The following is a 72,089-nucleotide window of genomic DNA, read 5'->3' as shown; positions in this document are numbered from 1 at the left end:
CTCCCATGTTTTTGCAAATATTTTGAGTATCTTTTATTCATTGATGATGCATTAAGTATAGGAATTGGTTGGAACCAATTGTTGCATTATATATCTATCCTTGTCCAGATATCACACTTGAATCCTAATTAAGTTCAGGAACGGACTAAATGCTTAGCCATGCTTAGTGCGGTAGAAGTCGGGTGATTCCTGTCACCTACGAGCTTTAGGATGAGGTGGATCACGGTTGGCTATATTTGCTATCGTGGAAAAGAACCATGTTAATAATGAATTGAGACCGGGCGGAGTCTTGTGTAGGTTTGGACATAGTGACTCCGTCTGTGTCATTTAAGGACTAATACGATGTACGTCCTTATGTCATGTTGAACGTAGCATAACATTTAGCTAGCCGGATAACTCGTTCTGACCGTGAAGCCTAGTAGCTCGATTTAGGCTAGGGACGTGAGCAGGGGTCACAATCTGGATGGCAGTAAGGATGTGCGAAGAGCCATTAGCGTAAGCCCAAGGGCGGGTTAAGTCACTAAGCACTTATGGCAGAGTGGTTCTCTGATTTTGTGGCACTGATCGAAGTCGCGACTCCTGAATTGTACCAAAGGTGACTTATTTGCGACCCTAATGGGGGAAGCAAGATTTGTGTTAGGAATACCCCTCCAGCTGGATATGAATCAATTCGAATCACCGTCTCTCTCGGATAGTGAGAACTTGACTGAGCAGCGGCAACGTAGATTCAATTAATTTAACGATATGGTTAAATGGATGATGATGGTAATGTTGCCACGATTTATACCTGCTATGGTTATTAATGTTTGCATCTTAATCAAATGATTGCTTAGTACAGGTGCTAATATAGATGACAAGTTAATGGCTAAAAGTCATTGCTAGTTTAGGTTAAGAGTTGATCATTATTACTTATGCTTTTCCACAAAAAGAAAGTATCAGCCAGATCCGCTAAATTAAGATATGCATGATCCTTGGTGTCATTTGTTTTGGTTTCCAACGGGTAAGTCTAACTGAGTACATTCTCATACTTAGGGTTTATTCCCTCTTGTTGCAGATGACCTTCTATATCGGGGCTTCTGTAAGTATGTCTCCACCCGGTGGGTGATGAAGACTAGATCACGAGCATGATCTCTGTTTATCTTATCCGAATGCTTTTGTGGGTTGTGATCAGCAAACTGGTACTTGTATTTGAACTCGGGCGTGTGAGTTAACTATTTGCTTCCGCTACTTTACAAGACTTGTTTTGTAATAACGATGACTCTGAGGTGTGGTAACATATTTGCAAACCGTCTGTGAAATGTTGTAACGTGTGATGTGTTATGTTGAATTACTATGATCTTGGTTGTATGCAAGTTGGTTTGAAATCCTTTGTGGTTTCAGTTGACTACCGGGTTTATATGGGCTCAAGTGCGAGAATTTGATCGTTTCGGTGATTGTTTTTGTACTTGTGCTCTTATAAATTGGTCGATTCCATGACACTCTGCTGCTCCCCTGCTCCTACTGACTATATTTGGGATGCATTTCCTGTCTTGCCTTCTTGTATTTCTCCAAAGCTAGATCATACCTATGCTTGGACCTAGGCTCCTGTCTTCCACTCATAGCTACTGTCATGTATCCAAACATTTGCAAGGAATTTTAGATACATGCCCAAACGATAGCTTATTTTAGTTGATATATAGAAATAAGAATAATTGTCTCATGCTTTGTAATCACCTCAACCAAACTAGGTCAAAAGGTTCACAAAACACAATAGACAATTAAACTTAGCCCTAAGAATGAACCACTGAGAAGATTGAAACAAGGGAGCAAAATCTGCTCTACTGTCCCATACCGGACACATCCGGTATGAGCGGGCAACAACCCTAACCGAGGTCCTTGGCTCAATCTTCAACCAATCTAATCCAAACTCTGGGCATTGCTTCTAGATAGGTAATGTAGCATCTCTATCGAAGGGATTTCAAAATCATGCCCTAACCGCTTAGATAGGATGAGGTCCAAGATTAGGGTACCTTGAGAGAGTGAATGAAGATACGTTTGGAAATCCAAGTCTTGGAGCCTTCGATCTTGATGCAAATCTCCTCCGATCCAATCTACCTCTCTTCCTTTTCATGGTGGAAACTTAAAATCGCCAATGAAGGTCAAGGAGAGGCGGCTGGGTTGGCTGGAAGATGAAAAACCTAACTTGGCCGAAGGGGTACCGGCTGTTTTATAATCCCACTCATACATACCGGACACGTCCGGTATTTGGGGGATGGTTGTTGTTTTTACAAATTTTATTCACTTAATTCCAATCCCCTTCTCTATCATTTCTTGATCTAAAAACATGTATGTCCTTGATCCAAATAAGGTGTAAATACTTTTCTTATCCTAATGCCATGAGTATCACTTCTCTTTTCCAAATATTTGGCATATATAGATTTTGATTACTTGAGAGAGATATTGTGAGACATAGTAGATTGTGGACTTAAGAAAGTTATGTCATGTGTAATTAGCCAATCAAACAATCAAGGAGAGCTATAATTATCACATGACAAGGCTAGGTCACAAAGACCAAGATTTAAATAGTTTTTCAAATTCACACCACCTACACATGCTAGTAATGAGTTTTGAAAAATATCTCTCCTATGTCACACAAATGCATATTCTAATATATAAAGGGCCTTAGATACACTTTCAATGCATGTATGTAAAAACATACCTTTGACTTGAGCCCACAAGAATACCACTAAGAAGATACATGGCATGATAACCTTTATGTTGACCTTAATTGCCAAATAATCATACTGGATACGAAATCACTTTTTCTTCCAAAGGACTACAAAGAGTGCTAGATAAATTTATTAGTCCACACAGGTGCAAAATAGAAACTGAGCTCCCCCTAAATAAGTGCTTTGAGTAATTTGAATGACTTTCAACTAGCACTTTATTCTATTAAGAATATGGGAGACAATTTTCTATTTTGAACCATAAACAAATAATTTGCCATATTTAAATTTGAGTTCAAGAGATGCTCACAATCCACTTAGATTTGGTAAACCACAAGCTTCTGAGTAAATTGAGGATATATGAAAATATATGGATCAAAGACTCAGTTGCAATCCTATCTATGTTCTGGTTTCTGTAATACCGGACACATCCAAAATACGTAGAGCAGAAACACTTGCTTTTTGTCTCTATCCATAACGGACACGTTCGATAGTAATATCGGACACGTCCGATAGGTGCAGAACAGTAGCAAATAACCCACTGCTTGTGATTCTTCATTTTAACGATAGTATTTATTTTATGCCCTACATCTCAACAAATAAATTGCTCCACTAGAGAGCCATTAAAAGCATCATATGGCAAAATAAAATACTTTTCAATTAGCCACTTTCAATATTTCACAAATATGACTATTTGTGAACTATTGAACACAAAACAAACAAGGTGGCTATCCTATAAGGTTTAGGTACTTGTTACCAATGGTAAGTATGAAATATATGATATATTCATTGAATTATCTTTGGGTCAACCATATAAGAGATTATGATAAGAATTGGTTGATAGATTGAGTGAATATTATCAAATTGCTTGCTCAACCACCCCGAAGCCTCCATCTCATCACCAAGTACCTACATCATTAACCTAAGCACACTTTGGTACCCAACCTTTATTGGGTCCTTTTGAGTTAGTCAACAAGTGCTTAAGCACCCAAATAGCTTTAGCACTAGTTTGTGGTGAACACATCACCTTGCTAGTGCTAACTCCATTTGTGGTCTTCCTAAGCATATCATTATAAACAACTATGTTTGGCTTAGGTGTGTTACCATTTGGGCATTCATAGCTTAAATGCCCCTTTCTTCTACACACATAGCATATGCGGCCTTTGTTTGCTCTATGCTTACTTTGCTTGTATGGGCATCTATCAACCTTGTGGCCCATCTCATTGCATCCATAACATCTTCTTGTTGAAACTTGGGCTTCCTTTCTTGCCTCTTTGTACATTGGGCATTTCTTGGTAGGATGCCCCAATTTCTTGCTCATGAGACAAGTGCTTTGTCCATTATTTTTCTTTTGGTAGGCCAACTTGTTTGAGGCCTTTTGTTTGGCCACTTCACACTTGTCGGCCCAACTCTTATGTGGACATATGTCCCACTCATGTCCATATAATCCACAACCATAGCATAACCTTTTTCCATGTTTCTTGCTCTTGGTTGTGTAGACCTTTCTTGAGATGTGATTCTTTTGTTGGGTTTTGGAGGAAGCAAGGTTTGAACCCTTCTCAAGCTTCTTCACCATGTTATCATGGTTATCTTGAGAAGGTTGTGCTTTGTCCTTACCCTTCAACCAAATTACATCTTTCTTTAATCTTTCCACCTCTTCTTTGAGCTCTATGTTTTCTATGAGATTTAGCTCAATCAAAGATTGGCTTGCTTGAGGAGCACATTCATTAGTACAAGAAGTATTTAATTGAGATGGTGTACTAGTGAGTGAATGTGTGAGAGGTTGAGAAAATTTTACCGATGTGATAACAACCTCATGAGCCACCTCAAGCATGATGCTTGATTCTACTACTTCATCATAAGAGCACTTTAGATGAACATAGTTTGCTTGTCGCACATTATACTTGCTTGATAGTTCATCTAGCCTTGCCTTGAGCTCAAAGTTTTCCTTCTTTAGTTGTGAAACACTAGAAGAGGAGTTAGTAACTAAAGTATGCTCAATTGACAATTTTTCATATCTTTCACTTAGAGCCTTTAGTTCTTCCATCTTAGAGATGAGAAACAATTCTTGCTTTTGAAGTGATTACTCTTGCTTCTCAATATCTTCTTCAAGCTCATCATTCTTTTCAACTATCTTCATGATGATGAACTTGTCTTTGCGGTTGAGATGATCAAGGTTGTAGTTGTCTTCAACTTCAACATCACTCTCATGTTGATCATCTACTTGTGCTTTCTCCTTTTCTTGATATTTCTTGTTACTCTTTTTCTTGCTTTTCTTGGCCATGAGACACAAGTGATGAGTATCATGAGATACTAAGGTTGACTCATCACTTGGTCACCACCGGGCTTGAGCATCGTTGCAAACAACTGCTTGTTGTTCTACTGCCTTGGCCATATCGGATATGTGCAGGCAGATAGCAAGTCATGCGCTGCTTGCACTTCTTGCTCTGGCTCAATGCTCTCGAGGTCTTGTGAGGCTTCTTCACTGCATGAAGACACAATGGACATACTTTCTATTGACTCGATCTCAAGTGTATCATCACATTTGGATTTTCTGTATAAATCAAAATGTCTAGTCCAAATGAGATGAGCACTCTCCGAAGGTGGTTGTCCATTGAAGATTGCCTCATCTTGAACCTCTACACTTAATGTACTTAAAATGACATTAATAGCTTGAGCATTGAGTTGCAGACATATCTCTTTCTCTTTTGACAAATTTTTGTAGTTGCTCCAATCAACTATAGAAAGAGTTATGCTTGCATCCACAATATGCTCAACAAGAGGACTAATATCTCTAAAAGCATTGAGTACATGAATTGACCAAGGTAGAAAGTTTGAACCATCATTTTGGAGAAGCACCGGCTCCAACTCGATAGGCGTCGACATCATTTTCTCATGGCGGTAAAGCTTTAGGTGAGAACCTTGCTCTAATATCAATTGAAATGACCTAGGATGCCGCCTAGAGGGGGGGGTGAATATGCGTTTCTGAAAATTAACACCTTTAAATGCGAAAATGATTAGAAAGAGAGTTTCCAAAGTGTAAACTCCAAATTAAGTATAGTACCACCCCTCACAAGTTAGCCACGGAGTAAACAAGGTATAAAGAATATATACAGAAGTTACAACCCTATAATACAAAGTTAGAACAAAGAATGAATATATTCAGCATAGCCAAGAAATACTGGACATGTCCAGTATGCACGTGTTCTGTAGAACAGCCTGTTACAGTGATCAATACCAGACCTGTTCGGTAGCTATACCGGACGTGTCCGGTATACACGATTTTAGTGGAACAGCCCTAAACTTGCTTCTTTCGATTTCTAACTTCAAATCAAATTGTAGGTACCTACTAGATATGACAATATACATAGATAACCTACACAAGAGCAAGAGCAACACAAATATCAAATGAAATGCGAATTGAGACACGATATTTGTTTTACCGAAGTTCAGACTCGTTCGAGTCCTACTCTCTATTGAGGGGGCTGCGGGCGACCTAGCGAAGGTCAGCCCTAGAGGATACCACAAAGGTCACTCTAGCTGAAGTCTTTTCTAACTCCTTTTCCTCCTTCCACTAGTTGATTCTGAGGTGGCAGAATCGACCGTTACAAACATTTCGAGGCACACCGTAATCTCTCGGGTGCTCTCCAATGATGCCTAGCCGTCTAGGACCAAAGAGTCCAAGAGTAACAAATGTGAATCACAAAATAGACAATATGCACAAATGCTCAAGTGGTGGCTTGCTCTCTTTTTCAAATTCTCTCTTAACCTACAAATGGATTTTGCTATTTGGATCACACACTCACTAAGAGAGGGTTTGGAAGAGTTGGCAAGGCTCAAAACATGTATGTGTATCAGTAGAATCAGTAGCCTCCAAAGGTGGAGGCTTGGGGGTATTTATAGCCCCTTGAAAAAACTAGCCATTTTATAGCCATTGCCATACCGGACATGACTTAAACTTCACCAACGGTAACTAAGTTACAGTGACAATGTGAGGCATCGGGACTCCCGATGAATATCGGAACTCTCGACCGTCGGAACTCTCGACCGTCGAAACTCTCGACCCTCAGCATATTTGAAAACCATGTAACTAAGTTAAAGTATGTGAGGTGTCAGAACTCTAGACTCATACCGGAACTTCTGACCATCGGAACTCCCGACCCTCAAGGCATTTGAAAAATAGCCATTGGCTTCTGGTCGTCCATACCGGACACGTCTGATATGACCACCACAGTGAACTCTCCAAGTCAGTTAAAGCATGAGACATCAGAACTCCTAACCATTTTCGTAACTCTTGACCATCAAAACTCTCGACTTATGTTAGAACTCCTGATGAACCAACTCGAGAACAATAATTTTACCATTGCTAGACAAATACAGGACACGTTCGGCATTGCCTGACCAGTAAGAAATCAGTTAGCTCTTTTGTCTCTCAAATACTCAAAACTCACATGGGTTCTCTTAAGCACTTATGAAACATTATCTACCAACATGATGCATCCCTCTTAATAGTATGACATACCTATTAAACTTAAGATTAAAGGAAAAACAAATTTATACCGTTTGAGTTGACCTCTTTTGAATTAATGTCGTCTCTTTCAATCTTCATCAAGTAAGGGTGCCAACATGTTGATATTGATCTTGTCACTTGATCATAGCCATCTTGAGCACATGACTTGATTCCATTCATCAAATATGAATAACTCCAAATGCATCAAGTCACTTCAAACACTTTGTCCAATATAGATTTGATCCTCCATATCAATATGACCATCGTAGCTTGATTAGTACCTCAACTAAATACAAGTACTTCCTTCTTTACCCTAGCTAGGTTCTTCATCTACCAAGCCATCGCTTGCCCTTCACCCTTGCTTAGTACCTCGAAGCCTTTCCTTGCTATCTTCACCATCTCAAGCCATCAAGTCACATCTTGTGTTGAATCAACCATTCATTTGTATTGTTATCTTTTTCATTTCAATTAGCAAGCTTCAAATATGAGACCATTCCATATGCAATCCCTCATGTCTCATTAATTAATTCTTACGAGCTTGATTTCACACAGTACATGGAAATCCCACAATAAATAAGTATTTGCATGAATTCCATTTGCATTGTTGTCTTGTGCTTGAACTAGATTGTTTATACAACAACACATTATTTTGGTTTTCATTAAGTACCTGTGAGATAACCTATTACCTATCCACACTTAGCAAATGAGTTAGACCTTTAATAATGTTATCATTCAATCATGCAAAACCCACTCAAGGGCTAGATGCACTTTCACTGGGCAAATACCGGACACGTCCGGTATTACCAGACCAGCAAAAAATAGATTAGCTCTTTTGTCTCTCAAACACTCAAAACTCACATGGGTTGGCTTGAGCACTTATGAAACATTATCTATCAACATGATGTATCCCTCTTAATAGTGCGTCATACCTATTAAACTCAAGATTAAAGAAAAATGAATTTATACCGCTTGAGTTGACCTCTTTTGAATTAATGCCGTCTCTTTCAATCTTCATCAAGTAAGGGTGCCAACATGTTGATATTGATCTTTTCACTTGAGCATATCCATCTTGAGCACGTGACTTGATTCCATTCATCAAATTTGAATAATCCCAAATGTATCAAGTCACTTCCATCAAATACTCCAATAGTGATTTAATCCTCCACATAAACATGGCCATCATAGCTTGATTAGTACCTCAACTAAATGGAAGTACTTCCTTCTTTACCCTAGCTAGGTTCTTTGGCCACCAAGCCATCGCTTGCCCTTCACCTTTGTTTAGTACCTCAAAGCCTTTCCTTGCTATCTTCACCATCTCAAGCCATCAAGTCACATCTTGTGTTGAGTCATCCATTCATTTGTATTGTTATCTTTTTCATTTCAATTTAGTAAGCTTCAAATATGAGACCATTCTATATGTAATCCCTCATGTCTCATTAATTAATTATTACGAGCTTGCTTTCACATAGTACATGGAAATCCCACAATAAATAAGCATTTACATAAATTCCATTTGCATTGTTGTCTTGTGCTTGAACTAGATTGTTTATACAACAACACATCATTTTGGCTTTCATTAAGTATCTGTGAGATAACCTATTACCTGTCCATACTTAGCAAACGGGTTATACCTTTAATCACGTTGTCATTCAATCATCCAAAACTCACTAAAGGGCCTAATGCACTTTCACACATCACTATGTAATTAGTTTGATATGATTCACCAAGGGCCACTGATCCGATTTGAAAGTAACAGGGTAACATTGATCTGTAGCACCCATGAGAAAATCCCTTACTAGCTATCACCCTATCTGCTTGGCTTATAAGCCGTACTTTTTTAGCCAACAAATAATATTTTTTCTCTCATAACAAATTAGCCAATAGTACTTTCAGCCATGGCTTATCAGCCAAGCAAACATGGCATATATCACTGAAAAATCAATGTGTAAAATACAGTAAGACTAAAAAATACAGATCAGATACTTACATGATAATTAACTTTAGTTTTTGTCTTCTTTGTATGCTTGCAGGGTACATGAATCCAACTTGTGCTGTAAGGAAATGAGCAAAGAGAAAATCAATGCCACAAAGAATCAAAAGGATACCACCTTTCGAAATGTGACAACTCATCCTGTTCGCTTGTCTTATAAGCTGTACTTTTTTAGCCAACGAATAATATATTTCTCTCACAACAAATCAGCCAACAGTACTTTCAGCCATGCCTTATCAGCCAAGCAAATAGGAAAAAGAAAACCACATCCTATTCTCATAGCTTGTAGATGTGGAAATGCTGCTAGCTACATCCTAAAAAAATAGAGAATATGTTTCATGATCTGAGTACATTTATAACCTCCAAAGGTGAGTGAAAGCTCTAGTTTGGTTTTGGTTAATTGATAAAACCTTAAGTGCTAAATTAGTTTATCAAGATGATTATGAGATAGGTAGCACTACTCCAAGTGATGAAGCAATGGTGAAAATCTTGACAATGGTGATGGCATGGTGATGGTCAAATGCTTAAACTTGGAAAAGAAGAAAGAGAAAAACAAAAGGCTCAAGGCAAAGATATAAAATGTAGGAGCCATTTTGTTTTAGTGATCAAGACACTTAGTGAGTGTAATCACATTTAGGATAGATAGTCATACTATTAAGAGGAGTGAAACTCATATCAAAATACGGTTATCAAAGTGCCACTAGATGCTCTAATTCATTGTATATGCATTTAGGATCTAGTGAAGTACTAACACCCTTGAAAATGTTTGTGAAAATTTGCTAACACATGTGCACAAGGTGATACACTTGGTGGTTGGTACATTTGAGTAAGAGTGAAGAAGTTAGAGTTGAAATGGAGTTGGTCAAAATGATGCTGGCGTCGGTCTACTAACCAGACGCTGGGTCACTCAGCGACCGGACGCTGATAGGTTGCGTCCGGTCAAACTGACAGGTCTGCACAGTACCTAGGGTATTGCACTGGACGCTGGTCTATGTCCGGTCAAGGTGGACCGGACATGTCTGGTCGAAGAAATACGCCTCGAGGAGCTTACTGGAAACGACCGGACGCTGGGGCTTCAGCATCCGGTCAGTTTTGCCGGAGCATCCGGTCTGCTTCGTAGCCGTTGAAATCTAACGAACAGCGTTTAAAGCTAGTGACGCATGGCATCCATCGGGTGACTAGACGCTGAGGGCCAGCATCTGGTCAGTTTGACCGAAGCGTCCGGTCAGCTCGCGTTGTGCCTAGTGAAGGGGTACAACGGCTCTAATTGTTGGGGCTTCTATTTAAAGCCCTATGACTGGCTCAAGCTATATCTCTTGCACATTTTTATTGACATAGCAACCTTGTGAGCTTAGCCAAAGTCCTCCCACTCATCTCCATCATTGATTCATCATCTTTGTGAGATTGGGAGAGAATCCAAGTGTATTGCTTGAGTGATTGCATCTAGAGGCACTTGGTATTCGTGTTGCGCTGCGGATTTCGCTTGTTACTCTTAGTGGTTGCCACCACCTAGATGGCTCAGTGCAGCGGTGGAGGATCAACACGAGTTGGTGATTGTTCGTGGCCGTCTCCGGTGATTGTGAGGGGAGTTTTACCTTCCCCGGTGGAGCGCCGAAAGGTAACTCTAGAGAATTGCTCGTGTCATTGAGTTACCTCGCTTGTGAGTCGATTCTTGTGGTGTCCTATCGTGTGGACGAGGTTTGTGAAACACCTCTTAACTACTGAACCACCAAGTGTTGGTCGACACAACGGGGACGTAGCGTGTTGGCAAGCATGTGAACCTCGGGAGAAAATCGATTGTCTCTTGTCTTTGGCATTCTCCCGGTGATTGGCTATATATTCATCTTGTGATTGGTTCATCCCCTACACGTCGGTATAATCACCCTACTCACTTATTTACATTCTTGCAAACTAGTTGATACAAGCTCTTTAGTGTAATTAGAATTGAGAGCTTGCTTTATTATTTATATTCATCTAGTTGAGCTCTTTAGAGTAGCAAGATTGAGAGCTCTTAGTGAGTATTTACATAGCAAGTTTGTGTGCCTAAGTAATCATTACAACTAGAATTGTTGGATAGGTGGCTTGCAACCCTTGTAGAGTTAGAGTAAGTTTGCATTACGCTATTTGTCATACTAATCAAATTGCTCTAGTTGATTTGTAGATTTTTAAATAGGCTATTCACCTCCTCTCTAGCCATATTAGGACATTTCAAGTGGTATCAGAGCAGTGGTCACTGTTTGATTGAATGCTTAACAACCTCGGTGTCAAATTATGGCTCAAGTTGTGTTCAACCATGTGGGGGGCAAACCACCATTCTTTGATGGCACATGCTATGGTTATTGGAAGAGAAAGGTGAGGATATATCTTGGTTCAATCAATGATCAAGTATGGGAAGTGATCGAGAATGACTATGCTATTATTGATCCCGATGATCCAACCAATCAAGATAAGATCAATAAGTAATGCAATACAATGGCTCTCAACACCATATACAATGCCATTGATTCTAAGGTGTTTGAGCAAATCAAGGATTGTGAAAGAGCAAATGAGGTGTGGAAGAGATTGGAGGAAACATATGAGGGTACACCGGCGATGAAGAGTGCCAAGTTGTACATCCTCAAGGACAAGTTGACAAGTTTCAAGATGAAGGATGATGAGAGCATTCCGAAGATGTTCCATCGGCTACAAGTAATTGTCAATGACTTGAAGGCTTTGGGAGAAAAGATCAAGGATGATGATGTCTCCAATCGATTCTTGATGTGCTTACCTTCAAGATTTGAGATGTTGAGATTGCTCATCATAAGAGGAGGATTAAAGGATATTACCCCTAACCAAGTACTAGGTGATGTCATGACACAAGAGACAGACCATGTGGAAAGGGACGGGGATGACAAGGATGACAAGGAGGAAGAAGAAGACAAGAAGAAGAAAAGCATAGCTTTCAAGGCTAGCTCATCATCATCAAAGAACAAGGGCAAGTCCAAGAAAGAATCAAGTGATGATGATGATCTTAGTGATATTGATGATGAAGCTATGGCTCTCTTTGTGCGTAAAATGGGAAAATTCATAAAGAAGAAGGGCTATGGTGCAAGAAAGAGAAGAGATCACACCAAGAAGAAAGAGTATATGAGAAGATGCTACAATTACAAAAGCCCCGATCATGTAGTAGCAAATTGTCCATACAGTAGTGATAATGATGAGGATGAGAGGAAGAAGCACAAGGAGGATAAGAAAAAAAGGAGGAGAAGAAGGAGAAGAGAATGACCTTCCAAAAGAAGAAGAAGGGTGGAGGCTATGTGGTTACATGGGATAGTGATGGCTCTTCGGATAGTAATAGCTCTAGTGATGATGACAAGAAATCTATCAAGAGAGCACTAGCAAGCATCGCCATCAACAACAAGCCCTCCATCTTCGACACTACATCAACGTGCCTCATGGCAAAACCTACCAAGGTAAAATATGATGTGAGTGATGATTATAAATGTGAAAGTGATGCTTGTAGGAGTGATGATGATGATGATGAGGAGTACTCTAAGGAGGAGCTCATGGACATGTGTGAGCAAGTGCATACTAGCTTTGAGATGAAGAGAAAGGAGTGCAAGGAATTGAACAAGAAAGTCAAATTTCTTGATCAATCCCTTGATGAGCTCAATGCCACTCATGAGAGGCTAATGAAAGCCCATGAGAAGCTTGGCAAAGCTTACTCTAAGCTTGAAAAGGCTCACTCCTCTCTCATTGAGCAAGTTAAAGTGGAGGAAGCCAAGAAGGAGCAAGTGATCATATCATGTGATGTGGGACTAACATGTGATCTTATTGATGAATCTATTTTTGTCGCTCCCACTAACACTTCTTGTAGCACTACTACTTCCACTTCACCCTTGAGTGATGGTGTCACTTGTGATGCCTCACTTATGATGGAAAATGAAACCCTCAAGAAGGAGGTGAATGAGCTCACTTGTGCCTTAGGCAATGCCTATGGTGGAGAAGCCCACTTGCTAAAGTGCTTGGGTAGCCAAAGATTTTCTCTCAACAAAGAGGGATTAGGCTATGCCCCCAAGAAGGGCAAGACAGCCTTTGTCACTCCCAAAGCTAGCTTTGTGAAGGACAATGGTCGGTTTTGCAATAGATGCAAGCAAGTTAGGCATATAGAGCAAAATTGCAAGACTAACAAGAACAAGCTACCTAATGTATCCTCAATCAAATTTGATTCTTGTTATATGCTTTATAAGGGTGCTAATAGTGTGAAGGCTAAGTTCATTGGTACACCAATTATGGGCCCAAAGAAGAAGGTCATTGGGGTACCAAAGTCCTTGGTGACTAACCTACAAGGACCTAAGCAAGTTTAGGTACCTAAAAAGATTTGATCTTCTTTTGTAGGTAAATTATAAAGCCGGAGGAAGGCATTTGGTGCTTGATAGTGAGTGCACACAACACATGATTGATGATCCAAGAATGTTCAATTCAATCAATGAAAACAAGAGCAATGGGATTGATAGTATCACATTTGGTGATAATGGCAAAGGCAAGGTCAAAGGGCTTGGTAAGATTGCAATATCAAATGATTTGAGCATTTCTAATGTGCTACTAGTAGAGAGCTTGAACTTCAACCTTTTGTCAGTAGCTCAATTGTGTGATCTTGGTTTCAAGTGTATATTTGGTGTGGATGATGTAGAGATCATAAGTGTAGATGGCTCTAACTTGATATTCAAAGGATTTAGATATGAGAATCTATACTTAGTTGATTTCAATGCTAGAGAAGCTCAATTGTCAACATGTTTGATCACTAAGTCTAGCATGGGTTGGTTATGGCATAGAAGGCTTGGTCATGTTGGAATGAAACAATTGAACAAATTGATTAAGCATGACTTAGTTAGAGGCTTGAAAGATGTCACTTTTGAGAAAGATAAGCTATGTAGTGCATGTCAAGTCGAAAAGCAAGTTGGTAACACACATCCTAAGAAGAGCATGATGAGCACATCTAAGGCATTTGAGTTGATGCATATGGACTTGTTTGGACCAACCACATACACTAGCATTGGTGGAAACAAATATGGATTTGTGATTGTGGATGATTTCACTAGATACACATGAGTCTTATTTCTTGGTGACAAGAGTCATGTGTTTGCAACATTCAAATCATTTGTCAAGGGCATTCACAATGAGTTTGAAACAACAATCAAGAAAGTTAGAAGTGACAATGGTAGTGAATTCAAGAACACTAGAATTGATGAGTTGTGTGATGAATTTGGAATTAGACATCAATTCCCAGCCAAGTATACTCCTCAATCAAATAGGCTAGTTGAAAGAAAGAATAGAACCTTGATTGATATGGCAAGATCAATGTTGAGTGAGTACAATGTGAGTCATTCATTTTTGCCCGAAGCAATCAACACGGCTTGCTATTATAGCAACCGACTCTATTGTCACCCCATGATGGAAAAGACACCTTATGAGCTATTGAATGGAAGAAAGCCCAACATAGCATACTTTTGGGTCTTTAGTTGTAAATGCTATATATTAAAGAAAGGCACTAGATTGAGCAATTTTGAAAAGAAATGTGATGAAGGTTTCTTGCTTGGCTACTCCACTACTAGCAAGGCTTATAGAGTTTGGAATTTGGGTAGTGGTATTCTTGAGGAGGTTCATAATGTGGAGTTTGATGAAACAAATGGTTCCCAAGAGGAAGATGAGAATATAGATGATGTAAGAGGCACTCAATTGGTCAATGCAATGAAGAACATGGACATTGGTGAGTTAAGGCCTAGAGAGGTGATTGATATTGAAGATGACAAGAATTAAGTGTTCTCTAACTCAAATGTGCAAGCTAGTGGTTCTCATGATCAAATCCAAGCAAGCACTAGTAATAGCAATGTGCAAGATCAACAAATGGCTAGTTCATTATCCCAACCAAGTAATCAATCTAATGCAAGCAATCAAGTGCAAGTGCTTCAACCAACTAATGTTGCAAGAGATCATCCATTGGACACTATCATTGGTGATATTTCAAGAGGTGTGCAAACAAGATCAAGATTGGCTTCATTTTGTGAGCATTTCTCATTTGTGTCATCCATTGAACCTAAGAAGATAGATGAAGCTTTGAAAGATATTGATTGGATAAATGCTATGTATGAAGAGCTAAACAACTTCACAAGAAACCAAGTATGAGATTTAGTTGAGAGGCCTAAGGATCATAATGTGATTGGAACTAAGTGGGTCTTTTGGAACAAGCAAGATCAAGATGGGATAGTAATAAGGAACAAAGCAAGATTAGTGGCTCAAGGTTACACTCAAGTTGAAGGTCTTGACTTTGGAGAAACATATGCCCCGGTTGCAAGATTAAAAGTAATTAGGATCTTACTAGCTTATGCTTGTGCCCACAACATCAAGTTGTACCAAATGGATGTGAAAAGTGCATTTCTAAATGGGTACATCAATAAGCTTGTGTATGTTGAGCAACCTCCTAGTTTTGAAGATGAGAAGAAACCCAACCATGTCTATAAGTTGAGAAAGGCTTTATATGGATTGAAACAAGCACCTAGAGCATGATATGAGAGATTGAGGGATTTCCTACTCTCTAAGGGATTTAAGATGGGAAAGGTTGACACCACTCTCTTCACCAAGAAGCTTGGAAATGACTTATTTATAATGTAAATCTATGTTGATGATATCATCTTTGGATCAACAAATCAAGAATTTTGTGAGGAGTTTGGCAAGATGATGATAAGTGAGTTTGAGATGTCTATGATTAGAGAGCTTAGTTACTTCCTTGATCTTCAAATCAAACAAATGAAGAATGTCACATTTGTGAGTCAAGGCAAGTATATCAAGGACATGCTTAAGAAGTTTGGAATGGATGATGCTAAAACTATTAGTACATCAATGGGGACAAGTGGAAGCTTGGATAGTGATACTAGTGGCAACATGGTGGATCAAAAGATGTATCGGTCTATGATTAGAAGCCTACTCTATGTGACCGCATCAAGGCCAGATGTGATGTTTAGTGTATGCATGTGTGCTAGATTTCAAGCCTCACTAAGAGAAAGTCATTTAAAGGCAACTAAGAAAATATTGAGGTACTTAAAGCATACACAACATGTTAGATTATGGTATCCCAAAGGAGCAAGATTTGAGTTGATTGGATATTCGGATTCCGATTATGCAGGATGCAAAGTTGAGAGAAAGAGCACCTCGGGCACATGTCAACTATTGGGAAGATCACTTGTATCTTGGTCATCAAAGAAGCAAAATAGTGTAGCACTTTCAACCGCCGAAGCGGAGTATATTTTGGCCGATAGTTGTTGTGCTCAATTACTTTGGATGAAGGCTACTTTGAGTGACTTTGGAATCAAGTTCAAGCAAGTGCCATTGCTACGTAACAATGAAAGTGCCGTAAAGCTCACCAATAACCCGGTTCAACACTCAAGAACAAAGCATATAGATGTTCGTCATCACTTCATAAGAGATCACCAACAAAAAGGGGACATTTGCATAGAGAGTGTGGGCACCGAAGATCAACTTGCCAACATATTCACTAAGCCACTTGATGAGAAGAGGTTTTGCAAGCTAAGGAATGAATTGAACATACTTGACTTCTCCAATATGTGTTGATGCACCCCTTCAACTTATATGACATGCCTCTCCTTCGAGCAATCTAAGGTAAAAGTTGATTGGCATAGCATACATCCTTGCTAAGGACTTGTTTAGTGCATCTAGTCATCTCTATCATGTCCTAGGCTCATTCATGAAAATCAAATGAATTTGATGCTTGTATGGTACCACTATTGCTTGTATGTTTGAAATGATCTAGTGGTAGCATATGACATGTTTGTGGGCTTGTAAACCTAGTGTTTAATTTAGAAAATGAGCTATAAGTGTTTAACTCAACATGGTACAAGATAACCCTTATTTGGAGGTGTGAAGAAGCTTGTCCTTGGATCAAACCGAGTTAAATATCTTTTGCAAGCAATCTAGATTGAACCAAATTAGGAAAATAATCCTCATTTCACATGGTCTCACCCCAACATATCTATAATTTGAGGCCACCTTTTGTGCAAATTGTTGACATTAATAATCCTACCCTATCTATACTTTAAACCTTTGTGGTAATTGATGACAAAGGGGGAGAAATAGTGTACAAAGATAGTGAAACAAAGGGAGAGAGATAATATATGACAAAAGAAGGGGATCAATTAAAATTTTGATCATATAAATAGGGGGAGCAAGCTCATAAACTTGTATGGTGTATTTGAATGAGCATTACATATGTTTACTTGCATGGCATAAGTTTTAATTTCAAATATCCATGCCTGTGTGGTGTATGCTAGTTGTAGGTTTGAATATTGAAATGAAAAACTAGCATGCATAGGCTAAGTAACTAGACTTATATTCATTCTATGGAAACTAGACCCTTGCATGTAATGTTGATCTCACGGGGTATTCTAGTTCTTGTATATGTCTAGTTACTAATGGTGCTAAGGATGGTATATTGGTGCACTCCGATTGGTATCACGCTTCAAAGGTCTATCTCTTATACCTTAGCATCATTTGGTAGAAATTGACTCCTATATTTCCTATCTAATCATATGTGCAAAGCTTCAATCCAAACTCTTAGCACATATATAGGAGGAGCAATTGTTATCATATGGAGTTCATGAAACTTGCCCATATCCTTTACACATGGTAAATATGCTTGGGCAAGCAACATGGATTCAAATGAACTTTAATTCATATTTTTGTATAAGGGTTGTCATCAATTACCAAAAAGGAGGAGATTGAAAGCTCTAGTTTGGTTTTGGTTAATTGATGAAACCCTAAGTGCTAACCTAGTTTATCAAGATGATTATGAGATAGGTAGCACTACTCTAAGTGATGAAGCAATGGTGAAGATCATGACAATGGTGATGGCATGATGATGGTCAAATGCTTGAACTTGGAAAAGAAGAAAGAGAAAAACAAAAGGCTCAAGGCAAAGGTATAAAATATAGGAGCCATTTTGTTTTAGTGATCAAGACACTTAGTGAGTGTGATCACATTTAGGATAGATAGCCATACTATTAAGAGGAGTGAAACTCATATCGAAATGCGGTTATCAAAGTGCCACTAGATGCTCTAATTCATTGCATATGCATTTAGGATCTAGTGAAGTACTAATACCCTTGAAAATGTTTGTGAAAATTTGCTAACACATATGCATAAGGTGATACACTTGATAGTTGGCACATTTGAGGAAGGGTGAAGAAGTTAGAGTTGAAATGGAGTTGGTCGAAATGATGCTGGCGTTGGTCTACTGACCGGACGCTGGGTCACTCAGCGACCGGACGCTGATAGGTTGTGTCCGGTCAAACTGACGGGTCTGCACAGTACCTAGGGTATTGCACCGGACGCTGGTCTGTGTCCGGTCAAGATGGACCGAACGTGTCCGGTTGAAGAAATACGCCTCAGGGAGCTTACTGGAAATGACCGGACGCTGGGGCTTCAGCATCCGGTCAGTTTTGCCGGAGCGTCCGGTCTGCTTCGTAGCCGTTGAAATCTGACGAACAGCGTTTGAAGCTAGTGACGCGTGGCGTCCATCGGGTGACCGGACGCTGAGAGCCAGCGTCCGGTCAGTCTGACCGGAGCGTCCGGTCAGCCCGTGTTGTGCCCAGTGAAGAGGTACAACGGCTCTAATTGTTGGGGCTTCTATTTAAAGCCCTATGACTGGCTCAAGCTATATCTCTTGCACATTTTCATTGACATAGCAACCTTGTGAGCTTAGCCAAAGTCCTCCCACTCATCTCCATCATTGATTCATCATCTTTGTGAGATTGGGAGAGAATCCAAGTGCATTGCTTGAGTGATTGCATCTAGAGGCACTTGGTATTCGTGTTGCGCTGCGCATTTTGCTTATTACTCTTGGTGGTTGCCACCACCTAGACGGCTCGGTGCAGCGGTGGAGGATCGGCACGAGTTGATGATTGTTCGTGGCCGTCTTCGGTGATTATGAGGGGAGTTGTACCTTCCCCGGCGGAGCGCCGAAAGGTAACTCTAGTGAATTGCTCATATCATTGAGTTACCTCACTTGTGGGTCGGTTCTTGCGGTGTCCTATCGTGTGGATAAGATTTGTGAAACACCTCTTAGCCGCCGAACCACCAAGTGTTGGTCGACACAACGGGGACGTAGCGTGTTGGCAAGCACGTGAACTTCGGGAGAAAATCGATTGTCTCTTATCTGTCATTCTCTCAGTGATTGGCTATATATTCATCTTGTGATTGGTTCATCCCCTACACGTCGGTATAATCACTCTACTCACTTATTTATATTCTTACAAACTAGTTGATACAAGCTCTTTAGTGTAATTAGAATTGAGAGCTTGCTTTATTATTTACATTCATCTAGTTGAGCTCTTTAGAGTAGCAAGATTGAGAGCTCTTAGTGAGTATTTACATAGCAAGTTTGTGTGCCTAAGTAATCATTGCAACTAGAATTGTTGGATAGGTGGCTTGCAACCCTTGTAGAGTTAGAGCAAGTTTGCATTACGCTATTTGTCATACTAATCAAATTGTTCTAGTTGATTTATAGATTTTTAAATAGACTATTCACCTCCTTCTAGCCATATTAGGACCTTTCATTGAGGACTAGAAGAACCTGTGGGGGACACGGAGGAGGACGACGGGGATAGCTACTTAGAGGGTGAGTACATTTTGTTCTCTCATTATTTTCTAATAATGAATATTATTTGTTCATGAGTTTTAAAATTTTTACTTTGATATTCTTATTTTTATGAAGAAGAATTCCCTAATATTTAGTTTTCAAAATAAAAAGGAATTCTATCGTTGACATTTCAAAATAGAAAAGGATTCTATCATTGACATTTCTTAAAACGAAAGTTATCTGCACATGGGCAGTCAGGGTAGTACAGGCAAGATGTTCTGTACCTTAGGAGCTCGTGCTCCTCCGTATCACCAGAGTCCAGAGCTTCACTAATAAGCCATGACTAAATATACTGTTGGTTAATTTATTGTGAAAAAAAAATTATTCGTTGGCTAAAAAAGTACAGCTTATAAGCCAAGCAAACAGAGCGGTGATCTGTAACAAGCCTTTGATTGTTCTTTGTCGTCACCAACAGAGAGAAATTTAGACTTTTCTAGAAAAAGATTCGACATACTTTGTTTTGGGAGAATTTATATGGCAGGAAAGAAACATAGAGAAATTTAGACTTTTCTAGAAAAAGATTCGACATACTTTGTTTTGGGAGAATTTATATGGCAGGAAAGAAACATACTAAGGCCCTGTTTAGTTTTCAAAAAAATTTGGCTCCTACAGTAAAAGAGCATGTTTGGACACATGTATGGAGTACTAAATGTAGACAAAAAAAAAACTAATTGCACAGTTCTCGGCAAAATCGCGAGACGAATCTTTTAAGCCTAATTAGTCCATGAAAAGCCTTAAGTGCCACAGTAACCCACATGTGCTAATGACTGATTAATTAGTATCATTAGATTCGTCTCGCAGTTTTCTGATGGGTTCTGTAATTTGTTTTTTTATTAGTATCCAAAAACCCTTCCCAATATCCTTCCGACACATCCGATGTGACATCCAAAAATTTTCGCCTCCCCAACTAAACACACCCTAAGATTAGTTAGTTACCTGAAAACGAGCCATGTCCATTTCTGAATCAGCAGAACCACCGAGCCTGACAGCAACTCAGCTCATCGGCTCTTCATCATGACAACGAATAGAGGGTCTGTTTGGCTGGTATTAAAGTCGGCTAAAACTATTTTATTATGAGAGAAAAATATTATAAATTTTAGCTGATAAGCATGATAAATTCAAACGAACAAGCAGCAACAGCAGCACAAGGTGAGAGCGCGAACCAAGACCAAACCACCTCCGCACAAGGTGAGCGCGAACCAAGACCAAACCACCTCCTGAACACCCTTCCACCGGTTTCACAGGGGCGGAAGCAAGGGAGGAGAAGAGAGGAGTTGTGTCTGCAAATTCCAGAAACATTTGAGCAAAATCATTGTAAAAAACGCATTAAAAAATAGCAACATATACGTTTGCATTCCTAACCCGGTAAAATATTTCCACTCTTGTCCGTCCATTGGTGATTATTTGGGTTGTTTGGGAAGACCGAAGAGGCTTGTGTGGTGCCTCTTCTGCGATACTATGAATCTGATATGTCCATGGGCGGTAGAATGCTGCTTCCTTAGCTCTGGATTGTTTGGATCAAGATTGATGGCAAATTCAACATCTATACACACAATTGGAGTACAATACAGGTCAATATTCAGAAAGTGAAAAAAAATAGATTATAGAAAAGACAAAGACATGTAATAGTCACTCGTCAGAAGCATTATAGCATGGAATATATTTGAAGCCAAGTAATAGTCACTCGTCCAAATACTTTTGGTAATTGGTTCTGACTTCTGAGATCTAATCTTCTGTTGAAGGCCAACATGTCCAACAAGCTATGAACCTTCTGAAAATTCACATGATGATTTGGAATGAATAAAAATCCAACTACCCTAACAGATTGGCGATGCACGTGCCTTTCTATTCATACAAAACACATACGACTGAAGGATTGATCTCAGAAAATTAAGTTTTCAGAAAACTGCAATCAGCAAAAGTACCAATCAGATCTCAATAGGTACAAGCAATAATTGAAAAGGAAAATGGTTGGGTTTTTTTAAAAAAGAGTGCAGTTGTTGCTTCTCACAACTCAGCCCAAAACACACACAACGGCCCATCTAGGCTTTTCCAATTCCCACTCGACAACTCCCCACACCAAATCAACCCTTGACGGCTCGACGACTCCAGACACGGACACAATAAGACTATCTCCAACAGAGAGAACATGGGACCTATTCTATGGTTTGAGTCACGCACAGTAAAAGGTTACTCACCCAAAACTTTACCTTCTCCAACAACGGACGCAAAAGCACAGCCCCCGATTTGGCAGCCTCCATGGACCCATCTCGCCCGATTTGCCACGGGTCCGCGCCGCCGCTCCTAGGGGCCACGCCGCTCCCAGCTCCTCAGCACCGCATCGCCACACCGCCTCCACCACACCACTCCACGCCTCTCTCCCGCACTGCAGCGCCGCCGTGAGCCACAGCCCGAGCTCCGCAGCCATGGCCGCTCCTGGTTCGAGCACGTCGATCTCCACACACACCTCCATACTCCTCCCTGTTGCCTGATCTGGCACCGCAAGGACGTGCCGCGGCCGCCAGACTACTCGTTGGCTTCGATCCGCAGCTGTAGCCCCACGTTCCCGACCTCGCTGGAGCTCCCAAACGCCATGGCTGAGCCGCTCACCTTCACTGCCTTGATCTCCCTCCTTGTTGCCTCCCCTCCGTCGAGACCCGCAGCGAGTTCGCCATGGACTGCGGCACCGCTTCCACCGCTCCCCGTCGAAAGCCGGCCGCCGGAGAGCCGTTTCCGGCGAGCGCCAGACGGCTGCTACCGGCTCTGCGCCTCTGCTCCTGCCATGCCCTAGCCCCGCGCCTCCTATGGCCCACCATGTCGACGGCGCCAAAGATTTGGGTTGCGACGGAGAGGGGACGCTTCTTTGGGTTGCCTCTCTACTCGTACGCAAAATGGGTGCTTCCTTTGCCTACTCTGTTGGAGGACGTTTTTCTCCTGTGCATGACGCGTTTTGGGTTTGGGTAGCCTTATGCCAACGCTGTTGGAGACAGTCTAAGCGAGGTAGCGAGCGGAAGTGTGCTGAATCGAGAAAACAACACCAGCCACTGGGGAACCCTAGCGCAGCCGGCTGCCGGCAGCGTCGCGCCACCCCCGCCCTACGTGGCTGCGCTGGTACGCCCCTGCCCCATCCCTCCGCCCACCACGGCTCGCCAACAGCCAGCTCCGCTCCCCTACCCTCGGCCGCCTTGGCGCGTCAGCGCGTTGCCGGCGGCCGGCCTCCCGCGGCCTTGAGCTCCAGCCCCCAGGTTCGCTCCATCCAGGCATACCCAACTTTGAAATCCTGGGTCCGGCACTGGGTTGACTCCGTGTTTTGCCTTCATATTTGCTATGGTTTGTCATGTGTTAGGGTTCGGCTTCTGCATTTTTTTTTTCCTCGCCTACAAAACCCGAACTTCCCGCTCAGAATCACTACCGGCGTCGCCCTAAATTTTACTGTCCCTCGGATCTTCCTTCAGATGGCCACGATTGCCTGAAGCGGATTTTACCGGGAGCGGATTCTGGGCCTGCTTCTTGTTCCAAACACACTACACAACCTGTCCCCGTCGCTCCCATACAAACCACTCTCCCTCCCCTCCCCCCTGCGTGCGCTGCCGCTTCGCAACAAGACACGATGCGGCGGTCCCTCTCCCTCCTCGCACGGCAGGTGGCGCGGCGGCGGCTGCTGAGCAACGTGCCGGAGTCCACCGTCTACGGGGGGCCACGCCCGCAGGAGTCCTCGGCGGCGCGGCGCGTGACGGTGACCACCCTCCGCGGGAAGCATCGCCGCGGGGAGCCCATCACCGTCGTCACCGCCTACGACTACCCCTCGGCGGTCCACGTCGACTCCGCGGGCATCGACGTCTGCCTCGTCGGGGACTCCGCCGCCATGGTCGTCCACGGCCACGACACCACGCTCCCCATCACGCTCGAACTCATGCTCGAGCACTGCCGCGCCGTGGCCCGGGGCGCGCCGCGGCCGCTCCTCGTCGGCGATCTCCCGTTCGGCTGCTACGAGTCCTCCGCCGCGCAGGTACGCGGCCCCCACATCACACAGTACTTGCTCCTCGCATTCGTGTCACCGGCGACGTTTAAGAGCAGGTTGTACCTTGTCACTGCATAAATCTAATGTTTGTTAGATTTGGACAGGAAACATCTTGTTGTACAATATATAGTCCACGAACTGTAGCTCTCTCCCCATTTTATTGTTTTTTTTATTCAACACTAGATGTTCAGCAACAGCACCTTTTTGCTTATAATCAAATAATGCTGCAAAAGTACCACACCAAATTCTAAAAGGAAAACACAAGGTCAGCAGGTTCAATGTTATTAATGTGCACGCACAAATGCACTTTTTTTAGCATGAAACGGCAGGTGCTCTGCCTTTGCATTAAGTAGAAGGTGCAGAGCAACAACAAATTTACAGATAAATGCACATGTTTGAGGAATACTGATGGTATTTTCATATTCCTTTAGGCTGTTGATTCAGCTGTGAGGGTGCTGAAGGAAGGTGGAATGGATGCAATCAAGCTGGAAGGGGGTGCGCCATCGAGGATCGCTGCAGCCAAGGCTATTGTGGAGGCTGGTATTGCAGTCATGGGGCATGTTGGCCTCACACCGCAAGCTATTAGTGTGCTCGGTGGATTTAGGCCTCAAGGGAAGACGGTTGAGAGTGCTGTAAAGGTGTGCTGCTCCTCATTGCTTGTGGTCTGGCTATATATTTGTTGGTACGCCTTTGGTGTGCTGACTGATTGGTAGGTTTCGATAATACAATCCATGCTATTGTGCTTGTGTAGGTTGTGGAGACAGCACTTGCCTTGCAGGAGGCTGGATGCTTCTCGGTTGTGTTGGAGTGTGTGCCTGCTCCAGTGGCAGCCGCTGCAACATCAGCATTGAAAATCCCAACCATTGGCATTGGGGCTGGACCATTCTGTAGTGGACAGGTTCGTTTGTTCATTACTCTGTAAAATGAGTACTAGAGAACTAGATATTGCCATAGTTTTTAAGGCGGTAAGGCGAGGTGCGGCGCTCCACCCCCTTCCAGACGCCTAGGCGAATTAGGCGCGCGGCGAGGCGACGCCATACACATACTGCTGTTCAGTATGTGTATCCATTCCAACTATCAAACTGTAACTCATAAATAGGAGAAACGAGCAGAGCAGAGAAAGCAAAGTAGAGCACAGGAAGGAGCAGAGCATGGGAACGAGGCGGAGGAAGAGCAGAGGAAGAAGGGGGAGGAAGAGCAGAGGAAGAAGGGGGGGGGGGGGGGCAAGAGGACAGCCGCAGAGCAGCAGAGGAAAGAGGAGGGGAGGACGTAACTGCCAATCGCGCGGTCGCAGAGCAAAGTCGCGGTTGGGGACGGGGCCAGAGTCGGAGTCGGTCGCGGGGCTGCACGCGGGTTGCGGCGGACGGAGCGGGAGTCGGTCGCAGACAGGGCTGGAGTCGCGGACGGGATGGAGGCGCGCTCGCGCAGGCGGGTCGCGGACGGGCCGGACTCGCACGGGGGCAGTCGCCTGCGCCGCGCCGGAGACGGATTCCAGGTGTGCCGCCGCCCTCCTCTCTCTTCCTCTCTCCTTCCTTTCCCTCTCCCTCTCCCACTCTCAACTGACGTGATGGGGATTGGGTTGGCGGGAGGTGTAGGCGCGCAGCTGCTTCTTTTCCCACGTGCGCGCATCGCTTCGCTCTTTTCCCGCGCGAGCGCGCGGCGCTGCTCTTTCCCGCGTGCTTTTCTGTCCAGCGGCGTCCGCCTCAGCGAAATCGACGCCTAGGCGACGCCTTCAGCCGCGAGGCGACGCCATACGCGATGAGGGCGCGGCGACCGCGACGCCCCGTTTGGAATCCCGCTCGGACGCCTAGGCGACGCCTTAAAAACTATGCCATATAGACAATTTAATATATAATGCCAATGAAAAATCAGATGCCAATCCAACCTTAATATAGCAAATTATAAGCATAATATGTAGTGCTATTAGAGTTCTAGAGCACCACATAAAGTAGCAAGTAGCAAATATGAAATGTTCCATCTCTTAGTAGCCATAAACTAGTCTCTAATGGCATATATAACTTAATTAGTAGTGCTGCTAGTGCAGCACATATATTAGCTTACAAAAGAGGGACTGAAATCTCTAATCTCTCAAGTCTCAATAGCCATCATCAAACTCTCCAGGGATGTTGGCTGCCTCATTGTCTTCTCCAGTTTCATTGGCATCGTTTGGATCATCCTCACAATCTGTCACATCTGCATCATCAAATGGATCTGGATTTTCTTCATTGTCCGAACCCAACTCATCTTCATTCACCGCAGGTGCAGAATTTCTTGCACGCTTGTGGGCTGCTCTTGGAAAGTTTCGGCCTTGAAGTGATTGAGATGCTCCAACAGCTTCATCAACAAGGTTCCAAGTAAGGTCACACTCACACCCACGAGCACTTTGAGGGGGTACATGCAATGAGTCAGCCCACTCATTGTTCCAATCAAAGTCCTCAATAACCAAAGGATCAAAGTTTTTTCCCTTCTTTTGGTGTAACTTTTGGAACCTAGATTTCATCTTCCGGTTGTAGGAAACAAAGACAATAGAATTCAGCCTCTTATGCAACAATCGGTTCCTTTTCTTTGTGTGGATCTACAAAACCAGAAACACAATTGCAACAAAAAATGAATAAACTGCTTGCTGAAATATTGGTAAGGGCAGCAAGCAAATGAGGAAATACTCACAGATTCAAATTTGCTCCAATTTCGCTCACAGCCAGATTAGGAAGCACAAAGACTAACCACACGCCTTGCAAATCTTTGTAGTTCAATAGCACGGCCACCATAGGAATGCCACCAATCAACTAGAGCAAACAAATGAAACAATATATTAGGAGCTAGGACCTAAAAATGCTAGCTGGAATTAAATTGATATGATGTACACTTGCTGAAATTAAAATGGAAATGAAACACTTACGAGGACTCATTGACTCAAGGTTTTGTATGGCCATCTTATTTGAAAAAGCTTCTCTAAGATATTCATAATCCATGGCTTGAGCATTGATCTTGCTTCTAGTTTCCTCATCCTCCACCATTCTTGCAAGCACATCAAGAAAGCAACCTCTTAGCTGTCCAACAGTTGCATCATCATCCTTTTTAAGGAGAGGATGTAGCTTCCCTGGGTTCAAATACATTGCAGCCCCATACAATGGATGATCCATTTGTTTCTCCCAACGTCGCTCAATTATTCCCATGATCTTCTTGAGCAAAGATTTCTTGGATTGGATGGCAAAGCTTTGATTGATCCTCTTCTTTGCATGGTTCATTAGAGCTTGAACCTCCGGCATTGCTGGCTTCTCATCTCCATCAACCACCCTAAGCACAATAAGGAGTGGGGCTGAAGCTCTAACGCAATCTTCCACTGAATTCCAAAACTGTGTAGAGAGCACAATGTCATGCACATCTAGACCAGCTTTAGTTTTTGCTAATTTGTCCCCAGTCCATGCTTCACTAACCATTAAAGACTTCAAAGCCTCCTTGTGCTTGTACAAGCTCTTCAAAGTCAAAAAGGCCGTTGCAAAACGTGTGGCTGCTGGCCTCACAAGGTCAGCCCCACCTGTTTTCTCCCTCATGGCACTAAGGATCCTCCCATGCCTATAGATGAAAGTTGTCACACGCCTTGCACGTGTAATAGGTTTCTTGAATTCCGACAAATTCCCTATATCTTCTAACATGAGATCCAAGCAGTGCGCAGCACATGGAGTCCAAAATATTGTAGGAATCCTGTCCATGAGAATCTTGCCTGCGGCCTTGAAGTTAGCACCATTATCTGTGACAACTTGAACAACCTTGTCTTTCCCAATCTCCTCAACCTTCTTCTCTAGCAAACCAGCAAGCATGTATGCATCATGTACTTCACTTGATGCATCAATGGACTCCAAGAAATAAGTCCCCTCCGGGCTCTTTACAAGGAAGTTAATCAAGTGGCGGTCCCTCCTATCAGACCATCCATCAGACATCAGTGTGCAGCCATAATGTTTCCATGCTCCTCTCTCATGGTACTTGTTGACTTGACAGCTTCTTGAAGTAATGGCTCCCCAAGTTGATATGGTGTTGGAGGCTTGTACCCTGAACCATATTGTGCTGTGGCTTCAACTGCAATCTGAAATTGTCTTGCTGCTGCTGCATTAAAAGGTATGCCGCATTCATAGAAAACAAGGACCATTGTGTATCCACATAATGCTTCTCTTCCTTGGTTTTTGTACTGGACACAATTGTGGGCTGATAAGACCCTGGAAGTCTCTCATCTACTATCTCTTCTGGTGTTTTTCGAAGCATCTGAACTACAGATTTGTTTGCCTTTCCCTCTGGTTTAGTCTTGTTACCAACAGCCATGAGTTGTAAGGATGCTTGCCTCTTTTTTGCTGATGTCCCTGAACTAGGCTGTACCGCAGCAGCAGCCTCATTTGCTGCCACCTCCACCACCTCATCATCTAGAACCAATGGTCTTTTCCTCTTGTTTGCATCCAAGTAAGCTGCCATCTCCCTCCTACACTTGGACATAGTTTTGCATCTCCATAACCTCCTGCCAAATGTTGCTTCAACCTTTTAATCCCTCCACGAACTGAGCTGCCACATAACCCACCTCATCTCTGTTTTGAAGGTTTGGCCAATAGCCAAACCTCCAAGCTGGATCTTTTGACCTTTGCGGCGGGCTGGATCGTTCTTGGGATCATATCCGCTGACGATTGATGGTGGACTTGCCATGGTTCCTGCTGTATAATTTTTATAAACTAATGAGTTCAGAGAATGGCAAAGTGTAGGAATCAGTAAACTACCAATTTAATTATCTACCAGCAGTCTAGCACAGAGCACAAACAGAGCAGAAGCAGCTAAAACAGAGCACCCTCCAGCCTAATAAACAAATCAAAGTAGCATAAAAGGCAGTGCAATTAGCATATAAAACAGAGCAATTAGCATATAAAATAGAGCAACATCAGCTAATGTACTACTCCATTTAGCATCTATAAATCAAAGCACAAGTAGACAAAGCAACAACTGTAACCATGTGATTGCTATCTGCTCTGTTTTATATGCAAACAAACAAAGCAGGAGACAGCCGCATGCAAGCTGCTGCCTTTGTAGGAGCAAACAAAGCAGGGTACAGCCGCACATGCCACATGCAAGCTTTGGCCTTTTTAAGAGAGAAACAGAGAGAGGAGGCGAGGGATACCTGGTCCAGTGGAGGGCTGGCCTGAAGGCTGAGCAGAGCTGGGCACCGGGGAAGCCATGGCTTGTCGCTGGGCGGAGTTGGGGACCAGTGAAGCCATACTGGGTCCACCGAAGAAGCAGGTCGTCCTGGTCCGTGCGGACGGACGCACTGGTCCGCACAGAGGAAGCGGAAGACAGGCAAGCGGACGCGTGCGGGAGGCTGCGTGGCTCCAAGCGGATGCGAGCGGGACCTGGCCGCGAGCGTGGAAGAAACACCAGCAGGGTCTGCCTCTCCCTCTCTCTTCCCAATCCCCTCCCTCTCTATTCCCGCGCGATTTCCTCGATACGTGCGTGCTGGAAACGACGGAAGGCGGGAGAAGTCCTGCGTGGGAGCGATTTCCTGCCCTGGGTCCCTTCCCTTTCCCGCGTGCGGCTGCTCACGCCTACTCACGCCTATGGCGACCGCCTCAGGCTGGTTGGCGTCGCCCCAGACGCCTAACGCAAAAGGCAGACGCCATACGACACCTGGCTAGGCGACCCCCGACGCCCAGACATTTCCGTCGCCTGGACGTAGGCGACGCCTTAAAAACATTGGCTTTGCTCACAGATACAAGATGTTGACTCTGTTCATAGTGTACATGCCATCAGTCATACGGAGTACACACTGATTATTTAGTCTTTTCATCAAGTGAATACATGGCATTCCCTCAAAAACACATGCATGTCTTTGTGGTCCTCTCGTATCATAAAACTAGAATACTCCGCACGTTGTTGCGGGAATTGCGTGGTATGATAACATGGACAACAAAATACTTGTGTCTTATTGACGTGGACATTACAATTGCATGGGCTAGTGGATTTTAATTGTGTGATAGTGGATTGCCTAGTTGGACAGCTTGCATGTTGAGAGAAATAGGTAGTGGAGTTTTGCTTTATAAGAGTATAAGATAAGATAAGCATGTTATCAAGTGAACTCGTCAAGCAAAGTCACTTGACCACTTCGATATCAGTCGTCTACGACATCTGAAGATGCATAACATGTTTGCTCATGAAGCCTGACATGCACTTATTATAATGCAGGTCTTGGTATACCATGACTTGTTAGGGATGCTGCGACACCCACATCATGCCAAGGCAAGTGTTTATTTATTCCTATGCAAAAACAATAAGGTTGAAGTGGGGTTCCTAAGCATTTTTTTCGTTGTTACTCGAACAATTTTATTAATCCCAGTGTGTGCTTCTGCTCTCCCACAGGTCACACCAAAATTCTGTAAGCAATTTGGTAACGTGGGCGATGTCATCAACAAGGCGTTATCAGAGTATAAGCAAGAAGTGGAAACTCAGACTTTCCCTGGTCCAAGCCACACACCGTATAAGATAACTCCCACAGATGTTGATGGCTTTGCAAATGCACTGCAGAAGATGGGTTTGAGTGACGCCGCAGATGCTGCGGCTGCTGCTGCTCAAAACAGTGAGAAAGGTGGAGAACCAAACGGAAACTGTTGATCTAATGTTGGTTGTTTTCAACAGATACACTAGATCTAGATGAGAATATCAGGGCAGATTATCTAGCATAACGGTGTCCTGCAGTGGTGCAATCTTGCCAGACTGCAGGTGTAAACTGAAACTGAGAATCCTGATGTCGTTGACTGGACAACGGGTATCCGTAATAAACATGAGCTGGATGTTCTGAGTAGAAGAAAGCTATGGAACTATTACAGTATCACTTTCGAGAAAGCTATGGAACTAACACAGTAATCACTTTCGAGTTTTGACACATGATGCTGATCTTTGGCTACTCAAGATACACATACTAGCTGTGAATGTTTGTCATATGTCAAATGAACAAAATAATAAAGTGCAGCCTTATATTTTACAGTATTTGAGGTCTACGGGTCTAGCTTACAGCAGGACGCCTTGATCCTTATCAAGCTGTAAATTTAATATATAAAATGTGAATTACAAATATGTATGTGCCCGAGAAAATTAAACTATCCATCCACAATGGAGTACCTTCTCCTCACAAAAAAAGAAAAAAAAGAAGAAAAAAAGAGGAGTACCTTCCGAACATATTTAGCTTCAAATCTTCAACGCCTTGCTGCATGGTGCACATACTACAAGCAACTTTTCTATTTACAAACATCCTTTTGACATATCATATCCGAAATTTTAAATTGGCTTGTGCAAATGGTTTTTACAGTGTTTGGGTAATGAATGGTCACCTACGCGCGGCATGCTTAATGCTAAACTAACGAGTCAAATCAAACGCCACATCTTCCGCTTAGAGCGGTGCGAAGCACCACATCCGGGTCAAGGAGAATATTCGGAATCCGCATGGATTGAATGAGGCGTGAGATGAGCTAAGCGCGACTCAAGCGCCGCATTAGCACAGGCAAACAACAGGCAACAGAACGCCAGAACTCAAACTCCGTAGTAGAACTGACGAGAGCGAGGCAGGCACGCCGCCGCAGATCTCCAGCGCCGACTGCTCGAAGCCATCGCGGACGAGGAGGCTGAACTGGAGGGCGGAGGAGACGACGGCCGTCGGTGACTGTCAGTTGCGTCGTCGTCCTTCCACTGTGGCCGAAGGAGTGAAGGTAGAGAGATAAACGCCAGAAAATATAAGTGTGGCCTCTAGATGTTTTTGTTTTTCCGGTTGTAAGGGCCCAAAACGGATGGAATTTTAGTGGGCTCACCGGTCATCTAAGTAGCACTTTTAGCCCAACCAGTATGGATCTGTATTTTACAGGTGAAATATATATCAGGTTGGTCGCTGTTGAGGCCCAAACATGTACATTTCATGCTTTCAATTTCACTAATAGTGAGATTTGGCGAAAGGGGCTCTGGTCTGTGTCACCAACACTGGAGCACTGTCTGAAGAACATGAAGCAACTAAGGAGTCTGATGATGCTGAAGTTTCTGAAGAAAAGGCGCCAAAGGAGCAGCGAAGAGGAGAAAGATTCAGGAGGGCCAACACGAGATTACATGGGCCTGAATGGCTGTGACGCCCACGACGCAGTAGCCATTAGCTAGTACCCATGTAACGGGTTAGGAGGCCCAGATGACTCCTATGAAGGAGAACGTTGAACCTGGAACAGAACACATGAACCGAGCCCGAGAGGCGTCGGCGGCGAGCTCGGCGGTTGCCGGAGTCTCGAATCGAGAGTTTCTCTACCCAATTCCTGTCGATCTACCTTAGTTAGGTACTTAGGTTACAATCTGGTGGTAGGATATGCGCACCCACCGGAGGCTAGAACCTTTCGATATCTTTCTTTGTGTGTTGGGACGTGCAAGCGTATGTGTGCATGTGGAGTGTGTAGGTTGTGTGCGTGGTAGTGTACCCTCTAAGAAAGAATAGTGTAATTGCTCCGCCGTTATTTTCAAAAGAAAAAATGATCCCACTCAGCTATTGCAAAAAAAAAAAAACTTCAGTGTTATTTGCTCCACCGTTATTTTCACAAGGAAAAATTCCTCCTCGAGTATTTGGATGCTCCGATGTACCCTCTTCTACTATAAAGTGGTTTTGAAAGCGGTTTTGGTTGACGTGTTGCCACGTCACCGAGGGAGGTAAGGGACTTTACAGAGGTCAATTAGACTTTACAAAAAGTCATAGAACTAAATTTTAAAAAAAAAATCAGATGTTCTTCTAGAATAAATATACGTTTAAAAATTACTAAAAAACTGATTTAATTTTTTAAAAATTATAGATTACTTATTTCTAACTCAAAAATAAATATGCAACCAGCTCCATATTTTCTCTAAAATCATTCTCTATGTTTTTCGAAGTTAAGAATATAGAGCATGATTTTAGAAAACATACGAAGTCCGGCATCCCGAGCCCATCCAAACTGGCTTTCTACTTGATCATGTGCTCTCGGTGCATGCGCAGACCTACACTAGTGATAACGAATGAGGAAGAAGTTGCATCCGTCCGGATGCTGTTGACCAAGTCGTAGATGTGTAGAGTCTGAGGGCATGTACAGCACGTCGGTTTGCGTCGTCTGCATCTTGTGATTTTTACAGAAAGAACCCTCGCGCGTAGCTCCCAAGGCGAGGCCGTCGTCTCGCGAGACGACAGCAACGGGCTCGTGCTCCCAGGTATACTCGCCGTAAGACACCGCGCTTTACACAGGGCGTCGTCTCTAGGCGACGAGTTGCGGGATCCACTGCGGCACTCAGGCCACCACGCGCGGGAGTCGCTGGGCCGTCGGTCTCGAGCACCGCTGGCCGCCACACGCGAGCGCCGCCGGGCAGCCACGGGCGTTGTCAGGCCACCACACGCGGGGGTCGCCGGGCCGCCGGTCGCGAGCGCCGCCGGCGGCGCCCTGCTCCGGCGTGCTTGGGTTGGCCATCCGGCGCTCTGTAGAAGTACAGAGAATTTGTTTCTGCAGATCGACATGCTGTAGAAGTATGGAGAATTTTTATTTTTAATCATTTTTATTCAACATTTTAATAATAACCGTTCCAAACAAATCAGATCTGACCCCTTTGTCGCACCCGTCGTGCTGGCATGACCAAACAACGCTGTCACGTCAACACATGTGGCGTGGCATCATCTGCAATGTTCGACCGTGTTTCTGACGTGGAAAAGTCTTGTCACGCCACGGTGGCATCATAGTATTATTTTGTCAAGCTACCAAGAGTGACGTGGTAAGACTGAATTTTCAAAAAATCATAACTCTTCAATACGACATCGGATGAAGATGATTTTTATATGAAAATTATAGACCTCGATGAGATCTACAACTTTTAAGTTTTAAGTTTTTTTTCGTTTGAGGACGTTAAGATGCTCAAAAAAATAATATAAAATTTCAGCACCATAATAATCGCGTACCGGTGCTTGCCGCATTTAAAAAATAATATTATTTTTGTATGGTGTCAAATGAAGATACATTTTATATCAAAATTGTAGTTCTCAGTGAGATCTACAAGTTTATAGTTTTGAGTTTTCATATTTGAGATCGTTAACATACTCTAATAATTAATATAAAGTTTTAGCAGCATATTAATTATGTACAAAGCTTATCTTTTAGAAAAATCGTATATTTATTATTTGATGTCACATAAAAATACTTTTTAAATGAAAGTTGTAGACATCATTGAGAGCTCTAAATTTGATATAAAATGTACCTTCTTTTGACACGATAAATAAACGATATTATTTTTCTAATACGACAGACGCTAGTACGTGATTATTATGATACTGAAATTTTGTATTATTTTTTTGAGCATCTTAACGAGTCCAAATGTTAAAACCCAAAACTATAAAGTTGTAGATTTTATCGAGGGTTACAACTTTGGTGCAAAAAGTATCTTCATTTGACAGCATACAAAAAAATATTATTTTTCTAATGCGACAAGTACTAGTGTGTGGTTATTATACTCCTGAAATTTTATATTATTTTTTTGAGCATCATAATGACTCTAAATATTAAAACTCAAAACTACAAAGTTGTAGATTTCGTTGAGACCTACAACTTTTATGTATAAAGTATCTTCATTTGACAACATACAAAAATGATATTATTTTTCTAATACGACAAGTACTAGTACGCGGTTATTATGCTCATGAAATTTTATATTATTTTTTTATCTTCTTAACATCCTCAAACGAAAAACACAAAAAAAAAAACAAAGTTGTAGATCTCATTGAGAACTACAATTTTCATCTTCATCCGACGTCGTATCAAAGAGTTATGATTTTTTAAAGATTTTGTCTTGTCACGTCACTCCCGGTGGCACGACAGAGCAGAACTGTCACGCCAGCGGGAGTGGCGTGACAGCGTTTTCCACGTTGAAAACGCCATCTAACGTGACAGATGTTGCCACGCCATTGCATGTGACGCGACAACGATATTCGGTCACGACAGCCAAAAGGCTTAGATTCAAAAAAAAGGAACTATTATTATTAAAACATTAAATAAAAAAAGATTAAAAATAAAAAATCCTAGAAGTATACACTAGCGTATCTTAGCCCTTGTTTAGTTCCATGAATTTGGATTTTGGGGTTACTGTAGCACGTTCGTTTTTATTTGACAAATAGTGTTTAAACATGGACTAATTAGGCTCAAAACGTTCGTCTCGCAATTTCCCACCAAACTGTGCAATTAGTTTTTCTTTTCGTCTACATTTAATGCTCCATGCACGGGCCATAAACATTCGATGTGACAGGTACTGTAGCAACTTTTTAGAAATTGGGGTGGAACTAAACAAGGGCTTATTCTTTGCAATTTGCACTGTCTAAGATCCTCGCTCTACTGGGATGCATGTTGCAGAAATCGTATCTTTTGTTTGTTAATTTATGCAATCTGGTTCCTTTTTAGGGGAACACACACCTTTCACATTATATATGTAAAAATATAAATATTTGATGGTTTAAAAAAGGTGTAATGATAATCATTTTACTTTTTGTTTAGTCTATTTTGTAATGATGAATAATCTATTTTGTATCAACTAGCGACACAATGGTATATAGGAATGATATTTATAATTAGGAAAATGGTGTTCTTGCCCCTTACATAGATGTGCAATTGTGATTTTGCCCTTGTTTTTCTAACTTTGTGATTTTACCCTTAACTGTTCACAAGTCAACGCGATTTTGCCCCTGGTCAACGCCGTTGACCAGGGGCAAAATCGCGTTGACTTGTGAACAGTTAAGGATAAAATCACAAAGTTAGAGAGGGCAAAATCACAATTTCACAACAAAGTAGGGGCAAGAACACAAGAGCCCCTTTATAATTGATCATGATTATATTCAAGCATTAAATAACTTATTGATATCTAAATAGACAACAGTTGTTTATAGGTTATACCAGTTGTCTAATTAGATGTCTGTGTTGTAAATTCCAAAAACTTATAGAGAGCCGCTGTATGTGGGCTGTACATGCCCTGAGAAGTCTTATGCCAGCTGCTGCTAGTGGTCCAACCATTCTGCACATGCCATCGATGTGGTGTTCCCTAAAGAAGACAACACAACTACAAAATTAAAGCACATGGTAAATGTTGTTAATGTGCAATCAAAGCTTGAATTGTATTTTTTTATTTGAACCATCCTATGCATGTCTCGATGGTTAAGCTCTTTTTTTTCAGTTTGCAATAATTCAGGCTACGATCCGCAAGAATTTGTCTTTTGTTTGCATCCTTCATTTCATATCTAGCTAGTTTCAAATTTTAGAAGACCATATAAGATTCAAATAATTCTAACTAAGAAAGAAAAAAGGTAGAACTTGATTATAGGAAAAATAAAAAGCTAGTTTCATATTTTTCTAAGTTAAATCAAAATTTATATGAATTTTCTAATATTAAATCAGATTTTACTTTAAATGCATATTATTCTAGAAAATATTTGGATATTTTTTTTGAAAACTCGTGTCTACAATTTTTATAAATTTTAATCGACCTCTCTAAAATTTTGTGAAAGTCTTATTTACTTTTAAGGTGGCGCTAAAAACCACATTCAAAGCCACTCAGGGAGGCAAGCCACCCAGGGAGGTAAATGGAACGGTTTGAAACACTTGGTTGGTTTTATATTTGGAGAAGCTAAATCGAACTACCCAATAATTGGCGGGGTTCAGACTTTTCACAACGTTTTAAGACCATATAAAAAAGAAAGGGAGAACCGCACGTGTTGGTCGTGGCTGATGTTGCCCAGAGCAGGTCGGCCGGCCTCCAGAAATAGCGCAGCAGGGCCCAGGCCGATGCATGCAGTGGGAATGCGACCGACCAATGCCCAAGCGCGTTGGCACAAGCCAGAACCACGGATAGGATACGTATACGTGGTTCGCAGATTGCAGCCACATAAATGAATGAAACTTCTAATTCTAAATACGTTTCGCTTTCTTTACCTCATGGGCGCCGCTGCAGAAAAATTTTCCCCCTATATGTATCCATGGCTAGTTGTTTACGCCAGTGCAAGCTGCGCCAGGAGCAACGAACGAGAACGCAAACGCCATGGCGGGCAGTAGTAGAAATGGTGCTCAGCTCACACTCCGCATCATTCTCTTCTGCGCCTTCGCCGCCTCCGCTACCACCTTGCTCCCTCTCGCCACGGACCCATGCGCACACTCGCTGTCAAGAAGCATCCTCGCCGCCACCGGCCTCGACGCGTACCTCCTCTCCTGCGCCGGTGACGCCTCCGAGGCTCCATTATTGTCGCAGGGCAACGACGCCAATAGCTAGGACCGGCGGCGGCAGGGGAGGGGAGCACGGCCCATTGTGACCGACCAGCTGTGCGTCAATGGCGAGTTCCCACCACACGCGCTCCCGCCTTTCCAGTGCTGCCCGCCGACGTCCGCGTCGGATCCCATCAACTTCAGGTTCCCAGACCCGGCCGAGCCGCTCCGGACGCGGAGGCCAGTGCAGGTGGTCGGCGCCGAGTACATGGCCAAGTACGTGCGCGCCGTGGCGCTGATGAAGGCGCTGCCTGAGTCGGACCCTCGCAGCTTCTACCAGCAGGCTAACGTCCACTACGCCTACTGCATGCACCGGCGTGCACCGGCAGGTGGGGTACCCGGAGCTGGGCGTGGAGATCCACTACTCGATCGTGGCTCTTCTTCCCTTTCCACCACGCCGTTGTCTCGGCGACGCGAGCTCGCTGCTAGGCAACACATGCCCTTGGAGCGTCCCGGCAGGGACGTGTCAGTCCAACAGGAACCACAAGGAAGTAGGTAGCACACTACGGTCCCGGTGCATTAGCATCTCGGCCACAACCGTGACGCGGACAACACCCTCAACGCCCGCAGATGCGCCTACGACGACCCGAGAGAGAGAGAGAGAGAGAGAGAGAGAGAGCCAAATGCAACTATCACCCTCGTGGTGGACGCTATTATAGCGGCGAGGACCGAAGCCCGAGCCCCGGCTTGCCGGGGCCTCAGGCCTTTGGCCGACACATCCTCAACGCCGCTTTCCCGCCAAGGTACCGACCACCAACCAATATCCTGAAGTACTCTGGGGAAACAAACCACAAACTATGGCTTGAAGACTATTGGCTTGCCTGCCAAGCCGGTGGTGCGGATAATGATGACTTTATTATCTGCAACCTTCTATTGTTTCTGGCTGATTCGGCAAGAACCTGGTTGGATCACCTTCCGTCCATTAGAATCCAAAGTTGGGAAGACTTGAAGGAGATCTTCGTGGAAAACTTCTAGGGCACATACAAGCGTCCTGTAAACCCATGGGACCTCAAGAACTATCGGCAGAAGGTCGGAGAAACCCTCTGTGGGTACATCCGGTGCTTCTCCCAGCAATGCAACGAGCTCCCTAACATCGCCGACGCTGATGTTATAGGAGCTTTCCTGTCCGGGACCACCTGCGAGTCTCTGGTTCACAAGCTAGGACGTAAGGGCCCGTGAACCACCAAGGAACGCCTGGACATCGCCACTAGCCATGCCTCGGGCAAAGAAGTGGTCGGAGCCATCTTCGATCGCCTCAATGGCAAGGTGAGGCAAGACGAGGACGCTGGTGAAGGCACCTCCAATCGTCCCGCTAAAAAGAAGAACAAGAAGCAACGGCGCGAGGGATCGTTCATGGCCGCCACTGACCGGAGGGGTGGTTGGAAGCCCGTGGAGGGCACTCCAAACCATTTTAAAAAACTACTCGAGGGGTCATGCCCAAACCATGCTTTCCTAGTTAAGCATCTATACAAGGACTGTAGCCTCATGCGGCGGTTCTTGTTCAGAGGCTCCGACAAAGGGGAGCACAGAAAGGACCCTGACCCCACCATAGACGACGCCGAGGAGAAGGATGACAGCTTTCCAACACCGGATGGTTGCCTCATGATCTTCGGAGGATCGGAGGCCTACAGCTCCAAGCATCGCCAGAAGATCACACGCCACAAGGTCTATGCGACCGAACTGGCCACACTCGCCTTCCTCCGGTGATCAGAATCCGCCATAACCTTCGATCGGACCGACCACCCGGAGAGCGTCCTACAACCGGGGAGATATCCACACGTGGTCGACCCGATAATCGGTACGAAGCACCTCACCAAGGTACTGATGGATGAGGACAGCGGCCTCAACATCCTATACGTCGAGATGCTTGACGCCATGGGCATCGACCAAGCGCACGTCCTGCTGACCAGAGCGCCTTTCCACGGTGTCGTGCCTGGAAAGCAAGCCTTGCCGCTTGGGCAGCTCGATCTACCCATCACCTTCGAGGGTCCACCCAACAATTGGACTGAAACCCTCACCTTTGAAGTGGTTGGGTTCCACGAAACCTACCATGCCATCCTGGGGCAACCATGCTACATGAAGTTTATGGCCGTCCCCAACTACACCTACCTAAAACTAAAGATACCAGGCCCAGGTGGGATCATCACCGTCGGCACCTCCTTTCAGCGCGCCTATGAGTACGAGGTTGAGTACTGCGATCACGCCACAGCAATCATCGCCTCTGCAGAGCTCGTGGCCTCAGAAAGGAGGTCACCGAAGAAGCACCCGACCCTAAGCGGTCGATCGGGTCCTTCGAGCCAGTTAAGGGCTCCAAAGAAGTCCTCGTAGACCTTGGGAGCACCGAGGGCAAAATGGTGCGCATTGGTACCACGCTTTCCTTTGAATAGGAAAGCACACTTGTCGACTTCCTCCGCGCCAACAAAGACATCTTCGCATGGAAACCCTCAGACATGCCAGGCATTCCGAGGGAACTCGTCGAGCACGCCTTAAAGATCCGCCTAGGCTCCAAGCCGGTAAAACAATGCCTACGTCGCTTTGATGAGGGGAAACACAGGACCATCGGCGAGGAGATAACAAAGCTTTTGGTGGCCTGATTCATCAAAGAAGTGTACCACCTAGAGCGGTTAGCCAATCCCATTCTTGTACGAAAGAAGAGTGGGAAATGGAGGATGTGTGTTGACTATATGGGTCTCAACAAAGCATGCCCAAAGGATCCGTTTCCTTTGCCGCGCATAGACCAGATAGTTGACTCTATCTCGGGGTGCGAAACCCTCTGCTTCCTTGATGCGTACTCCGGGTACCATCAAATTGCGATGAAGAGTTCGACCAGCTCACGACATCTTTCATCACCCCCTTTGGATTGTTCTGCTACGTCACAATGCCATTCGGTCTGAAGAACGATGGGGCTACATACCAGTGTTGTATGCTCAAGTGCTTCGGAAACCTCATCAGACGGACCATTGAGGCCTACATTGACGACATCGTGGTCAAATCCAAATGGGTTGACCACCTCATAGCCGATCTTGAGCAGACCTTTGCAAAACTCTGAGCGAACGACATCAAACTTAATCCCGAGAAGTGTGTTTTCGGGGTCTCGAGGGGCATGTTGCTTGGTTTCATCGTTTCCGAGCGTGGCATTGAAGCCAACCCAGAGAAGATCTCAACCATCACAAGGATGGGCCTGATTCAGAATATTAAGGGGGTACAACGGGTTACGGGGTGCCTTGCCGCACTCAGCCGCATCATCTCACGCCTCGGTAAACGAGGTCTCCCCCTTTATCAACTTCTAAAGAAGGCCAAACACTTTGAATGGACATCTGAGGCCTAGGAAGCACTTGACATGGTTAAGCAGCTCCTGACAAAGGCCTCGATCCTGGTTCCTCCAACCGAGGGAGAGCCCCTTCTACTCTACATCGCGGCCACCACACAAGTGGTTAGCGCCACCCTGGTAGTAGAGCAGGAAGAAGAGGAGCACGCTCTCAAAGTACAACGCCCTGTGTACTTCATCAGCGAGGTCCTATCAGACTCAAAGACCCTCTACCCCAAATCTAGAAGCTTCTGTACTCTGTCCTCATCACTAGGAGGAAGCTACGCCACTACTTTGAGTCACATCCAGTGACGCTCGTGACGTCCTTCCCCCTCAGTGAGGTTGTCCAAAACTAGGATGCCATGGGAAGAACCGCGAAATGGGTGCTTGAGCTGATGGGTCAGGGCATTGCGTATGCCTCTAGGACGGCCATCAAGTCCTATGTGTTCGCTGATTTCATCGCGGAATGGACCGAGGTCCAAATGCCACCAACGGTCATCGATCAAGAGTACTAGTCTTCGTGTCACCCCTTGGGGTACGCATGAGGTACATGTTCCGTCTACATTTCCCCTCTTCCAATAATATGGCCGAATATGAGGCGCTCATCAACAGCCTACGCATTGCCATCGAGTTGGACATCTGATGCCTCGACGTTCGAGGAGATTCCCAGCTGGTCATCAACCAGGTCATGAAGGAGTCAAACTGCCATGACATCAAGATGATCGCGTACTGTCGAGAAGTCCACCAGTTGGAGGACAAGTTCGTTGGCCTTGAGCTCAACCACATCCCGAGGCATCTCAATGAGGTGGCTGATGTGCTTGTGAAAGCAGCATTCGGTCGAGAGCCGGTGCCAATGGGTGTCTTTGCCAGTGACCAGCACAAGCCCTTAGTTCGCTATGAGGAGTCAGAGCAAGGTGGTGGCGGTTCATCCAATCCCGACCCTGGGGCTGACCAATCATCGGCTACATCTGGCTCTGAGGTCATGGAGCATGAAGAGGACCCAGCGATAGAGCCTGACCCTTTGGTCGACTGGAGAATGCTCTACCTTAACTACCTCCTCTGTGACACACTACCAGTGGATAGGATGGAGGCTCAATGACTCGCACGTCACGCCAAGTTCTTTGTTCTTATGGAGGGCGAACTCCACAAGCGAAGCCACACCAGGATCCTACAGCGCTGCATCCCCTTCGAATATGGGAAGCGTTTGCTGAGCGATATCCATGGTGGGGTTTGTGGTCACCATGCTGTGCCTAGAACCCTGGTCAGAAATGTGTTCCGATAGGACATCTACTAGCCTACCATGGTAGCCGATGCTGAGCAAATTGTACGCACCTGCGAAGGGTGCTAGTACTACGCTCGGTAGACTCACCTACTGGCCCAAGCACTCCAGACGATCCCCATCACCTGGCTGTTCGTAGTCTGGGGACTTGATCTGGTTGGACCACTCAAAAAGGCGCCCGAGGGCTACACCCACTTGCTTGTCACCATAGACAAGTTTACAAAGTGGATAGAAGCTCGACCGATTTCCACAATCAAATCTGAGTAGGCCGTACTGTTCTTCCTCGACATCATCCATCGCTTCAGGGTCCCGAACTCCATCATCATGGACAACGACACGCAGTTCACTAGCAAGAAATTCCTCTGATTTTGTGATGAACATCACATCCATGTCGACTGGGCCTCCGTAGCGCACCTCTAGATGAACGGGCAGGTAGAACACGCAAACAGCATGGTCCTATAGGGCCTCAAGCCTAGGATCTTCAACCAGTTGAACAAATTTGGCGCACGTTGGGTCGCTGAACTTCCTTTAGTACTCTGGAGCTTGAGGACAACCCCCAGTCGAGTCACCGGCTACACACCATTCTTCATGGTTTATAGTTCCGAGGCCGTCCTCCCAACCGACCTCGACTATGGAGCACCAAGGATCAGGGCATATGACGAACAGGGAGCCAAGGCATCCCACGAGGATGCCATGGACTAGTTGGACGAAGCCCACAATATCGCCCTCCTCCACTCGGCCAAGTACCAATAGGTGTTGCGACGGTACCACAGCCGATGAGTGTGGGGCCAAGCCTTCAACATCGGGGACCTGGTTCTCTACCTCGTATAGAGCAACAAGGACTGCCACAAGCTCTCCCCGGCATGGGAGGGACCATACGTAGTTGTGGAGGTGCTCCGTCCAGGCGCCTACAAGCTCAAGAACATCGATGGTGAAATCTTCACCAACGCCTAGAACATCGAGCAGCTACGTTGCTTTTACCACTAATAAATGCACACTTTTCCTTATTAGTTTTGTTATCAAAACTCCCCGATCCTTTGTGACATCTGACCCTAGCAACAGCAAGGGGTCGGGCCTCACTTGGGGGCTGATATGAGTACATTTATCCTACAAACATTTTCTATGCCTACCCCTCTTTTTTAGGACTTAGGAGCTAGGTTTATGGGAACAAGCTATGAGTATAACTGGTTAGACTATGGGATACCTACGCCTTAGCGGCTATGGTGTCTTTGCTCACTAGCATAATCAGAATTGGCTCACCCGCACTCTAAGCTTTTATGACCTTAACTATGGGAAGGGTTAGAATGCACTAAACCTCTTTTACAAAAAGAGAGAGAAGAGTTAAAAGGCTGCTTACTATAATAAAGAGCTCGTCCATTTTTGCACAAAATTGACTCTTGGCTTATCTGCCTAACTAAATTTTTGCACGGGACGCTCTCATCCTCTATTTCCATAGGGAAATCTTGTCTCGATAGGTAACACGAGTCGATAGGACGGCTTGGCCACTAATGAGAAGTGGATAAGGAGTAGACAGGATCACGCTCATATCTGAGGGAGGCTTTTCGAACCCATCACTCTTACCATTGAGGTAAAACCGGTGCCTAGGTCGATCAGATGGCTAAAGACCGCTGCCAAAAGATAAGCATCCTAACTTACTTACTTTACATATTAATTTCATTACCGAGCCTTCGACCCCAGCAACGGTAGTGGGTCGAGAATTGCTCAGGGGCTAGCAAGGGTGTCTATTTGCTAGACATTCTCTTTGCTTGGCCCCTCCTTATGTTTACAAAACTAGAGGCACGGTGTGTGGGCGCAAACTTTGAGTAAGTCTGGTCGGACCGCTAGGACCCTATGCCCTAGTGGCTATGGCGTTTTTTATCCACCAGCATGATTAGAGTGCTTGTCTCCGCACACCAAACCTTAACCTCCACCTTCTTGGGAAGGATTTGGAGGGGCCTACCTACGGAATCTCTATCAAGGAGAGGCTGTCAGGTCACCCAAATCAATCAAACGGCTCAGGCCACTGCTAAATGACAAATACGGAAGAATGGGAGGCTCATGCCAGTTACACCGGTTCCATCATGAACGTTGGACCCAGACCCCTGCATGGACATATCTGGTAAGAACTCCCAGAACCCGTCACTCATGCCATCGAGGTAACATTACCGACCCTCGCTATTTCTTTATACAATCATTCATACACTTATCTCATACATCCAAGTATTGCATATGCGATTGCTGCATCACAACACTTCGTGTCGCATCATGAAGCGGTAGTCGTCTCATTTGATATGAGCGGCAACCAACCAAGGTTCGAAGGCCGGCCCGCGAAGGGCTCGAGGCCGCCTCAAGTCAAATAGAGCTCGGGGAGAAAAACCGAGATGAGCCCCAGCGGCCTTGCTCGACCCCACTCAGAAGCGGACAGGGACATCTCGACCTTTCTTGTTTGATTCTAACCTCAAGCCAAGCCCACAGAATCTCCATCGAGGAGAGGCCAATGGGCCACCCGAGCCTATCGAACGACTCGGGCATCTGCTGGGAGGCGGGTTAAGAAGTAGTGGAATGCCACATGAGGGCTCTACCGACCCCGTCAGTGGATGACAAACCTAGATTCCACTCGAACATGCCCATTAGTGAGCTCACTGAGTGCGACACTCGAGCCATCGAGGCAAGTGTCATTCGCTCAGCCCCTCTAGTTGCAAAAACCGAGGACGGGGTGACACATGAAACACGACCGACCCCTATCGAACCCCAAGGGACTCAGGGGCTCGAGCCGCCTGATCCTAGATCGAGAGACCGAGGTTCAAAGGCCAGCTTGCAAAGGGCCTAAGGCTGCCTCGCGTCCAACAAAAGCCAGGGGGAAACACAGATGAGCCTTAGCGGCCTATGCCCATCCTGCTTAGAAGCGGACAAGGTCATCTCAACCTTCTCGTTTGATCCTAGCCTCTAGCTGAGCCCATTGAATCCTCATTGAGGGGGGATCTATTGGAAGGCGGGTTAAGGAGCAATGGAATACCACACGAGGGCTTTACCGACCCCGTCACAAGCGACGGAACCAGATTCCATTTGAACATACCTGTTAGCAAGCTCACCATGCATGTCACTTGAGCCACCAAGGCAAGTAACGTTAACTCAACCCCTCTAGTTGCGGAAACTATGGACGGGGCGACAGTCACAAAAATGAGCTGACCCTTGACCGAATCCCCGCCACGCGTGGGGCTCGAGGAAGGAAGGACTTATAAGGAGACCTAACGCATGGTCGTAGAATGATAGCTAAGATCCTAGGGAGAGGGTACATGCGAATACAAGAGACGCATTCTCCTAAAATTTCGCTATCCTCTCCTCAATTTTTAGTGACATCCAACCCCAGCAACAGCAAAGGGTCAGATCTCACTCGGGGGCTGATACAGGTATAAATACACCTTTTCTGAAATAGTCGTCGTGTCAGACCTCTTCCTTATGTTAAGCCTAGTGGCAAAGTTTGCAAAAACAAATAACTAGGCATGCCTGGTTGAACTACAAAAAAACAACTCCTCGGAGGCTACGGTGTATTTGCTCACCAGCGTGATCGAAGTTTTTCCTCTTACACCTCGAGCCCTATGGTCTTAATGAATAAAGGGGGCAGAATGAGCCCTTCTTTCACATATAAAAAGGGAAGAAAACGAGTTCAATTAAATAAAACAAAGTTACAAAATTGTTTTTGATACATAAAAGTCGGTGCTCGTTCATAGATTACAATAAGTGTTTCATCCGACCTATATGACTAACTACCCCCTCCGGGGGAGAACTATGTCTACAACTTTATTCGCCAGGTCCCGCGCGAGAGGTGCCACCGCCGTCTCTATCTCATCCAGCTCAGAGGCTTCATAGCTAGGGGCAAAGGCAAGGCTCATTGTCTCCAAGTCATTACTGTTCGCATAATGAGAGTGGGCGATGGCAAAGGCTTGGGTGATCCTAGAGTGAAGGTCTTCCCTCTCGAGCTGGTGCACTCGTAGCATGATTTCTACGACATGGGCCGCACGCGAGCTAGTCCCCTCTGGCCATGCCACCTCTAGGTCATCGCAGACCACTCCAAGGGCAGCACGTAGGAGATCATGATCATCACTCTCTGCCTGAAGGCCCCTCCATGCCTTAGCAAGCTTTGTGGCTAGCTCGGCAGAGATGCTTTTGGCCTCTATCCTTCGGGTTGCCATGGTTCCGAGCTTGGCCTGGAGGGAGCTGATCCTCTACTGTGTCTCATTGTGCTCTCGGATGGCCTGGTCATGCTCCCCGTGGGTCGTGCCGTGCTCTGAGTGGAGCCTCTCCATGGTTTGGTGTGGCTTGTCTCGCTCCTTGCATAGCCGAGCAACCGCTTCAGCATCCAGGTTTGCCCTCTGTTGAAGGGTTGTGAACCTCTCCTCAGCTCCTAGCTTGAGCTCCCGCTCCTTCTCCACCTTAGCCAGGAGGTCGAGGATCCACTGCTGGGCCTTGGCATCCCTCTAGAGTAGCTCGTCCCACTCCTTTTGGACTCTAGCAGCCTCCTCCTCATCCTGCTGTGCCCTCGCCGATAGTTCCTCAAACGCCTTCTCGGCCTCCTCCTCATCTCGATGGGCCTCAGCCTCCCATAGCCAGAGAGTACCCACCTCCTTGGCAAAGGGAGTCAACTCAGCCACCCTCTATTGGAGCTAGGCGGTCATGTCCCATGTGACCGTGCCTCATTGATGAGGTGGTCCTAGTCCTCCTTATGCTTGCGAAGGAACTAGGATTTCTCTCAGCTATGAGCGATAAGAGACTGAAAAAGGATGGTGGTCAGAACATAAAAATACATGAAGAAAGAAGAGAGCGAGAGGCTAGATTAAGTGAATACCTGGCTGATGGGAATGACGACGTCGCGTAGGGCGCCCCTGGCATGATTCAGAGCTTCCAGCATGGCCGCAATCCCCTCATCGAGACTCTCCCGCTCCATGCTCTCAGCAGCACTGTCGGGTTCATAAACTCAGGGTCCCTCAGGGACCGGCTTCCACGCCAGGACTCGGCCCAAACTGACAACACACAACTCATGGGCCGACCCAAGTATCGGAACGATAGGCCAGAACGGTGATCCGATCACCGACTAGAAGGCCCGGCCAAAGAGGAACGACACCTACTTTCTGACTCTAGCCCACCTCTCTGACCGGAGCGCTCATTTCAGTCTCTAGTCACCGTCGGACAGCCTCTCCAACTAGAAGGCCTGGCCGAAGCACAAAAACCCTACTCGCTGCTCTTCTACGACTGGCACGACTAGAGACAACTGGGACTAACCGATCAGGGACGCCCTCTCAGAAAGGATCAGGCAACGCACAGAGAAAGCAGGGCAAGGTGCACAAGTCAAACCATGATACCAGGGACCATACCCTGTACACTAGCAGGAACAATACTCTGCAACCGCCCTAACACAAATAGTGTTGTAGGCGCCTACATTTCCCCTACAGTATTATGGGCACCATTAAACTCCCATACAGTAAGGCTCCCCCACATGCCTCTGGGCATTGACAGTGTTGTGTGCACCAGGATTTACCGTACCGAGCGCACATGGTGAAACTCCTCACATACCTTTGGGCATCAACAATGTATGCAGGTACCGGCATTTTCCATACCCAAACAAGACGATGGAACCTCCCATGTGCATCTGACATCCAATAGTGTTGTGGGCGCCTACCATCATCTTATACCCATCGACGTGGGCAATAAGGCTTAGAAGCATTTGTACTCCCTTCCTCTCACCTGTAAGGCCATCCCCTTCATCTATAAAAGGGGATGCACTCTCTCCTAATAGACCAAGTTGATTTAAGCTCAGTCCCTTTAGATTAATTAGATCAATCAAGTTCACTAGCTCACAACCACAAAACCGCCAGGTTTGGACCTCTAGTGCACACTTGAACACTTAGCTCATAGCGGAGCTCCTATCGCTATCGAACCTTCTGACCTGAGCCGACTGGACCTCTTGTACACCCCATCTTTCTCCTTCTCATTTGTAACCCCACTATAGACTTCAAGCACCTAGGCTCAGGAATAAAGTCACCGACTGACTCAAACTGGACATAGGACACGTTGCCTGAACTAGTATAAAACCTGTGTCATTGAGTGCTAGGCCACCTCCGATCACAATGTACGACAAAACTATAAATATTTATGTGTTGATCACTTTCTACACTGATAGTTGGCACCGTCCATGGGGAAGACATTGTATGTCCAACACTTTTTGGTCATCGGATGACCCACTTTTCTGCCACCCTCACCGTGGTGGGCTCAGGCGATATGATTCGCCTTGGCACGCTCGTGTTTCCTGCTCCCCCACCATTTGGGATGCGGGTTCCACCCGTCTTCGAGCCATCCCAGGCCTTCCTCTTTGAAAACCTAGACTTCATCGCCGACCGGCTCAGCGTACTACACCTCCACGAGGAGGCTCACGTCCTAGCACCCATCGGAGGGGCGCCCTCCATGGACTTCGAGAGGCACGACTTCAATAATGCGGCATCTGCGCTTCATTCTGAGCAAACTCTCTGCTCAAACCCCACTGTATGTAATATGCATACTATTATTTACTCTTTATTTACTATCTCCCACCGATCATCCGGAGGGACCATATCGGACATGCCACAAACACCATATGATTGGTTCCCCTACGTCCTCACGTCCTCCATGGATGCGTATGCTCGGGGGCTCCGAAGGATGCTGGCGCCTTCCCCCTCGCATCAGAATTCATGGGAATGGTAGGCTACGCTCCTGCCACTTTCCATGAACTACCGGATGATGAGGGCAAGAGCCACAGTTCCAGCATCGATGACATGGCACCCCGCCACCATCCATCCTGGGAGTGCGCTATGGCAAATGCTCCAGGATAGCCACCGGTGGTTGTGGAGTCTACGCAGACTCACACCCCATTGTAGACTTCGAGCACCTAGGCTCAGGAATAAAGTCACTAACCGACTCAAACTGGACATAGGGCACGTTGCCTGAACCAGTATAAACCCTGTGTCATTGAGTGCTAGGCCACCTCCAATCACAATGTATGGCAAAACTACAAATATTTACGTGTTGGTCACTTTCTGCACCGACAAGCACCATCGAGGGTAAAGAGTGTCGACGATGAGTCCTACGGATTCACCCACCGGAGCAGGGACTCATCTCACGCAGGTGAGCATCTGCCCCCCAACATTAAGGCTAGGAGTGGCTCCCTGCCGGTCCTCTCTACCATTGCCCCAACATTCGAGGGCCCCTTAGCCGCATCCCCCCTCCGTCCGTGTCGCAGAACCGACCAATTTATAAGAGCACAAGTACAATGGCAACCCGCAAGTGGTCGCACTGTCATACTTAAGCCCATATAAACCCTGTAGTCTATCGAGTACCATGACGGGTCTCGATAAATGATCCACTTACAACCAAGATCGTACATGATTCAACATACATGTCACATATTACATAAAGTTCACAAATACTTTTCCATCATCAGAGTATGAAATAAAGTTATTACAAACTAAGTTTGATAGATAATAGCGGAAGCAAATTAAGTTCAAAAGTAGCATTTGCCAACATAGTTTAATACAGTGCCAACATACTGTCATAGTCCACAAAAGCATATAGAGGGATTAGTAAAGAAGCCTGCCCAAGGCTTACTCCTCATCCACAGCGGGATAGAAGCAACTCTTGCAATATCCATGATATACTGTGCCATCTGCAACAAGGGGAATAAAACCCTGAGTATGAGAAGGTACTCAGCTAGACTTACCCGTCATAAACCAAAAATAAATTGACTCCAAGGATTATACAAGGCTGTATAAGTGGAGGTAGCTTGACAACATTTTGCATAAAAAGCGATTAACTCAGTTATACAGTTATAGTTCTATTATCAAATTAATTATAACTATCCATCTCTAGATTAGCAACTATCATGTGCCAAACATGTGATACATCATTTTAGGAGCATACAATAGTAACCATAGCAAGTATAGTAATTCTATGTTTATCCAAACCATCATATTCCATAATACAATTACTATGATATTGGAGCTAGCCAAGTTTCTCACTATTCGGGAGAGACGGCGATTTGAATCGATTTCAACCAGCTGGATATTTATTCCTAACACAAACCTAGGCAGGCCAGATCAACGGTCACCTTAGGTCACCTTTGGTACAACTTAAGTACACATTTCATGGGTTCGCCCAGCGCCACACAATCAGGGACAACCAACTGCCAGGACGTTCAGGCCCAGCCTACCCTTGGGCTCACATCTAGCTCCTCGCACATCCTTACTACCCTCCAAAGTGCGCACTCTTAGAGAGCGAGGCTCGGCTTGAGTTGAGCTACTCGACTTCGCGGTCGAAACGAGTTATTCGGCCAGCTAAGTGATAGGCATGTGTTCAATCTTGTCAGAAGTGCCAACAATGGTACGGTCTTTAATCGGCACAGACGGAATCATATGAGTCAACCTGCCATAGACTCTGTTCGACCTCCATTTACATTACCCCATGGTTCTTTTCCATGATAACAAATATAGCCAACCATGCTTTGGTATCCACCAATATCTCGTAGGTGACAGGAAATCACCCGACTTCTACCGATCTAAGCATGGCTAAGTATATATTCGATCCTAGACCTACACAAGGTTAAGGTGTATATATCTGGATAAGGTAGTTCCATGCATCAAGTATTTCCAGTCATCTCTTATAACCTAATGCATCAGTCATAAAGGACTCAAGTAGTATTTTGTAAAACACTAGGAGACTTAGAATGCTCCGGGGCTTGCCTTTCAGAAAGGAAGTGGGGCGGTGGTTAGGGCACTCCAGAAGCTCTTCTAGGGTCTGCTCCTCTTCTTTGGGAGCTACGGCTTGAGGAAGCTCCTACTGATCCCCTTTCTCTCATTCATTGAATTCTAGCAACGTTATTTCCTCTGTCGATCCTATATGCATGAATATGGCATAAGATATTGCGAATGCATACATGCTAATAAGTATAGTATGATGACACATGATGAATGCATTCTTGTAAGTATTTTTAATAGCATGGTGTTAAGTAATAACAAGTGCATCACATTTTACTGAGTAAGTGCATATCTCTTCTTGATTACTTAATCAACACTTCAACAATTCATTTACTACACCACAAAATAGCAGGTACTTGTTTTACTCATAACTGGAGTTATATACATTAAAATCATATGGTTGTGGATATTCTGGAAAGCTTAACAAATTTTCTACAACTCTCTTTTAAGACTCTTACTGTGATTCAATAGTTATATGGGGCAAATAAATCATTCAATCAAATCTGTCTAGAAAGTAAATATTTCGGACAGCAAACTTGTAACAGCTAGAACTCTAAAACCCTAAGTCCTATGACTGAAAATTTAACACAAGGTAGATAGTAAGTTATCTACAACTTTGTTATTAACAAGTTTTACAGCAAAGGCCATTATCCATATGAAATCATCCACACAATCAAAACTATACATGCAGCCTTGTATTTGAATTATAAAGTGATAATTAGTTAGTTACATACAATCAATGGCTTCTACACCTTACTATGAACATCAACAGTTACTATGCCTCACAAGAATCATAGAAAACATCATGGTGAACCCCAATTTAATTACTTAAATGCCTTTATTAATTTAATTAAATAATTAGGGTAAATAATAAACATACACTAAATGTGCACAATAAATTCTCAAAAAATTACAGTAGACTCCTAATGCTCATAATAGGCTATTGTGAAACTTTTGTACCATTTGCACATGTATAACATCCTATGCAAAAATGATAAGCTAGCAAGGGTTAATTTAGTGAAAATTGTAAATCCTATAGAAAAGTGTCAAGCAACAGATTATATATTTTTCCTAGCTTCATATTAGTGCCATACTACTGTACAAAAATTTGCGTAGCAATACATTACATATTTTTATCCCTACAACTTTCCTTAGAAAATGTCATTTATTAATAAATGAATAGAAAGACCATATTTAAATCAAATTTAAAGGAAGCTTATTATTTTTCTGAGCTAGATCATGTCAATACAAAACTCACAAAATTGGAATCACAATTTTATCATATTTCTAGTTCAAGATATCTAATTTACAAGATTGTAAATATTCAAAAAGCATTTATTTAAATACATTGAAATCACCAATAAAAATATCAGAAACTGTACATTTCATATTTTTACAAAACACTACACTTTATAAGGAGCACAACAAAATTTAGTTCACCAAAAATGGACATCTACAACTCCACTCATCATTTTTCAAAGATTGCATCCAGATCTGAAAATAAATGAACTATCTTCCTAAGCTGAGTCACTGATAACTGGGACCCGGCACCAGCCGGACCCCACATGCCAGTGAGACAGAAATAGAGGAGACGTCTGGCCGGTGGTTTCTCACCGACGGTGAGCTCGCCAGCGGTAGTGACAACACCTACATGATCTACTCATCCGCCCGCACCTGGTGGTGGTCTTTGCTTGGCCGAAAGAAGCACGGAAGCTCCTCACCGACGACCATGGCGAACAGCGGTGATGGCGCAGCGATACACCAGCCAACTCTGGCCAAGGCCCAGCAAAGCGATGGCTTACTAGTCTACGAGGAGGTCAAACGAATCTTAAGGAGGCGACTAGGACGCTGTGGGTGCTATGGTTGAGCTTGGCCACACACACCGCTGCACGGCGACGCACAGAGCACAACGACAAGGTCGCCGTTCTGGCTAAACGGTGGCGACACAAGGGTCTCTATCATGCCAACAACTAAACCTATGGTTGCTCAGTTCGGTGCTCATGAAAGGGGGACACAAAGGTGGGGAAGCTGCCCTGCGGCAAGCTCGCATGCCACGGCGGGCATGGCGACTATGGCGGTGCCGGTGGCATGTTCTAGCGGAACCGCACAGTAACATGGGATCAGTGTGGTACTCAAGTACTATGGCTCAAAGACAATTCTAGGACAGGTAATATAGAAGCATGAGGTGCATCGAGGAAACATGGCCACGATGGCGGCCATGGCGGAGCTCCGACAGGGATGCACCCGCGGTGGCGCAATGTGAAATGCGGCTTACCAAAGGCAAGACTATGAGCGCTGCAAGGTGGGAAGGGTAGAGCAGAGCGAGGCAGAGCTTTGAGTGTATCCGATTCGAGAATGGGGCAACAGTGAGCATGCGCGGGCTCGGTGGAGCAGCTGCGATGGCGATGGCGAGCGCGGTGAGCCAAAGAGCGCGCTCGCCAAAGAGAGCGAGGAGGCGAGTGAGTGAGCTCGGGTGCGTGGAAATGGGGCGTGGGGCATGCAGATATCAGCTGCCAGCACACGGCATCGTGGTCCAGGCATCGGCTAATGGTAGCCACATGGCGGCCATGGTCTGTGGCCGGTTGGCCACGAACCGGCACGACACGGCATCCATCAGGGTCTAAAAACCGGCCTAACGACACGATTTGGCGGCATTGAAACTCCTAATCCGTAGATTATTAGTGCAAACAATGTGAACAAAACTTGTAGCCCTAAGTACCAGCTACAATAATGTTTAAGAAACCTTCTCCTAATTCGTAATAGTTAGGGAGTAAAATTAGCCTAAAGTTGAGCTCGTCACACTGTCAGTCGAAAATGACTTAGCAAAATTTTTGATTTTGAAAAACAACAAAGTGTCGAATCTTGTGAGCTCAAAAATACTAAGCTATGCACATAACTAGCTCATGACCCAAAAATAAAAGTTGTTCCTCTCATCAAATGCTACAACTTTACTTTAGTGCACACATCCATGCAAAGTCTCTATCATATCGTTCAAACTAGGTCAAACCCACTACATTTAAATGATGACTAACACTTGAACTATGACTTAGCGACCAAATTCACCCTAGCCATGAATATCAAAGTTGTTCATAATGACATTCTAAACATGTTTAAGCTATGCATAAGGTCACACAAACACTTCATACATTGGTTACACATTTCACTTTCTAGGTCAACATACATAGCATCACTTAAGGACTTGATTAGACAAAGTGATCTTCATGAACAATGTTCCATTAGTCATCCTAAGTGTAGCTAAGATGTTTTAGTGACTCACATCAACCATTTATATGTATTCACTCATGATCATATACATATATACAAGGAAACATAAAATAACAAACATGTTTCATATGTTTCAATCACATGTTTCAAATGTAAAAGCTTAAATAGGAATGCTTGATGCTCATGCTCATGCAATGTAAGTCAAATTATGCAAGCCTAACACCTAGGGTGTTATAGTCCGGCCCACGTCGGGCGCCGTCACTTGGGTCGATAGTGGCACAGATTGCACCACTGCCTCAGGCGCCGCCACGGTGGCGTCCAGCTACGGCCCACCCATCGTAGCCACTACCACCCCTGCCTACATCGGTGGGGCCTCGATGGGCAGCATCACGTCCACCATGGCCGACGCCACATGCATGACTAGTAGCTCTGTCCGCCCCATCGCCTACAGCGGGATCACCTCCATCGCCGGCTACGTAATGACCTTCGAGGGCGTCCATTGAGTCCCCTCGTCCACCTATCCCGCTGAGGGCACGGGAACCACTATGAGCGGTGCTTGACTGGCTGACAAGGTAGCAACGTCGGCGGCGCTGCTCCTGCCTAAGTCTGGTGCGACGATAGCCGATGGCTCCCGCCTCACCCAAAGGGCGATGCTCTTCTGTGGTGCCATCGACAAAGGATTGCGCCACCTCTAGACGCTGCAAGAAAAGAAAAGGCATAAGTCACGCTAAAAATAGAGAAAAATAGAGAAGTTGAGGACTTACATTGGCGCTGTTGGGTGTTGGATATGTTTGGGGGATGAACTCCTAAGTCCCTGCTCCACCTCCTTAGGACGGGGCCATTTTGTGCACGCCCCCTGGTCCCTAGACGAGGGGCTCGCCTCTCTTGCACCTAGGGGCACGGCGATGGAGCCACCACCCTCCCTTGGCACCTTGGGAGCGGTGGAGGATTCACCCACCCTCGCTGGCTCTTGGGGCATCGCGGCAGATCCACCTGACCCCACTGGCTCTTGAGGCATGGTGATGGGGCCGCTCCCCTCCGTTTGCACCTCAGGCGTGGTGGTAGAACCGCTCACCCCTGCAGGTTCTAAGGATGGGCCAATGATCCGGCCCACCTCCTCTGGTCTCATGGACTCACCTCCCCCTGCATGGAATGGGAAGGGTCCTTACAAGGACAAGTGATACCTTTCAGCATATCCATGCTCTCCAGGTCATCCCACTCGGTGTCGGAAACTACCTCATCGTCTTCATCGTCGTCAACATCATCACTGTCTGTATCCACCCCTCGCTCCCATGCTCGCAGCTTCTGTTGCTTCTTCCTCCTCTCGTCATCCTTCGCCTTCCGCTATCGCTCGACCACGGCATGGTTGGCCACCATCACGGATGGGTCCTTTAGCAGTGGAACCGGGTGATCCATAAGGATGAGTCTCTTTGGCTGGTCCCCCTATCTCAATATTAGCATCAAGAGGTTGAGAGTTTAATTAAAAAGGAGGCACGAGGTAAGAAAACTTACGAAGACAATGTACCCTAGTTCTGGCCACATTGGGGGTGCCTGGCACTGGATACACAAAGTCTAGGACAATGCCGGCATCATCCCATGGAGGCTCCATCGCCTCCTTAATGCGCTGCACCACTTTGGAGGGGGAGAGCGCTCCCTCGGCAAGCGCTGTCCCATCGAGTGATGCCCCGGGCGCCATCATGTGCAGGGGAAGCACGTGCCTCATCAGGGCGCCACCCTCCACATGTGGCAGGCACCGATGATCCCTGACCCCTTCATGCCCCTCTTCTTCAGGATTCGGATGGCGGTGAAATGGTCTTGGATTCTCTTCTTGTCTTTCTCCGAGACTCCCCACTTCCTCCATGAGCCCGGGACCTCTTCGATGAGGTGCCCGGTGAACTCTGGCAAGGGGCGGCTACGTCATTCTTGACATAGAACCAATGCGAATGCCACCCCTTGTTGAAGGTTGACATATGCATCGGCGGGTACTCACTGACCTGGTTGTTGCGGAGCTGAATGCCGGCGCATCCCATCGGCACATTCAGCTGCTGCTTCTTCTCCTGCTTCTTCAGGAGGGTGACGGTGAAGAAGTACCGCCATAGGTCAAAGTGGGGACTAATCCCTAGGAATCCCTCACACAGGTTGACGAATGCTGCAATGTGCTAGATTCCGTTGGGATTAAGGTGCTGCAGCTCTACCTTGTAGTAGTGCAGCAATCCCCGAAGGAACTTGTGGGCGAGGGTGGTGAATCCCTGCTCGTGGAAGTGAGTGAAGGACACGACATAGCCATCGGGCAGTGACGGCACATCCTCATCGCCGGGCAGCCGCCACTCCTCGATGATAGTCCACGCGCAAAGAAGACCACGGTGAACAAGGCCCTCCAGGCACTGGATGGTGATATCAAAGCGACACCATGGCTCCATTGGAGGATTGGAGTGGGTGGATGTGAATTTGATGATGGTTGAGACTCGAATGCGGGAGGCTTAGGCGATTGGCAGCGAAGGTTGTAGATGCAAAGGCAAGGAGGCAAAGTATGAAACCCTAGGGGTGAACCCTTTGGTTTTATAGAGGCAACAAATGTGAGAAAGGTGACCGTCCACCTGGATCTCTGTGCCTGCCATGATCCGCCACCACATAACATCATGGGATATGCGCTCGCAATCTCTATCCTTTCCCTCCGAAGGCACGCTGGACGTTTCGCCTCTCTGGGCAGACCAGGACTCTTTACCAGCAAAAGGGATACAGGTCAAAAAGCATTCCTCTAGCCCACCTAGGCCCAGGAGTATGAGGGCTAGCCCATCAATGGTTTTGATGGCCGTCCCAAGGCACCCTTATGACAAAGGATGGGCCCGCGAGCAGCCAAAACTCAGGCACATGAGCTTCATGGGAGTCTTAGCCCATGATTAAGTCTTAGCCTAGCTGACCCTGGCCGGATCCCAATTGACCTATCTGGCTAGAACAACCATCAAATCTCATGACCATACCCGCGAAGGGACTGACCTCAGCAAAGAAAAAATCACCATCTTCAGGGCGTGCCATGGGCAACAATAGAGGGCTAGGGCTCTCAGAATCCTCTCTTTTAGAAAACCCTCTGAATGAGTATCCTACTCCTCCGCAAGCTCGAAGGCTACACCCACTGGGTGTGCTCACGCACACCCGCTGGTAAGTCAAAAATCCCCTAGGCAATTCTACTCGGATCGCCCGGGGGCTCGAGGGCTACTGTCGGGGACCAATATTAGGGTACCCAAGTGGAGGAACTAATGACCATCAACATTGATTCATTTGTATGATCAAGAGCATGACTACACCGTTTGCCAAGTCACTCCTCGTCCGTCCACCGAGACCATGGGCCCTACCTCAAGCTAACTCCTGAGGACTGGCTCTACCTCGCCCGATGTCTAAGGGCAGACTCCATCTCACCTGACCCCCAAGGGTCAGCTCCGCCTCGCCCGACGTCTAGAGACTAGCCCTACCTCGCCTGACATCTGAGGGCTGGCTCCACCTCACCCAACATCTAGGGGCTAGGTCTGCCTCACTCGACGTCTATGTGCTGCTCCTTCATAACTACGCACGTAGATAAGGCAGGGCACTCAAGTCAACCATAATACTGAGGACCATACCATGCACGCCTGTAGGAAGGTACCGTCAGGATATGACAAGACGGGCGCTTTAAGCCCTTTCAGACAAGTTAGAACCCAAACAGTATTGTAGGCACCGACATTTGTCTTATAGTGTTGTGGGCGCCACCATTTGTCCTCGGGTGCGGATCCTAACAGAAGCATATGACAACCACTACTGTCCAAGAGGAAACTCGCATCATCTATAGTAATGGACATACGATCACTGCATCGCCTGCTCCCCGTAGGGTCATAGATCAGCACCCTAGTCCATCGCGTCGACCGTCAAAGCGGGATGGGACATGACCACTTGCTAACAAAGCTAGAACATGGCATCATTGGCGGACAGACACCTAGGACGGCCCTATTAGGATCAGCGGACATGCACCCAGCATGGAGCTATCCCTAGCACCATTTGTCATGTCAGCGGTGCTCGTTCAGAGGAAAAGGAAGAATTAGCATCTCAGTAGGACCTCCTTTGCCTCTGGTTTTTCTTCTTTCTCCCATCGAATGCAACACTGAAATCGGCTTTCTTTAGGAAGCGCCAGTACATAATGACAAAGGCTATGATCGGCGCTAGGACAAAGCATGTTGGACTCTACAAAAAGGGAAAGATTAGAGTCCAAGTTATCTTAAATTAGGAATGTTTTTTCTAGAGTCAAAGATTGTGATGAGTCATGCTTAGATAGGAGTCATGCGTAGATCCCAGGTATAAATATCAAAGCCTGGCTATTGTAAAAGACACACAATCAATCAAATACCAGTTATTTATTTTTTCGGCTCTGGCACCCCTTAGGAGTAGGAGTAGGAGTAGATCTCGGCAAGTTCTTCAGCAAGTATGACTGCATCGATCTGTTCGACCTCCACTGCTTTTTCTGTAAGTACCATCATGGCTTATACCTCTATTCATATGGCTACATCAATTCGGTCGACCTCCACTATGACTCTGGTATAAGTTAGTTATCGACTCTTGTCTAGTTCAAGTATGGCTGCACCGATCCGATCGACCGCCACTGCTCGAACTAGATTAAGGTTGTCGGTGTTTCGAACAAACATCGGCTAGTAAATTTATGATTGTTGCGCGTTAGGCTCGGATGGTGCACTAAAGGACACGAGGTTTATACTGGTTTGGGCTAAATGTCCCTACGTCCAGTCTGCTACTGCTCGTGTTATTAGTACTGAAAATGGTTCGTAGTAGGGGGTACAAACGGTTGAGAGAGGGATGAGTCCCAAGTCTCTGATGGAGTGATCGAAAAGGTCGCTGAGATCTTGGTCGCTGCTCAGTCGTGTGTGAAGTGTTGTGTGTGTTGAACTTATTAGTTCACCGTTGGTCCCCTTGGTGGGGGGCCCTGCCCTCCCTTTTATAGACCAAGGGGGGAGCAGGGGTTATAGATCGAAGAAAGAGGAAAATATCAAAGGTATTGAAGGTCCTTCAAGGGAGCCGGGTCTTCCTTTTTCCCTGTGCCTGCCCTGCTTAACATAGCAGACCGTGTTAGAGGTGGCATGTTCACTGATCTTCGTAGGTCATACCCTGGCCTTTTTTAGCAAGTGGGTGCATCCCATCCTATGTCGACGGACGGTGCGGCGTGCTAGAGAGCTAAGCTATTACCCCTCGGGGAGTAACAGGGGAAGTGACAATACGCTCATCACTATAGATGAGGTGATTTCTATCTTGGACCATAGTGGCTATCATATGCCTGTGTCAGTATCCACACCTGAGGACTGAAGGTGGCGCCTACTACACTATAGGACAAAAGTCGGAGCCTACAATACTATTCAGGCACTGTTACATCAAAAAGGGCCTAAAGCGCCTGTCCCATCGTAAACTGACGGTACTTTCCAGCAGGCATGCAGGGCATGGTCTTCGGTACTGCGTTTGACTCGAACGTCCTGTCATACCCTATGCCTATTATTAGGAAGGAGCAGGGAGCGATAGTCTAGCGAGGCGGAGCCCGTCCTAGGACATCGGGTGAGGCAGAGCCAACCCTCAGTGAAATGACCTGATTTCCGTGAAGGGAAATCCATAGAGTCGAAGTGTATTATGACCGTTGTAGATCATATTACCCAAATTCCAGTCGAATACCACATCCATACAACGATAATATCAGAGTACATAAAGTGCAGAATTACATAAATTATTACATCGCCGCATTAGCGGAATCAAAAGTAGCATTCATTCAGAATAGCTTGAAGATAAGATCGCTAAACTCGAGCGTAGGAATGAACCCCTCAACCGTCAAACTCCTCAGAGCTATAATCCTCAGCAGAACCTATGTGCCAAAATTTATCAGTACGATTTGTACTAGCCACTCCCACCCTATGAGCATTGCTTTGTGGAAATTGGATGCATGTTGGATATAATCAAAAGGAACCTATAAGGCTGGGGTTTCCTATGTATTAGCATATCAAGAGTTTGATAATAGTTGGTCAAGTTTTAACACCATTCCCACACCCATTCCACCCCATTTCCATCCAGAGCTAGGTTTTGATCCTGAGATCAATATACCACCATCTCCACACCATCACCATACCATCGCTCAGTCGATAGGCCAACTCCCTCTCGGCACTTGTCTCAAGGCCCGTAGCCCCTAGCTATGACCGACACTCTCTCACGGGGGAAGAAGAGGACTCATCTCACTATCTAGTTTAAGCGAAACCTAGGAAAGGTCCATAGCTGATAAGTCAGCACATGTATCGATCGATCAACCATACACTCTGTAGAGGTTTTACATAACCACAAGATCTGCCTTCTTTGCTGACCATCATCAACTGGGCTGATTCTAGCCGCTTGCTAGCCTAGGATAATGCCACTCTACCATTCAGCCCTGGTACACCCCAAGTCTAGTCTGGGGTGACTAAAACTATGAGTCATAAGCCAGGTCCACAAGGTCTCCATGAAGTCTTGGAAGGGTGAGGGGGAATCCTCTATGCCCCATACCTCCTTACACTGTCCGCTATCAACCTAGCAGTAGTGGCAATATCCTACCAAGTAGTCCGGCCGTCCCTCACCATATAGGGTGAGTGGTATGTAAGGCTTCCCGGTGAATCTGAGTACTAGTAAGTCCTTAGGGATGACCAAGTTAGAATGTCTTCATCAGAGTTTCCATTTACCGTGCCCCCACAGCACCTCCACCCTGGGCTCCTCCCATGATAGGTTCACACCTAGAGCCACCTCATATACCATTTTACCCACCACAGGTATCCATTCCAGGGGTGCCCAGGTAGCACCCCACGGCAAGTCTTGCCCTAGGCTTGTCATATACTCCAACTTGATCGACACAACCCTTACCCTCCACACACCCAAGTCACACACACAACACTCTCCCCATAGTCCAGATGACACCAGTTTCCACCACGCATCAATATAGTATATATAAGCATAGTAGAAATAATAAGTAGTGAAATATAGCAGCAAGTGTGTGACTAGCCTAACAGTAGGGCGAGCAAGGGTAAGGTTGCATCAAGGTAAAGGCCATCAAGAAAGCATACTACCATGCAAGTCCTATCATAGGGTGATTATAACAATAAAGTAAAGCAATAGCAGTTCTATATTAGCCATGCATAATAGGTGCTACGAGATTGGGTGGGATGAAGCACCTTCAGTGTAGTCGTCTCCATACTCCTCACGGTACTCATGATCCTTGTCCGTCTGGTTCTCCTCTGAGTCTGCATACGATCGAATTATAGTCACGTTAGCGACGTCTATAGAATAACACAAAGAAGCAATGAAAATTCAAAAGAGCCAAATGCACTCAAACATTGGTTCATTGCGTAAAGCTCGATTTTAGATGAATTTTGGTCCTAGTTTCATATTTTTCTGAGGTCATATGAATTAGTTATGAATTTCCGAAGTTTAAATCATCTTTGAAAATAATTAAGGCTGATTAATTCAGGGCTGACACGTGTCACACTGTGACTGATTCACGTGGCATGCTAACGTCAGCATGACATCATTAGAGCTAAACTATGGCTGACAGGTGGGTCCCGCTGATGTCATCACGACATCAGCATGACGTCACCTCCTGACATGTGAGCCCAGAGTCTCTATGTCGCTGATATGTGGGTCTAGTCAAAGTCAATGTCAAGTCAACGGTCAATGGATCACAGTCATTGACAGGTGGGGCCAGAGTTGCTGACATCAGCAGCTAACGTCATTCTGACGTCGTCTCGACTATTTCGTCCTCTGACAAGTGGGTCCAGCGGCTCTATGTCGCTGACTTATGGGCCCGGTCAATAGTCAACACTAACCGATCAATGGTCAACCAAATTGGGTCTCAACTAGGCTTTGGTGGGCCTAGACAGGGCTGGATTTGGGCTGGGTTGGGCCGGCCCAGGTCCGGACACATGTCGTGCTATGAAGGTTGCCACATGGCGCAGTTGGGCTCCTAGTGGGCCTCTAATGGGCTTTGGTTCATAGGCACGGTCCATGGTGGACTCAGGAGTGCTGGTCTATGGACCGTGGGTAGGTCTACGGTGGACCGTGTCCATGCGGGCATAGGCCATGCGGTGCACCGTGCACCCAGTGCACGTGGTGACGAGAGGCTCCGCCCCCCCGTTTCTCCACCAGCGTTCTGCCGGAGCAGAGCTCTCACCGACGGTGAGGTCATGCGTGGGGGCTCCCTAGTGGCTCGACTGGGTGGATAAGGGCCTCTATGGATCTGTGGGGGCACGGCGAGGGCATCTAGGGGCTCAAGGTGGGGCTTTGAGTCCCCATGTGGCCGGTAGGGACACTACGGCATCCATGGTGGCATGGTGATGATGGCGAGGCATGCAGGAGCGCTACGGGGCACCGGCAGGGCGATCTAGGTGTTCTATGGCTTCACAAGATCAAGGCAAGTCCATAGGTGAGATCCATCCTACATCTACTGGCTCGTATCAGACAGAACGGCTCCGCCATGGTCGTGCTCCGGCCATGGCAAGCGTGCTTGGTGTGCGTATAGAGCTCTGAGGTGCTCGGTCCTTCAGGGCTTGGCAAGGTGGTAGGTGTGGTCATGGACATGTGCGTGAGTGTGACATGCTCCAAGGCAGCGAAAGGTGTGGATGTTGGGCCTCCTAGGTGGGGAGATCACATCGGTGGCCATGGTACACATGGTGACGATGAGCAGAGGGTGGTGCGTGGGCTCACCATCAGTGTCGAAGGCGAAAGGATGGCGATGCAGTGGCAGGTCATGGTCATGTCGAGATGATGCCGTGTTGTGCCGAGCAGCAGTGTCGATGTGGTTGATCGGGGCGACATCCTCTGCTCCGACGACACTGGTGACGTCGGGCGGCTTCGGCGCTCCTTCTTCTTCCTCTTCTTCCTTTTCTTTTTCCCCTCTCTCTCTTGGCTTGGGTGTGTAGTGGATGGCCACAAGGTGGTGGCAGGGCTTAGGAACATGCTAGGGCTCTAGGGCTTGGTTTTTATAGCCGAAGCTCGACCATGGCATGGAACGAGCGGCTAGGGATGGCCAAGGGGCGCATGGAGGGCTGTGATCACGTCGAGGCTAGGGCTTCAGGGTCACGACGTGGCCACGGGTGCGATGGCGAAACCGATTTTGCGCTCCTTAGTCAAAAAGGTGGGGGACAGGGAGGGGGCAGGTGCATGGCATAGCCATGGCATGCTGGTTCATGCGGCAGTGGTCACGCACCATGCGTGACCCTGTCGGGCAGCTGGTGCCTATGTGGCACCCATCCAACGGGGTCTTTTGGTCGGTTGTGAGGGCACGGACGGCGAAGAGGGGCCGAGGCGGCATTGGATTTTCCCCCACGACACCTATGTTCTGTTTTCTAGGCATAGAGGAGGGGACCGAGGAGGGGGATGATGAGGGTGTGCCATCCATCAGCCAGCGGGGGGAGAAGGTGATGTCGTTGGGCTTGCTAGGCCACGCGTGTGAGGCCACGAGTGCTAGCAGGCCAGCGAGGCCGAGAGGGCGAGCTGGGGCAGCAGCTAGAGCACACGGGGTCTGGGGGCGAGCTGGACCTACTCCGCTTGATCGGCCCAGCAAGGGAAGGAAGGCCTGTGCTGGCTAGGCCTGTGGGCTATGTGCGTGGGCCAGCAAAGCTAGGAGGGCGAGCTGGGCTGACTGGTGGTAGAAGGCAGGCTGGGCCGACTTAGTTGCTTGGGCTACTGTTACCGTTGGCGAGCTGGGCCAAGAAGATGGACAGGCCACAAGCGGGGCTAGATGGCTTTTCCATTTTCCTCATCCATTTCCTTTCTTTTTCTATTTTGTTTTCCTTTCTCTTTTATTTGTTGCCAATTTGGTTAGGGTTTGATTTATTTAGTTTCATGTACTAGTGTGCACCTTGATTAAGGGTGGAGCTTAGGGCTAGTTGGTGGGGCCCACATACTTAGGTGGCACTTAGGTGATTAATTTATTGCATATTAAATTAATTATAAGTAGTCATGTTTATTTGCACAACAAAAGATCAATAAAAGGCAACTCGCTTGTTTAGAATTAAAATGCATGCAAGAATGTATGCATTAGGGATTTTGAACACACACATACACAACCAGTGATATGCTATCCTTATGAGTTGTCTAGTTGGGTTACAACTTATGAAAAACCTAGGGTTGGCTCCTATAGTTGTCAATCAACATTGCATGGGGTTAACAACAAAAATTTTGTAGTTGTGATTTTTGGTGTGCGGATTTTTTGGTTGTTACACTCAGGGGTCAGGCGTGACAAAGCCTGCCCTCAGACGTCGGGGGAGGCGGAGCCAGCCCCTAGCCCTCAGGCGAGGCGGAGGCCAGCCCCTAGCCATTGGGTGAGGTGGAGGCCAGCCCTTGGGGGTTGGGCAAGGCGGAGCCCTCCCTCGGATGTCGGGCAAGGTGGAGCCAACCATCCGTCGCCCGGGCAAGAAGAATAGCAATGCCATTATCTGGCTAGAAGCATCAACGTTCGATGGTTTTTAGTCCTACCTCATTGGGTACCCCGATATTTGGTCCTCGACAAGAGCCCCTGAGCCCTCAGGTGATTTGGATAGAGTCGCCTAGAGGGATGTCGATTTGTTAGAGGGTGTGCGCGAGCGCACCCACAGGGTGTAGCCCCTGAGCCCCTAGGTGATTCGAATTGAACCACCCAGGGGGTAATTTCAGATTCTTCATGGGTAAGGTCGTGGGATTTGGTTTTTGTCAATTGGAAAGTTTTAAGGGAAACCTGGTATCCTGTTCATGAGGATTTTGTCCAGGGTCTGCCTAGCTGGGGCTTGATCGTGGAATGAGGCCCTACCGATGTTCGCGTACCTATGTCTTAGTCGCTTGTGGTACCTATCCCTTGTAGGGATGGCCATCGAGACTGTTGGGCCGGCCCTTGGGTTGTCTGGGCCTATACAGGCCAGAAGGGAAATCTTCTAACCTATGTCCCCTCTGTGGGAAAAGAGTCCGATCCACTCGGGAAGACGAACCGCCCGATGCAATTTTGGTGGGAAGGGATAGGGATCGCTGGCGCATATCCCGTGGCATGACGCGGTGGTGTGTCGTGGCAGGCTCGGAGATCGAGACGGACGGTTGCCCTTCTCGTGTCTGTCGCCCCTATAAAACCATAGGATTCGCTCCTAGGGTTCCGTACTTCGCATTTTCGCCTTCGCATCATCCACCTCTATCACCAATCGCCAGAGCCTCCCATACTCATATCACAACCACTGCCAAGCTAGCACTCGCATCGCAGCCTCCATTGAGCTTGCATCCTCCCTCCTTCCACTCATTTTAATGGAGCTGTGGGGTAGATCTAGCATCACCCCTTAGTGCCTAGAGGGCCTCATTCGCCATGGCCTCCTTTGCCCGCTGACTACCACTGAGGAGTGGCGGCTGCCTGGTGATGAGGACAAACCATCTCCGCTCGAAGGGTATGTTGTGTCTTTCGCCCACTTCCATGAGCGGGGATTCGCCATACCTGCTCACCCATTCCTTCGGGGGCTATTGAATTACTACCTAGTGGAGTTGCAGCACCTTACCCCCAATGGGATCTGGCACATCACGGCATTCGTCGCCCTATGTGAGGGGTTCTTGAAGACCGATCCCCATTTTGACCTATGGTGGCATATCTTCGCCGTCAACCTTCTAAAGAGGCGGGTCGGGAAGCAGGAGTTGCCCATGCCGGTGGGATGCGCCGACATTCACCTCTGCAGCAACCAGTCAGATGTGTATCCGCTAATGCATCTGTCCACCTCTAACAAGGGGTGGCATTTGTAATGGTTCTATGTCAAGGATGACGCCGCTGACCCCCTGCCAGTCTTCTCTGGGTGCATCATCAAGGAGGCCCCGGGGTCATGGAGGTGGGGCATCCCAATCAAGGAGAAGAAGAACATTGACGACCTTCTCGCTGCCCTCCAGACTTTGAAGGATAGGGGCGTGAAGGGTTCGGGGATCATCGGCACCTACCATGCGAGGAGGGTGGTGTCGCTGATGGCACGCGTGCTTCCCCTGCACTAGATGGTGCCTGGAGCGCCGTACGAAGGGGCGATGCTTGTCGATGAGGCGTTGCCACCATCTGAGGTGGCATAGCACATCAAGGAGGCAATGGAGCCTTCGAAGGACTCTACTAGCGTCATCCTCGATTTTGTGTTCCCAGTGCTAGGGCATCCCCCAATGCGGCCGGAGCCGAGATTTATTGACTTCATAAGTTTTCCTTCTCCATACTCCTTTTTTGCTTGAATTTTTGACCCCTTGAAGCTGACCCTAGGGAAGGTGGGACCAGCCGGGGGTCTATTCTTCAAGGATAGCCTAGCTCCATTGTAGAAGGATCGGACACTGGCGAAAGTGAACCGTATCGCGGCCGAGTGGGACAAAAAGTTGAGGGAGCTTAGGAAAAGAAGCTATTATGGAAGTAGCAAGTGCGTGATCGAGGAGAAGAGACAGGTAGTGACAACAACGACGATGACGATAATGAGGTAGCCATCGGCATGGATTGGGATGTCCTAACGGACGAGGATATGCTGATAGGCACCCACCAACCCATGTAGGGACCCTTCCTGTTCCATGCGGAGGGAAGCGAATCTATGAGATTGGTGGAGGTGGGCTAAACCATCGACCCATCCGCGGGGCCAGTGAGAGCCAGAGAATTTGCTGCCCCAACCAGGGTGCCGCTAGAGGATCGATGGATGGGAGGCGGATCGGCCGCCGCCCCTGAAGTGTTGATGAAGAGGGGTGGCTCTATTGCCGTGCCCTTGGAGATAAGGCATGCTAGCTCCCCTGCCCAGGAGCAGAGAGCAGGCTCAAAGTAGTCCCACCCAAACGAGTCAGAGCAGGGGTCTGGGGGTTCGTCCCCAAAACATTCCCGCCGCCCCAAGGCGTCAGAGTAGGCCACTGATTCCCTTGTTTTCCCCCTTTTTATTCTTCTCTTCTGACCTTATGCCTTTTTCCTTCTTGCAGATTCTTGCGACAAGGTCGCTCTCTAGGGCTGGTGCCCAAGAAGGGCCTTGCCCTTTAGGCGGGGTGGACGGCTCTACCCGATGTCGCCTCTATTTCGGGCAGGAGTGGCACTGATGCTGCGGCCTCATTGGCTGATTCGATGGCGCCCATGATGGCGCCCGTGCCCTTGGTGGTCGTCGAGCATGCGGCGTCCCCCGTGGTGGGCGCGACACCACCAGCCGAGGGTCTGGCATCGCCGATGGTGGTGGCTGTGACCGCTCCAAGCTAGGAGCAGCTGGACGCCGCCCTAGTGGTGTCTAAAGGGGTGGCACAATCCGTGTCTCCGGTGGCCCAAGCGACGGTGCCCGACATGGGCCGGTCGGAGGATGCTGCTGCTGGATTGCTCCCGACCCTGACGAGCTAGGCGCAGTCAGACGTAGCTACTATGGCATCTGAGGAAGCGGCGCAGTCCATGCCGCTAGAGGCCCAGGCAGAGGTGACCACGACCACGACAAGCCCAGCGGGGCTGGATGTTGCCATGGTGGCATCCGAGGGGGCGGCGCAATCCGCGCCTCTTGCGGCCTAGGTTGCGGCGCCTGAGGCGGGCTAGATGGAGGAGGACATGGCCGAAGGGTCTTGGGGTGTCATGGCAGTGGTGGAGAGGATCAGCAGGAGGTTGCCTTCAGCCCTATTATCGAGGGGAGCCACTTCCCCACGTGGGGTGAGCCGCCGCTCTAGTGGATGGCTGTGGAGGACCCGACGCCGGCTCTTTTCTTGCTTGACGATGCTGCCGAGAGCATGGAGCGGGAGAATCTTGATGTCGGGTTCTCGGCTATGATGGACGCCTTGAGCTAGGCCAGTGGCGTCCTACGCGAAATCCTTGTTCCATCTAGCCAGGTATCTACTGCATCTTCTCCCTTGTTTTCTCTTTTCTTCACGTATTCTTGTGTTTTCGTTTTTTGATATCGGTCCTCTTTTCAGTGTATCATTGCTCATAGCCAGAACAAATCCCGGTTCCTCCATGATCAAAAAGTGGAAAGGGATTGCCTTACCGAGGAGGCCCGCCTGCGAGGAGATGTGGGCATGCAGCTCGCTACCGCCCAACAGCGGGAGGCTGAGGCGCGTCGGGACATGGAGGAAATCCATGGGATGTTTGAGGACCTATTGGTAAGGGTAAAGCTAGATGAGGAGACAGCCGCTAGGATCTGAAAGGAGCGAGACGAGCTACTTTAGAAGGATGCCGAGGCTGGTCAGTGGGCCATCGAGGTCCTGGCTGAGCTAGAGATGGAGAGGGATCTCTGGCGGAAGGCCAAAGAAAGGTCCATGGCCCTACAGCAGAGGGTGAACCAAGATGCCGAGGTGATCTCTTGGCTGTGCGGGGAGCTGGATGAGCTATGCCGGACCGAGGAAAGACTTCGCTCGAAGCGTAGCACGGCCCGCGAGGAGCGCAACCGGGCCATCCGAGAGCACAGCGAGGCACGTTGGGAGGCCATGGTCCTCTAGGCAGATCTTGGAGACGCGGTGGTTCAAAGGCTAGAGGCCGAGGAAGTTTCTATCGAGCTGGCCACGAAACTCGCCAAGGTGCGGGGGATCCTTTGGGCTAAAAGTGATGAGCACGATCTTTTGTGTGCTACCATCGTGGTGGTCTACGATGACCTATAGGTGGCGCAAGGAGAGGGGATCAACTCCCTCCCGATTCATACCGCTAGTATCATGGCATGGGTGGGCCAGCTTGAGGAGGACACCTTCCATGCTAGGATCACCCAAGCCTTCACTGTTTCCCATTCTCATTATGATCGAGAGACCAACTTGGAGGTAATGAGCTAAGGCTTCGCGCCTATCTATGAAGACCCCGAGCTAGACAAGATTGAGAGGGCGGTGACTCCCCTTACGCGGAACCTGGCAAACAGGTTGAAAGAAATGGTTCTCCCTCTGCGGAAGTAGTTAGTTGAATAAGTTTGATAAACATCTATCCGTAATATGTGAACAAGTGTCGGTACTTCTGAAAATGGATTTGTGACTTTGTTTTGCAATTTTGTTTCATTTGTTTGATCTTACCTTCTTCCTTTTTGTCAAATGTGGAAAGATTTACGCGATCCAACCCCTTCATTTGTTAAGATTGTAGGACTCAAGGTGTTTAGGGGAAACTTTGATTGTGTTGGCGAGCAAAATTATCGTAGCCGTCTGGGCATGGGCTTTTTGCAGTCTTACCTATTTGTTCCCCCAAAACTTGTCACCAGTCTTGATGCGAGGAAAAGGTCTGATGAAATGAGTTTGTTTCAAAAAAAGAAAGGAGGTACTCATACCTTTATCAGCCCTCGAGTGAGATCCGACCGCTTGTGGTCGCTGGGGTCGGATGTTACTAGAGATCGGACCTCGAACTTATGTTTGTATTCGCATGTATCCTTTACTTAGGACTTTGGTGATCGCTGCATGACCGTGCATATCCCTCTTGGATCGAGCGGCTCAAGCCCCTGAGCCCCTTAGGGTCTGATAGGGACTGGTCGTGTTTCGCGCATTACCCTATCCTTGGTTTCTGCAACCAGAGGGGCTGAGTTGATGATACTTGCCTCGATGGCTCGAGTGTCGTGCTCAATGAGCTCGCTAACGGGTATGTTCGTGTGAAATCTAGGTCCATCATTCGCTGACAGGGTTGATAGAGCCCTCATGTGGCATTTCACTACTTCTTAACCCGCCTCCCAGCAGATGCCCGAGCTGTTCGATAGGCTCAGGTGGCCCATTGGCTTCTCCTCAACAGAGATTTTGTGGGTTTGGCTCAGGGTTAGAATCAAACGAGAAAGGTCAAAATGTCCCTGTCCACTTCTGAGTGGGGTTAGGAAAGGCCGTTGGGGCTCATTTTTGTTTTTTCTCCCCTAGCTCTGTTTGACGCAAGGCGGCCTCGAGTGCTTCACGGGCCGGCCTTCAAACCTTGGTTGGTCGCCGCTCATATTGAATGAGGCGGCTGCCGCTTTGTGACATGACACAAAGCATTGGGATGCAGGGATTTGCATATGCAACGTTTGGATGTATGGATTTAGCGTACAATTTAATTGAAACGAAAGTGGGGGGTCGATAACGTTACCCTGGTGGTGTGAGCGATGGGAAGCTTTGACCAATTTTGTCCATGCGGGGTTCGGGTCCGATGTCTATGATGAGGTCGGCGTAACCTGTATAAACACTGCCATTTTTTGTTTATGTTTCTTAGTGGCGATTTGAGTCATTCGATTGATTTTTAGGTGACCTGACAGTTTCTCCTCGAAGGAGATTCTACAGGAGGGGTCCCTCAAACCCCTCTCGGGAAGTCGGGAGCCGAAGCTTATGGTGTGGGGAACTGTGAATTCGATTATGCTGGTGAACAAAAACACTGTAGCCGTCGGGGCGTAGGGTCTGACAGTTCATCCAGTTATATTCAAAGTTTTATACCCACACGCCGTGCTTCCGAGGGTTTCCACATAAAGATGTCTTTGTTGTCACAGAGGAAGTTGATGAGCGTGCTTTCCTATTTGGAGGAGAGCGTGGTACCAATGCGTACCATTTTACCCTTAGAGCTACTAGGATCTATGAGGACCTCCCTAGAGCCCTCGGCCAATTCGAATGACCTGGTCGACCTCTTTGCGTCGGGTGCTCCTTCGGCGACCTCCTCCCTGAGGGCGGCGAGCTCCTCAGAGGCAACGATCGCTGTGGCGTGGCCACAACACTCGACCTCACACTCGTAGGCACGCTTGAAGGAGGTGCCGATGGTGATGACCCCATGGGGGCCTGGCATCTTTAGCTTGAGGTATGTGTAGTTGGGGATGGCCATGAACTTTGCATAGCATGGACGTCCTAGGATGGCGTGGAAGGTTCTAGGGAACCCTACTACCTCAAAGGTGAGAGTCTTAGTCCTATAATTGAACTAATCCCCAAAGGTAATGGGCAGATCAATCTATCCAAGTGGCATGGCCTGGTTCCTGGGGACGACGCCATGGAAATGCGCTCGGATTGGGCAGAGGTGCGTTCGGTCGACGCCCATTATGTTGAGCGTCTTTGCATACATGATGTTGAGGCTGCGGCCTCCGTCCATCAGAACTTTGGTGAGGTGCTTTGGGCTGGCATTCGGGTTGACAACAAGCGGATACCTTCCTGGGTGTGGGATGGCGTTCGGATGGTCGGTCTGATCAAAGGTTATGGTGGACTCCGACCATCAAAGAAAAAGGGGTGTGGCCGACTAGGCCATGTAGACTTGGCGGCATGCGACCTTCTCACGATGTTTGGAGTCATAGGCCGTTGATCCTCTGAAGATCATGAGGTAGCCATCTGGCGTTGGAAAGCCGTCGTCCTTCTCCTCGGCGTCGTTCCTAGCGGGGGCGGGTTCCTTCCCCTGTTCCCCTTTGTTGGAGCCTCTAGACAGGAACTTCCACATGAGGCTATAGTCCTTGAGTAGATGCTTTATGGGGAAGGCGTGGTTTGGGCATGGCCCCTCGAGCATTTTCTCGAAGTGGTTCCAGCGCCCTCCATGGGCTTCCGACCACCCTTGCGATCAGTAGTAGCCATGAGTGGGTCCTCGTGCCATTGCTTCTTGTTTTTCCTTTTGGCGGAATGATTCGAGGTGCCTTCACTGGCACCCTCGTCCCACCTTGCCTTGCCCTCGAGGCGATCAAAGATCGCTCCGACCGCCTCTTCTCCTAAGGCATGGCTGGTGGCAATGTCTAGGAGCTCTTTGGTGGTCCGCAGGCCCTTGCATCCTAGCTAATGAACCAAGGACTCACAGGTTGTTCTAGACACGAAGGCTCCTATCACATCAGCGTTGGCGACGTTGGGAAGCTTATTGCACTACCGGGAGAAGTGTTGGATGTACCCACGAAGGGTCTCACTAGCCTTCTGGCGACAGTTCTTAAGGTCCCATGGGTTCCTAGGGCGTTTGTACGTGCCTTGGAAGTTTCCCACAAAGATCTCCTTTAGATCCGCCCAACTCTAGATTGCATTGGGCAGCAGGTGTTCCAACCATGCCCGAGCCAAATCGGCCAAGAACAGTGGAAGGTTGCAGATAATAAAGTCGACATTATCCGTACCACCGGCTTGATAGGCAAGCCGATAGTCTTCAAGCCAAAGCCTGGGGTTTGTCTCCTTGGAGTACTTAGGGATATTAGTAGGTGGTCGATACCTTGGCGAGAATGCAGCGTTGAGGATGTGTCGGCTGAAGGCCTAAGGCCCTGGGAGGTCGGGGCTCGAGCTCCGGTCCTTGCCACTGTCATAGCGTCCGCCACACCGAGGATGATAGCCATGGTGGGCTCCTTCCCTTGGGTCGCTGTAGGCGTGTCTGCAGGCATTGAGGGTGTTGCGTGTGTCGCGGTTGT

At 46.7% G+C, this 72,089-nt stretch overlaps 3 protein-coding genes and 1 pseudogene across 3 annotated transcripts; all 4 read left to right on the top strand.

Moving 5' to 3' along the window:
- Positions 1 to 23,463: 23,463 nt before the first annotated feature.
- Positions 23,464 to 30,920, top strand: LOC136459109 (3-methyl-2-oxobutanoate hydroxymethyltransferase 1, mitochondrial). Its single transcript, XM_066459010.1, has 5 exons — positions 23,464 to 23,904; positions 24,348 to 24,554; positions 24,668 to 24,814; positions 30,130 to 30,183; positions 30,304 to 30,920. The coding sequence occupies exons 1-5, from the start codon at positions 23,506 to 23,508 to the stop codon at positions 30,553 to 30,555; spliced, it is 1,059 nt and encodes a 352-aa protein (XP_066315107.1). The 5' UTR covers positions 23,464 to 23,505; the 3' UTR covers positions 30,556 to 30,920.
- A 5,987-nt stretch (positions 30,921 to 36,907) lies between these two features.
- Positions 36,908 to 37,977, top strand: LOC136459108 (aureusidin synthase-like; annotated as a pseudogene).
- Positions 37,978 to 39,044: 1,067 nt separating this feature from the next.
- On the top strand, positions 39,045 to 39,548 carry LOC136461041 (uncharacterized). Its single transcript, XM_066460515.1, has one exon. The coding sequence runs from the start codon at positions 39,045 to 39,047 to the stop codon at positions 39,546 to 39,548; it is 504 nt and encodes a 167-aa protein (XP_066316612.1).
- A 1,667-nt stretch (positions 39,549 to 41,215) lies between these two features.
- Positions 41,216 to 41,626, top strand: LOC136461040 (uncharacterized). The gene has a single exon (XM_066460514.1). The coding sequence runs from the start codon at positions 41,216 to 41,218 to the stop codon at positions 41,624 to 41,626; it is 411 nt and encodes a 136-aa protein (XP_066316611.1).
- Positions 41,627 to 72,089: the final 30,463 nt, after the last annotated feature.

This window comes from Miscanthus floridulus, chromosome 6 (genome assembly GCF_019320115.1).
Source record: "Miscanthus floridulus cultivar M001 chromosome 6, ASM1932011v1, whole genome shotgun sequence".
Taxonomy (NCBI): domain Eukaryota; kingdom Viridiplantae; phylum Streptophyta; class Magnoliopsida; order Poales; family Poaceae; genus Miscanthus; species Miscanthus floridulus.
This window is presented reverse-complemented; position numbering and strand designations above follow the sequence as displayed.

What these genes read in the sequence shown, in the direction of transcription:
- LOC136459109 (XM_066459010.1), top strand. Translation starts at nt 23,506, where the DNA reads ATGCGGCGGTCCCTCTCCCTCCTCGCACGGCAGGTGGCGCGGCGGCGG. An exon ending in CGGTTGAGAGTGCTGTAAAG is followed by an intron (nt 24,555 to 24,667) that starts GTGTGCTGCTCC and finishes GTGCTTGTGTAG; the next exon opens with GTTGTGGAGACAGCACTTGC. An exon ending in GACACCCACATCATGCCAAG is followed by an intron (nt 30,184 to 30,303) that starts GCAAGTGTTTAT and finishes GCTCTCCCACAG; the next exon opens with GTCACACCAAAATTCTGTAA.
- LOC136461041 (XM_066460515.1), top strand. Translation starts at nt 39,045, where the DNA reads ATGGATGAGGACAGCGGCCTCAACATCCTATACGTCGAGATGCTTGAC.
- LOC136461040 (XM_066460514.1), top strand. Translation starts at nt 41,216, where the DNA reads ATGAAGGAGTCAAACTGCCATGACATCAAGATGATCGCGTACTGTCGA.